We start from the raw sequence: 72,089 nt of genomic DNA, 5'->3' as shown, positions 1-72,089 counted from the left end.
TTTCACCTTAGAGGACCGGGAGGCTTGAAAGAATGTTATTTGTCTTTCTATCTATCCTATGACTCTACCTCCCAGTGTCACTAGTACCTGTCAAAATGCTTCCAGCCTTTCACCTCCCTGCCACCACCATTAGATATATAAAATAATGATCAGGAGTGCATTGGGAAAGGGCTCCTTTTAATAATAAATACCAATCTAGATGTAATTGCTTAAGGATTTGATGTCCAATTTTAATCTAAAAAATTATTTATAGTTAATAAATAATATTTATGTTTTAATATTTTAAAATATATACATTTTCTAATGTCAAAACCCAATGTCTATAGTTTTTCGATATGTAAATAGAAAAATATTACCTAAAAGAAATCCTACACCTTGAATTTATGTCCTAAGGGCTTTCTTTACCATTAAGGGTGAATGTTGACAACAGAATAACATCCTTGCTTTATTATAAAATTCACAAATTATAAAAGGTTCTAGCCAGACATTCAACCATTTGAGTAATAGTTGAACTCATCACTGAAAAACTTGCCTCATTGTAAAAATAGGGCAAAAGGCAGAAAATGATTATTTTTACTTTTTCATAGCAAGAAAACATGGATGTTGGAAAAAATAGAAGTTAAAGAGTGGAGGGGAAAGCAAAAGGCGGAAAGGGGAATAGAGAGCCAAATATATAAAAAGAAAGCTCTATGTGGATGGTAACATAAGAAAGTTTATTAATTTGATGTGAACCTAGGAGAGAGAATATCAGTGAGAAAGGGGTATATTGTTTTGAAGAAGGCAGTGACACAATATATGTACATGTGACTATCAAAGCTAAACATACATATACCCTGTGACACAGAAATTCTACCTCTGGATAAATATCCAGCACAATAAGGCTTGTACAAGAATGTTCATAACAGTTTTGTTTATAATAGGCAAAAACTGGAAACCATCCAAATATCCATCAACAATAGGTAAATTGATTCAGGTGTACCCAGACAAGGGACTATTACACAGCAATAAAAAAGAATGAACTACTAATACATGCAATAACACTAATTAATCTCACAGATGTGATGAGTGAATGAAGTCAGACACCAAAAGTTCTTTGGTGTATGGTTGCATTTACACAAAGTTCAAAAGCCAGAAAACTCATCTACAGTAATAGTGGTCAGAGTAGTGGTTACCTTTGAGGGGTACTGACTGGGAGGAGCATGAGGATACTTCTGAGATACTGGAAATATTCAAAATCTTGATTTGAATGGTGGTTATGTGGTTGTTTATATATGTAAAAATTAATATTGCTATGTACCAAAGATTTTTGCCCTTAACTGTAGGTTATATATCAATAAATAATTATAATATGAATATGCTACTTAAAAGCTAAATGACTCCAAACACAGAAGATGGTATTCAAAATATCTGCTTACCAGTATATCATGAACCTTGTCCCATCAGAAGGCTCAACCAAACAAAATGTCTGCCATGAGTCAACTGCTCTCCAGAACAGACAGAAATTCCAGCCAGAAGAGACAGCAATTCTAGCTGTAGAAACTCTTCTTCACAAGGTTGCTTAGTTCATACCTCCACTGACAATTTCCTCAGAACTCTGTATTTATTTATCCTAGTTGACATTTTCTTTAAAACTGAAAACGTCTGGCCTTTTGTTTTTATTTCAAACTCCTTCGTTCCCTGTCACCATTGTTTCTTCAGGCTCTCACACAAATGCAGGCTTTCTCAATATTCTCTAAAATTAAGAAATCATTTAGCATTGAAGAGCTCTGCTTAAAGTCCACCTTATCTGTCACATTAAGTTAAATCGTACCCCGTGAGTATTTAAAGGAAAAACTTGGTTTCATTTCCAACTCCATCATGTACTAGTTCACTGTCTAAGCATGTGTCCTCATCTTTACTCTTTCTTTTTTTTTTTTTTTTCAATTTTTACTGTTATCAAATGCAAGTCTGGTGGTCATGACAAGTTCAGTTGAAGAGCTTCTTATAAAAAGTTGTCAGTTACTTTCCTTTCTACCCTCTGTTTCACTATCCTGGATGCAAGCTGTTCATATTATGTCTGCTTTTTATTTCTCCTGGTGCCCATCTCAAAGCTTATCTGCTTATACTGTTTTTTTGTTTGTTTGTTTGCTTGTTTGTTTTAATTTGTCAACTTTTGGCCAGGCGTGGGTGGCTCACACTTGTAATCCCAGCACTTTGGGAGGCTGATGCGGGCGGATCACCTGAGGTCAGGAGTTCGAGACCAGCCTGCCCAACATGGTGAAACCCTGTCTCTACTAAAAATATAAAAAATTAGCCAGGCATGGTGGCGGGCACCTATAATCCCAGCTACTCAGGAGGCTGAGACAGGAGAACCGCTTGAACCCGGGAGGCGGAGGTTGCAGTGAGCAGAAATTGATCGCACCACTGCACTCCAGCCTGGGCGACAAGAGCGAAACTCCGTCTCAAAAAAAAAAAAAAAAAAAAATCAAGTTTTGACTGCATTTTTTCAATTTTCTGATTGTGCAACACCTTAAGATACCCTTACTATGTCTGGTGAACTGCCAGGCATAAGAATCCTACAAGATAAAAATAGGAAATCTCAGTCCCCCAGCCTTTGCAGGCATGGGACATGCTAGGGGACAAATATGTGACTTCATTTTATCCAGTCTGACTCAGCAGTATGAGAGCTTGATTTGGAAGTAAGTGACTTGAGGAAATGGGCATCAGTTTTTCAGTTGTGTGGGCTGGCACAGCAGTGGAATGGAGTGGGGAGCTTTGAAGGCATCAGTAATGCTGGTTTTCTTTAGTATTCAGTGAGGCAGTCACCATGATAGTAATTTCCTTATTAGATTAGTTTTGCTTTGTGGTATTAGACATTGTTCCTGGAATCCCAAACTTGGTTATATTACTATCTCCTCAATTATGCCTGTTTCCTAATACTCTTAACAAACTTCTTTCTGCTACTCAGCTAGAGTTAGTTACTATTATTTGTATTAATATATAAATAACTCAACTGCCTCTTCAATATGAATGATGAGATTTTAGGTCAATTACCCTATATCCATCCTCTACCTTCCTTCTCTCTGCTAGATAATCATGTTGTTATTTTAATTATTTTATTAATGATCTATGTAATTGTTTCCATCAATTTGCATCAGTCTCCCTTGGTTTCTTGCTTTCTAATTGGAAGATATTAACATCCCTGCTCTTTCCTCCACTTTCATCCAACCCACACCTCTTCCAGCTATCACTTCTCAACTTACATCAGCTTCACTTTTATTTTTATATTGTCAGTTAATATTCATATTCTGTTTTGCAACCAGATCCTAGACGTCTTTGCTTTGTTTGTAGGTTGACTCTAAAAGTTAGAAGACATCGCCTGAGTTATTTTAAAATTTTGTGAGTATAATCAGACCATGGAGTGTGTTAGCATTACTTTTCTTCTCTTTGAAACCAATATCATGACCTCTGTACTACATATGGGAGACTGTTACTAGCATCAGACCCAATGGATTACTATTTCTTACCTCCAAATAATTGCTTAAAATCTTATCAAATTTCAATTTGCTTAATATTTGAATGATGACTTTGTTTTATCTTTATATTATTTGTCTTTATACCATTCTTAATTACTTTCCATTTTTAGTCATACTTTTCATTATATTAGGTTGTTTCTGTTTTGGGAGGTTTGTTTCTTGTTTTTTTTTTTTTTTTTTTTTTTTCTTAACAGCGCATCATCATTTTGTCACAGCCTAGATTATTTGTCTTCTAGGTCTGTTAATAAGCTACAAATAGGGGACTTCTTTGCTTTGCTTTCCTATAATGAATTTACTCTTTGCTGGATTACCTAATCTTCCAATGTATTGATTTACTCTCTCCTTTTATGGAACTCAATCAAATAACCTTCTACAAAATGTTAATGGTAGATAAAGTTTAAATTCCTTGTGTGCCTGAAAGTATTATTGGTTGAATAATTTCCACCTCTGGGTGGAAAACAACTTTTCTTCAGAACTTTTAGACGTCACTATTACATCATTCTCTAGTAGACATCCACTTTTCCTGATGCCAAACTGAAGCCACTGTTTCTTATCCCTTTATAAGTGACTTGTCATTTTTCTCCGGATGCTTTTAGAGTCATCTCTTTATCTTTGACAGCCTACAGTTTTAAAAAGTTAAGGCTATGTGTATATCTTTATTCATTTATTGGACTGAACACTTGGTGGGCCTTTTCAGTCTTAAGACTCATGTCCTCTACTTCTGGGAAATTTTCTTCCATTATATTTTTGATAATTTCCTCCTCTTAGTTTTCCCTGTTTTCTCCTTATGGTAATTCTATTAGTGGAATATGAGATCATTACATCTCTTATCTTTTCCCTAAATTATTTTGTTCCCTTAAAAACTTTTGTTTGTTTGTCTTTTCTCCTTAGTACTGCTCTCTTTCTCTCTCATATATGTTGGTGATTCTTGGTTGTTCACTTTTATTTAAACAAAAGGATGGTATAGCTGATGTCCAACGGCTGGACCACTGTCAAAAAAAGAGGGTTATACATAATGCACAGTTTTATTGATATGCCAAACTAATCTCTGGTGTGAGAAGTCAATGAAATTGTTTACTTTTGGTGGTGTGGACACTGGGAAGCATGAGGAACTTCTAGGACACTATGTTTTCCATTTCTTGGTCTAGATGCTGGTTACAGAGGTATAGGCCCTTTGAAGGAATTTATCAGCAGTGGTGTTATGATTTGTTCAATTTTATGTACTTATTTGTACTTAAATAGGAAGGTTTATGGGGGAAAAAGCTGGTATAATGTATAAGGAACAAATGGAAACGAGAGAAAGCAAGAAAGCAGGAAGGAAAGAAGACAAAAATGCAAGTATCACTTTCTTTTTTCTTCCTTTCTTCCTCCCTTTCCTCCCTTTCCTCCCCTCCCCTCCCCTCTCTCCCTTCCTTCCTTCCTTCCCTCTCTCTGTCTTCTTGAGATGGAGTTCCCTCTGTCACCCAAGCTGGAGTACAGTGGCACCATCTTGGCTCACTGCAACCTCCGCCTCCTGGGTGCAATTGATTTCAAGCGATTCTCCCGCCTCAGCCTCCTGAGTAGCTGGGATTACACCTGCTCTCCAGCAAGCCCTGGCTAATTTTGTAGCAAATGTTATTTTCTATGGGGAGTCCTACTGAACTCTGCTTTCTGATTTGGAAGTCCTTCTTTTGTGTTCCCATAGGATCTTTGCATATCTGAATCAGAAATTTTAGCCTTGATTACAATTATCCATTAATGTGTCTCTCCTGTCCTCTAGAACATCACTGCCCAATAGAAATATAATATAAGCCATATGTAAAATTTACATTTTCTGGTAGCCATGTCAAAAAAAGTAAAAAAGAAACAGGTAAATTTAATTTTCATAATAAAATGTAATAATTTTAATAATAAATTTTATTTAATCCAGCTTGTCCAAAATATTATTTAACCTGTTGTTAACATAATAAATTATTGGAATATTTTAGTTTTTTTAAATAAAACGAAGTCTTTGAAATCAGTGTGCATTTTGCACTTAGAGCACATCTCAATTTGAGGCAGCCACTTTTCAAGTACTCGATAGCCACATGTAGCTACTGGTTATTATAATGGTCAATGCAGCTCCAAAATGCAGCACAATGACAGCAGTGACTATTTCTTCGCTTTACATCTTCAGTACTGTAACTAACATACAGGAAGTGCAGAATAAATATTCATACAGGAAGTGCTGAATAAATATTCCTTTTCACTGTCTCTGTAGATGTATATAAAACGGTTATAATACTTCATCTAAATCTTAATTCATTTACTGTATTTTGAGATTTACCATGAGCTAGGCCTTGTGCTAGATGCCATGGATTAGCACACGGTATAAACTGGAAAATGGATCACAAAGTGATCTCAAGCTGGCCAGTTATGGCTAAAGCTTTATAAACATTCTAGAGAAGAGAAAATTAAAGTTAATGTAGGACAGGCCTGCAATTATATTTATCATGTTTATTGCTAAACATTTTGTGATTCATATCAATTCTAGTAAAGTTGTTAAGAGCATAAACTTTGGCATCAGATAGACTTGGATTTAATTCACTGCCAGCAATTTTTAGCAGAAATTAGGTTTATTTGTTTCTAAAACAGGAATTAAATTTATACTATATCTGAGTTCTCGAAAGGTTTAAAAGGCATAGCACATATAGAGCTTCACATAGTGCCTGGCATACAAAAAACAATGAAAGTTCACTTTTATCATTGTGTCAAGGGTAAGTCAATATTCTATTAGCCATTATGTTTTTATCATCATAAAAAGTCTGATTTAAAGAACACTTTTGGGCTGGGTGCGGTGGCTCATGCCTGTAATCCTAGCACTTTGGGAGGCCAAGGTGGGCGGATCACCTGAGGTCAGGAGTTCAAGACTAGCCTGGCCAACATGGTGAAACCCTGTCTCTACTAAAAATACAAAAATTAGCTAAACGTGGTGGTGGGTACCTGTAATCCCATCTACTCGGGAGGCTGAGGCAGGAGAATCACTTGAACCTGAGGCAGAGGTTGCAGTGAGCCGAGATCACACCACTGCACTCCAGCCTGGGCGACAAGAGCAAAACTCTAGCTAAAAAAAAAAAAAAAAAGAGAGAGAGAGATGTATCTGGCCTACAAACAAATTAGAATAATTGAGACATTTCCAGGCACCATCTATATGCCCAGAAAGAAACTCTAGTAATCAACTCCTTTATACATCCTATATTTGTTTTCTATGGTTTCCATGACAAAGTACCACAAACTGGGTGGCTTAGAACAACAGAAATGTATTGTCTACATTTCTGGTGGCCAGAAGTTTGAAATCAAGATGTTGATTGGGCTATGATCCCTTTGAAAGCATTAGAGGAGAATCTATTCTAAGTCTCTCTGCTGGTTTCTAGAAATTTCTTGGGTTGCAGCAGCAAAACTCCAGTCTTTATATGATATTCTCCCTGAGCATTTGTCTCTAATGTTCAAATGTGCCCCTTTTATAAGAACACAATCATAATGGATCAGAGGTTCCTTCTATTTCAGTATGATCTCATCCTAACTAATCTGCATCAACCCAATTTCCAAATAAGGTCACATTCTTGGGTACTGGGTCTTAGGGCTTTAACATGAATTTTGGGAAGACGCACTTAAACCTGTACCATTCCCCTATAGGATGGAGCCCATTCTTTTTTGTGTGCTGTTCTCTCCCCAGAGTATTCAAAGTTAATTCATAAAGTATACTTGGGCTAGCACATATCAGATCAGCTGGGGTCCACTACAGAAAACCAAATGTAGTACCTGTAAGGAAAAGACCTCAAAGATCTGTCTACTCCCACAATAGCCATTTAGTAAGAGCAGAAAAAGAGAGGTTTAATAGGCAGGAATGAGCCAACAAACCTTTAGTACAATCTCCTACAGAGATCAGGCTGTGTCTGTTATTACAATCAATGGCATTCACAGAAAAGAAGTATATGAACTTGTTTTATATACTTGCCTCATGAGTAAATATAGTCTGTTGTTGGATGATAAACTTCATGAACAAAATTGTGTGATTTTGTATATATTATTTCCAGGTGAAAATGACCCAAAAAATCCATCAGCTGTATTCTCTTGTGAAATTAAATTACTAGATTCTTACTATGTAGGAGAAGGAGAAAAACACCAGTGAAAGAACAAGACAACAGAAACAGGGCTAGATTCTTTCTTTTCTTTTTCTGCATAAGGCAATGCTGAGCAAGAAGTAAATGTTTACGTTATTACTTCCACAAAAGTTGTATTTTGTAGTGCAATTTGGAGTGAGAAAACCTAATTTCAAAATTTAGTATTTTTCTTAATAAATCAGTGACTTTGGCCATTAAACTGAAGCATTTCGTACCTTAGTACACTCATCTGAAAATAGAAATATGAGTATTTACTTCACAGTGCTAAACATGTTAGTTATTATTCCTGTTAAAAAGAAATATAATCAATGAAGTAGAAAAAGTAACTGGAACTACAGCAAGAGAGTAGCATGGTGGATATCAGCCTGTAACTACAACGAATAGAATGTTGATAGGCAAATATTTCTTGTGGAAATATTTGTGGAAACAGGATTGCAGGAGTTGAGCAAGGAGGTTCTGAATATGCAGGCTGGGATCAGGATGGTAACTCTGAATTATTATTTTGTATGACTGTTTATCTCTGCATGCTAGCAATTATTGCTTGCGCTTGGCAAAAATGGTAATTAATGCTGTTTCTTCTCCACACACATTCCCTCCATAGGTAGAGTTGGTGATGGCAGCATATGGCTCTAGAAAAGCTTTCAGTAGTTATTGTGCAGGCTTGTAAGGTCAAAGTATTCATAGGAGCTTTGTGTCAACTTACAGAGGTAAGAATCCATTTCATTCTCAATAAGACATCAATAAAATATCGGCCGGGTGCAGTGGCTCATGCCTGTAATCCCAGCACTTTGGGAGGCCGAGGCGGGCGGATCACAAAGTCAGGAGATTGAGACCATCCTGGCTAACACGGTGAAATCCCATCACTACTAAAAATACAAAAAATTTGCCAGGCGTGGTGGCAGGCGCCTGTAGTCCCAGCTACTCAGGAGGCTGAGGCAGGAGAATGGTGTGAACCCGGGAGGCAGAGCTTGCAGTGAGCGGAGATTGCACCACTGTACTCCAGCCTGGGTGACAGAGCGAGACTCCGTCTTAAAAAAAGTAAAAAAAAAAAATAATAATAATAAAGAAAAGGCATCCATAAAATATCTCACTACAGTCAGCCCTCAGTATCTGCAGGGTTCTACATTTGTGGATTCAATCAATTATGGATCAAAAATATTTGGAAAAAACCCCAAACAATAAAAAATAACAATAGAATACACATTTTGAAAACACAGTGTAACAACTATTTACATAATATTTACATTGTATTGGGAATTATAATTAACCTGGAGATGATTTAAAGTATATGAGAGGATATGCACAGGATATATGTAAATACTACACCATTTTATGTAAAGGATTTGAGCATATGAGGATTTTGGTTTTCGTAGGGGCCCTGGAACCAATCCCCCATGGATACCATGGCGCCACTGAATATATCAGGAAGGAATAATTATTTTCTATAATTGCAAGATCCATCAGCTGCCAGCAGAGCTGAAAATGACAACAAACCAGTTTCTAGTTGAGCTACAGTTTACTCATCTCTAAAACAGGATGACAACATGCACATACACATGAAGGCTCATACAAGCATTAAATGTTTTAATACCTCTGAAATGGTACATAGTAAACACAAGCAAAAGGAAATTGAGGGAATAAAAACAAAATGCACTCCCTGAATGGAAATTGTTCTATTTGTTTGAAATGATAAGGAGCTATTCAAGTATTCACGACGAGAGCATGGAAAAATAGCGGAAGCCTCATAGTTCTCATAACACCATTAGAAACCTATAATTTCAGCGTTAAATTATAGTACCCCAGAATGTCAGAACCATTAGCACCTTAGAAATCTTTCATCTCTAAGAGTTTTCTTTTTGGCAATTGACTGATGCCTCTTTGCTTATGGGTAGAATTTTTTCGCCTCAGATTGTCTTTTTTCCTTTATTTTCTTATAGAAGTCCTGTTTAATCTTTCAAGGATCAGCTTCATGTCAACACCTCTCTAAATTCTTCTTTTTACACAAGAGCCACTAAATGTACATGGTATCCCTCAGAATTAATAGACTGTAGTTTAAAATCCCATATTACCTTGCTTATCAATTCTATTAGAATGAAATTTTAACTCTTTTCCTGGCTGGCCCCAGAGGCTCTCCTGATCCCGTTTAGCCATTAATACCCATGCCCCCATGCAGTGGTTCAGCCCATGCACTTAACATTCTGATTTTCAGTTCCTCTTCTTTTCTGTCAACTAGCAACCCCTTCTTTCTTTTTGTTTTGAGCTCAGCAATTCATCTCTTTTAAAGTTATGTTTTATACAGCATTTTTAGATGTTACTAGCAAGTTTTTTTTCATATTATCTGAGTCTACCATCTTGCCAGAGCTGCTACATTTGCTCAATGTATAACTCTTTGTTATTAAGTATCTGCTTTTCAATCACAGCAACAAAACACTTATTTCTCAAAGGTGGCATTAGATTACCTGAAAGAAACGAGTGTTCATAATCATACTTTATTCACTTCTTAACATGTCATTTATTAAAACAATGTGCACCTAGGTTGCATCCAAAGGCTAACTCCGGTGATATGTCAGTTCCAGTACCTCTTAACATCACCTCTCTTTCTGCCTCAAACCACAGATGATATTGTGCCCCTGTCCAAAATATATGTGCACTTTGCGTATATTCTCCAAGGTCTTTATGAGAATTAAAGAGCTGTATGTAATTAGCAGTAAAGGAACCCTAGTTTGCCTCGTTTATAGTGTATCTGGATCCTGATTCACGTGATAAAATTATTTGCTTTAGTTTGGAGACCCAGACAATGAGTGTGCCTTTCTGCTGCTGCTTAGTAGAATTAAGGTGCAGCCTTCCCCATTTGTGAAGGCAGGTTTACTACAAGTGATTAATAATGAATAAAAGACAGCAATTAAATGCAATAAGATTAATTACAACTTTTTGAAGAAATTGGATCTGGTGTTAATTTGGTGATCAATAATAGCACTTGGAATTCTATTTAGCTTTATCATTTAACTTTCCAGCTACCCTTCACAATTAAACCAATTTATGAGAGACAATTGTTGCTACGTGAAAGATGTAGCTGTTCTAGAAATTATGAGTGTACTGTTTATCTTTTCAGATTCAACAAGCTCTTGATTATGTTCCATAAATAGCCACATTCAATTAATTTTTCTTTTATTCTCAGATTTAACCTGAAGGTCTCATACAAACTTAACCTAATAAAAATTACAATATGTACAAGAGAGAAAAAATAAAACAGATTGTTGGGTGGGATGTTTACTCATGCTAAGATAGTATAGATGATATTCCACCAATATAAACTATTAGAACGAGTGAAATAGCATCCAATTTTCTTATTCTAAAATATTGAAAATAATCCTATTCACTCTCTCTGAAGTTTTTTTATCTTTCCTCCCCATTTTCCTTTTCTTATAATGTCCCTTTTACAAATAGAGGTTCAGATATCGTTGTGTACTTTATAAACTATGAATATTATTTGAAATATAATTTATCTGATATGAAGTAGTTTATGTTATATCTTATATATAAAATAAAATGTAGATTCAAAAAGGAAGGTGTGCAAATTACAAGAAAGTATAAAAATGATTGCCAATAAAATCTGTAGCAGTTATAATACGTATTATTATGTAGCAAATATGTAATAATACATATTATAGACATGGAGTCTTGCTATGTTGCCCAGGCTGGTCACAAACTCCTGGCTTCAAGTGATCCTCCTGCCTCAGCCTCCCAAGGTGCTGGGATTACAGGTGTGAGTCACTGTGACAGATCTAGATGTAGCATTTTTAAAATTTGTATTTTAGAGAAAATGAAGTAGAAAGAACATTAAGTAACTCGATCCCTCACTACTCAACGTGGTGGCACAGGATGGTAAGGATGGTGGAGTGATTAGAGAAAGTGTTGGACATCTCTGGGACCTCGTTTGGGGAGGGAACTGCCAGCCTTCCAGAAAAGCCCTGCATCCTATGTTGCAATTGATTCAGTGTGGTAGAGGAATTATGATGGCACATGCAGAGGGGCATATTTAGATTGACGGCAAAGATAGTATTTTCAGTTGCTCATAGGCTGTGAAGCATGCAGAATATCCAAGAAGGAAATCCAGGGGACACTAGGGAGGTTCAAGAGTGCTGATCAGCAGGTGAATCTGAGGAATCCTGTGGTTGAGATGACCAGATGCAGCAATACAGACCCTACAAACCAAGGCAATGGCAGCACCATGCACTGGCACTAGCACATGCCCGTATGCTAGGCACTACCAGTTTTACTATCCCCAAATGCTGTAGGAAAAGAGGCCAGTGACAGAGATACAAAGGATGAACTAAATCAACTAGGAGCCCACATAGAAGAGACATCCACACCTCCATTGCATGAAGGAGTCAGAGTCCATTCTTGCTCAGATAGGAGAAGAGGGTATCCCTAGTAGGGAGTTTGCACTTTGAGCTGACTGATTATTTACTCTCTTCCCCAAGAAATAGACTGTTTAAATCTAAAATGCATGAGTGCTAATGGCACTGAGATCTTCTCTTAGAGTCTTACCTCTCATTTGGTCCTACACTCCTGTCCTAAAGTCATCAGATTGAACAATAGTTCTAGTTAGTGATTAGTTAAGTTATGGAAAACAACTAAAAATACATTCTTTAGCACATCTGAGCTGAAATGAGTAAATATCTACTCTTGTACATTATAGTTTAATATCTTTCATCTATTTTTATGAGAGCCTCATGTAGCACATAGGTGACACAGATTGAAAAAGAAATAATTTTACGTGGTCACTTTCCTTTGTGCAGGCAAGTATCCACTTAGCACTCTTAGATGGTTTTCAGGAAGGACAGACTTCTCCTGCCAATGGTGGTCAAAGACTGTCATTTGCACATCACATCATCAAAGCTTCTAGGGGAAAATGACGTCCTTCTCCATAAATTTCTCATGTTGCTAAGTTTTTCTTTTGGTGCAATTCTTATCTTTTTCACTGGGTCTTAACATCCTTTCCTTAAAGGCAATATCTACTTTTGGGGCAAATATCAAAATCTATATATATTTTTAAAAAGAACATGGTACAGCAACAAATATCACTCTCTAACAGAGGTTATTTGTCTTGCTGAAAAATAATTTAGTTCTATCAAACTTTAAACAAATGAATTTCTAAGTCCTCAACCAAATATAGTTTTTTATTTTTCAAATGAAATGAGAAAATGAGTTACAATTTGGTAACATTAAGTCACTATGTTTCATAAAGCTATGCTTCTCCATAATTTCCAAGATACAATTACATAGGAATTATTTCTCCTAATAAATTTTAGTGTTGAAAATAATTAATTATGTAGGAATTGTTTTGGTTATTAGGATTCAAGGTTTCATATAGATATGTGTGTATGTATGTGTGTGTGTGTGCACGCACACATGTCCATAATACATGTCCATCTATATGTGTGTGTTTGTATGTATCCAAGTGGAAAGCTTGTTTTCATTGTTTTTAGTGGCTTATATATTTTTCTGAAATAGGGCTATCTCTCTGATGAGAAATACAAGGATTCAAATTGGAGAGGGTAGGCTTTAGAGACAAGCAAACCTGGGTTGAAGCCTGGTTTCAGCTAGCTGTATAAGCTGAACAAGTTGTGCAGTTTCTTTGAGCCCTTCAATTTGTGGATCTCTAACCTACATGGCAAAGCATGGCAATAAAAATGTTAGCACCATAGTGCTGTCATGAGGATTAAACATGGCGCTGTAATTAAAGTGCTTCATGCAGTGCCTGGCATAAAATAGGTTCTTAATAAAAGTTACTCTCTTAGAGACTAAAGCTTCAGATTTCATGTACCATTAAAGTGACGAGCTTTTGTTTCAGAATAGATAATCTTGGCTTCCTATAATGTTTCATCTCTGCATTTTATCAAGTATTTTTTTCTTGTTCATCATTTGATCCTAAACATATTGTTTATGGTATACCTTTCTATTACAGCCACCTTTTAGGACTTTCTCTATTTAGGCAATTCATTCTGACTTAAGCTGGAGAGGTGCAACATCAGTTTATTCAGTTTTGGGTGTAAAAGTTATCCTTGTAAGCACTTTAGAATTAAAATCTGACTAATTATGATAATTGGTGAATGAATTTGTAGACGAAATTGGGAAACCCTAAGCTACAACCTGGACAGGAAGTAAAACATTTAGTGCCATCTATGTTTTACTCATAGCTAATACTCATGTTTATTGAACAAGTGTCTTGGAAAGTTTTCAGATGTTCACGTTTCCATACTAGAAGAAAGACAATTTTTTTTTTCAAAAGCCAGTTATTCTTACAAAAAAGTAAGCTGGCAAATATGATTCATAAGCAATGTTCCAAAAATAACAATGATCACCAAAAAGAACTGGGATACCCTCTGGCTCGTACACTAACCTGTCTTGTGACCTCAGACAACTTATGTACCCTCCCGGGTCTCGGTTCAAAATTGTATAAAAGAGAACTCGTAATCTCTAGAATTTTCCAATTTGTGCTCAGCTTCTACACATATATATCCTATATGAAGTAAATAACACATATTAACCACTACAACTAGCATAGTTTTGGCTGACACCCCAGTTGAAATGATCTTTAATGTTCTGTGGGCTTCAAGCCGTATGTAGGTGTATAGAGATTAAAGGAGAGCTCTAACAGGGCCATAGTATTAGCCTTTCTGGTAACAATTCTACCCACAGTATGCACAGGAGTCCAGTCCCTAGCTTCTATATGCTGTGAACACTGAGTCAGTAGGGATCAGATCTGCTAACTTATTGTTGATGTCCCCAAAACATTTTATAATGCTTACCATAAAGTAGGTGATGAATAAATGTTTGTTGAATGAATGGTAAAACGTCTCCTCTATGAATAAGGATATCTAGTTACAAGGAAGTTTCCACTGCAGTTTGTTGTGCATTATCTAAACAAAATGGAACACAATAGTACAAAAATACATGCTGAACCTATTAGGAATGGAGTGTGATTTTTCCTGGAGATACAAAATCCTAGCCCTGAAAAACTGGGTGGAACAAACATGTAGATTATTTTTATGTGACATGGTAGAGTAGAAATAAGTAACAAAAACAACAGTTAACCTAGACTGGAAGGAGGTTCTGGCAAGGTGCTTTAGAGGATGTGATCTCTGGGAAGAGTCTTGAAGGACCAGCAGAATATAGACAGGTAAAGAAAGGGAGAAAGACATTCCAGGTTTAAGTAACACACCATGAATAAAGGCATGCGGTTATAAAACAGTGCTGGTCTCTTCTAGGATTTTTAATTACCAGAGACCATTTAGCAACTGGTAGCAACTTGGAAAATCTACTATATGAGTTCTGAGCAAGATGGATGTTAAGTTATTTACCAATTAACTAGACTGTGGTGATTAATTCCAGAGGGAATCCTAATCGAGAATCTATTTAACTGACTGCCTCTTAAGAAGGTGGAATATAGCACAGCCATGACAGCATTCAGACCAGTGTTTCTGTCAGATAAACATAATTGTTAATTTTGAATAGATTGGAATTGAGTATTTTTAAATTCCAGGACAAAAATCATAGTCAAGTAAAGCTGTACACAATACAGAAAAGCTTATTTTTGTTGTTATTTACATCTATCTGCCATTGGCCCCATTAGTATACTGGTGACAATACAGGTGTAGGAAGTATACATCATAGGAGTGTGTCTGAGGTTACAGGTACACTTCTGGAATGCATACTTTGTGCAAAATTTTCTGAGAATTACAATGTGAGGTTTTTGGCATTTTTCCTGTCCTATTTTGACTCCTACTTCTTGATTTTACTGTGATGCCAGAAATACAGGTTAATTTGAGGACATGTTACTGATAAAGGTTTGTGTAAACTTTAAGCTACTCATTCTGAATGGCCAAATGAGACACCGACAAACGTCCAGATGTTTCTAACTTTATCTTCTCCGTACTCTGTATATAACATCCTATATTTAGTTCATTCATTTTTCTTATCACAACATTTATTCTGATTTCTTTTTGTATTCCACACTGAACTACATCCTCCTAGGGAAGAGAGACCATATCTTTCACTGCTACATTCCCTGTGACTAACCCAATCTTGGCACATCACAGATCCTCAGGAATATTTCTATCAGCTAAAGAATGGCTGTTTTTGTACTCTCCATAACTGCATAGCAACACATGGCCGCATATAGGAGAGTATTCCAAGCATGAAATATACTACGCCACAAGTTTGCCTCTCACAAGGCTGCTTTGTAAAAACATCTATTACTCTGCCATCTGCCATACAACCTTTCCTTTGTTCATTTCCCAGTTGCCACTTTTTAAAATAATTTCTGCCAGCTGCATCACTGCCTCCTTTCCTGCCCTTCCTGTTGAGGTGGTGATATGGTTTGGCTTTGAGTCTCCACCCAGATCTCATCTTGAGTTGTAATCCCATAATCCTCACGTGTCATGGAAGGAACGTGGTGATAGGTAATTGAATCATAAGGGTGGTTCCCCCATGCTGTTCTTATGATAGTGAGTGAGTTCTCATGAGATCTGATGGTTTTCTAAGGGGCTTTTCCCCCTTTGCTCGGCACTTCTCTTTGCTGCTGCAATGTGAGGAAGAAAATGTTTTCTTCCCCTTCTGCCATGATTGTAAGTTTCCTGAGGCCTTCCCAGCCATGCTGAACTGTGAGTCAATTAAACCTCTTTCCTTTATAAATAACAGTCTCAGGTGTGTCCTTATTATTATTATTATTATTAATAGCAGCATGAGAACCAGCTAATACAGATGGGCATTATGTAGGACACCTAGCCTTGTTTGCTTTTCAGATATGATGTCTTTTCAAAGCAAGACAGTCCTAGGACAGAGCTTTTCTTTTCTAACATAGTTTCCTTAGATGATCCACCAAAAACCAAATTTCTCACTGTGCTTGGTTTATCTCCACATTTCCTCTAGTGACTATTCCAAAACATTACGTTTCTCATATGCTGCATGCTGCTTTCTCATTCACTTTCAGGAGATAGCTTTGTATTGATCAGCAAAACGGAGCACACCTGCCTGCCTGCAAAGCCGTCTGTAGTTGCAAATATCATCACATTTTCCCCTCTAGTCTTAGAAATGCCTTTCTTTCTCCTCACGGATAACTCGTTCCTTAGGCTCTTGACTCCATTCTCTTCTGTTTACCCAAGTTGTTTGCTCTACCAATTATAACACTTTCCTATAGCTTCATTGTCATACTTCCGCTAGATCATTTCCCTTAGAATATATATACCTCTCATTGCTGAAAAAGGCCTCCCTTGACTCCATATCTACCTCCAAATTCTAGGCAGTTTTCCCCATTTTCCTGCTCCATTTTCAGCCATCATCACACTTTTATACTCACTCTAGTGCTCAATTAATTTGAACATTTGGCTTACACCCCTGCTACCCCGCAGAAACTGCTGAGCCAAAGGTTACCTAGTTGTAATTTTCATATTAACAAATCCAAAAAACTCTCTGCCCCAAGTGATATAGTGGACCTTGATTCTTAAATATGTTAAAATTATTTGTTTTCATTATACTCTTTTTACCCCCACCCCCTGTTCTTCTCACCTTTTGAAATCACTGTTTCTTGGTCTTCTTATTGGTCTGTTTCTTCCCGAACACATCTTAAATTATGATGTGTTCCTCCTGTACTGTACCCTCTCCAATTCACTTTCTACCCCTTGATTTCTCTGGGCGGCCTCATCATTTATCATGGTTTTACCTACCCCCTAAACAATTGCTTCAATACAGTGTCACTACCTTTGATCCCTCCTCTTGGATTAAGATAAACAACTATCTACCATTCCAACTGGCATCACCACATAGATGTTTCAAGCAAATCAGATCCCACACTTCAAAGCTGATTTTGGGGGTTTACATACTAACTCCAGAGTTTACATACTCCAGATTTATTCCTCTCATGTATCCTCTGTTACAATGTATCCTGCCATTATCTACCAAATGACTCCAAGAAGAAATCTAGTGGGTTGGTACACTTCTTCTCTCTATCATTCTCCATATCTATGATCAGTCATCATTTAATCAGAAAAATAGAGCCACAAGAAATGACAGAAAATATAGATTTATGTTAGAATTTGACTCTAAGGAATTGTGGAGACTGGTTAAATAGTTGGTGTATGACTGTTCCTTCTCCATCTGGTGCCGGGTCTGGCTCAGGAAAAGCTGAAGAAAAACCAGCAGGAACTAGAGAAGCTGTGGCACCAGCAGTTGCCCAAGCCAATTAGGTAAGCCAGCATATCAACAACAGTGTGTATGAGCTGCAAATGTGCCCAGTGCCCTCAATGACATTCCCTGCATTAAATGTGTAACTACTGTTTCACACCTGCCTTCCAAACCTCACACAAAATATTTTACAATGCCCATGTTAACCTGGAACAAGGAAGTAAAGGGAATTCTGAAAAACATAATTCCAGCTTAGCTAATTGACACCATACAAACTCATCAAACTATCCAATTAGTTAACAAATCCTGCCAGTCTCTAGAATCTGTCCCTTTGACTACATCATTGCTAGAACAAGCTAGTTCAATTTGGAATAACCTCCTTCCTGGTGCAGTAGCCTCTTTATTGATGGTTTTTTTTTGTTTGTTTTTTAAAGCTAGTCCACCTTACACCCATTAATCTATCCTTCATAGCATCACCATACTGCTCTATCTATAAAAATGAAATATGACAGTATTACTCAGCCCACACATAGGTTCCATATCACCCAGAAAATTAAGTTCAAGTATTTTTCCTAATATAAAAACCTTTAAAATCTAGTCTCTACCTAATTCTTCAAGCCTCATGTCGATTATTCTCCTTGCCTTAAACTTGAGCAATTCTGCAACATGTACAGTATCTCCATCCCCAACACATACATACATGTCCCCAACACATTTATGAATTTGCTTATGCGGTACCTTCTTTCTCAACAACTCCCCCCGCCATCTCACTCCATACACAATTAACATGGCTAAATCTTTCTTGTCCACCTTACATGCAATTTTATTTGGAAAATCTTTCATTGATCTCCATCCATTCTTCCCTGAGGCCTTGCTTCAGCTCTCCTTAATTTGATCTCTGATAGCAACCATATTTTGGACATTTTACTTTCACAGTAAACACCATATTATTTTGAAATTTTCTATTTGTCCTTTCTACTCTTTGGAAATAGGCTCCTTTAGGATAAGGACTGAGATGGGTTTATTTTATTTTATTTTTTCTTGCTAGAACTAAGATCATGTTTGATGCATAAAAGATATTTGACTATGTTAGCTAAACCAAACTGAATTGACAATACCTTCATATCTTGCAGCAAATGTACCCCGGCACTGACCCTGTAATATCAAGGAATGAAAAAAGAGAGAAAAAAAATTATCTTTTATATTCATAGAGAACTGTTACCTTATCTCCTTCCAATGTATGCCTTCCAGTGCTTCTCTCTAAGAAGATTTTAATGAGATGAGAAAATCTCTCAGAAAATTATAAAGATTCTACTTTCTATGAGGAGATAATGGTCTCATGAAAAATTTGTATTTTACTAAAATTCTTACATTGAAATAGATTTGGTCACTCAAGAAAATTAGCTGAAAAATAAGATTTATAGGAATTTAATAAAGTCAGGTATGCAATAAATATATAAAATCTATAACTTTTTAATTTAATTTTATTTTATTTTGAGATGGAGTCTCCCTCTGTCTCCCAGGCCGGAGCGCGGTGGCATGATCTCGGCTCACTGCAGCCTCTGCCTCCCAGGTTCAAGCGATTCTCCTGCCTCAGCCTCCTGAGTAGCTGGGATTACAGGTGTGCGTCACCATGTCCAGCTAATTTTTGTATGTTTTACTAGAGACGGGGTTTCACCATGTTGGCCAGGCTAGTCTTGAACTCCTGACCTCAAGTAATCTGCCTTCCTTAGTCTCCCAAAGTGCTAGGATTACAGGCATGAGCCACTGTGCCTGGCCTATAACTTTAACACTGGCATTGAACAGTTAAAAGTATATTGAAACAAATAACCTTATTCCCAATCTTAATAGAGAATATCTAGAAATAAACCTAACAAGAAATATACAGGGTTTTAATGAAGAAAATGATGAAGTGACACTGACTTGCATAAAGGGAGATTTAAATAAATGACTTTATGAAGTTCCTGTCTGAGAAGAGTGGCTCTTTGAAAGTGAGGTTAATCATTTTTATCGTGATTAATGGGCTAAATGCAATTTGTTCAAAGTCTAAAGAAAACACTTAAAAACCTTAAAAAACCATTTAAATGCTCATTTGAAAGCATTAATGAACAAGCGTAGGTACGTAAATTTTGAAAAAGAAGAGTTATTAAAGGGACCCAAACCTTTCAGATATTTAAAAATGCATTATAAAGCCAAAATAATTAAAACATTGTGGAAATGAATGAAAGTTTAATGGAATAGAAAAATAGTTCTAAAGCATAAATTAATATGCATAAGAAATAAAAGATGAAGGCAGCATTTTAAATCAGTGAAGAAGGAAGCATTGTTTAATAATCTGGGCTGGGACAATGGCCTATATGTTCAGAAGGAAAATAAAATAAGCTTCTGTTTTCATTCTAAAAACCCAAATATATCCCAAATGGGTGAAAGAACCACATGTTTTTTTAAAAAGACAAAAACGATCTAATTCAGTGATTCTCAGCCAGGAGTGATTCTGAAGCTGATAAACATGCTATGAAACACAGAGAATCCCCATGTAACAAAGAATTATTCAGTTGAAACTATCAGTAATGGCAATGAGGATCCCTGATCTAATAAAAAAGGCAAAGATCAATAGTGATTAACCATTCATTGTATTAGCGTGAGTAACAATACAAGGAACCAAAAAGTGGTGGCTTTTTTAAAGTGTAAGAAATAAGGCCTTTAGGGCAGTTTCAATTAGAATTGGTCCAGGTCCAATCAAGAAACAGAAACCATCTACTGATTTGAACAGGAAATCTTTAATGTAAAACAATATTAACTATGATGTAGTTTGGAATCATGAGAGATTGGCCCATAAGAAGTAAAGAAAACTCTAAAATATATAGAAATAATAGATATTAGGACCAGACGTTACTGCTAGAACTGAAATAGAGAATCCAAAAGTGAGGGTCCCCGAAGTGCTGATGCAGACTCCTTGAAGAGGACAGGGCTCACTGGATGGCAGAGAAGTGCTGCAGTGTTACGTGGTGGAACACGCTAAAAATCTGTTCTCTAAATTTAAGTAGTTAGGGTCTATACATCAGCTAATCCTAAATTACAATGGTAGAGTTTTCTTCCTTAGTATTCCTTACCTGTCACAAAGACTAGATAGGAGCTATGACAGATTGCAATCCCTGATGGACTCTTCTTACTGACATTTAGAATCTAGTCTTCTCCCAAGTTTCTGTTTCCAGACCCTTGTGATGATCAGGTGCATTTTTTGCTATTGAGTTGTGTGAAATTGTGAAATATTTCTATGTCATTATGATCCATTCCCATTTTTGCTTAAGCAGAGAAAGAGGGAGAGAAAGAAACAATAAAAACAGGCAAATGACATAAATAAAAATGAAAGAAGAAATTCAAATGGCTAATAAACATGAAAAACCAGTCAACCTTTCCAATCTCTAATTCTTAACTGATAATACCTCTAAGTATTAAAGAAGGTTCTGAAAAGTTGTGCAGAGCTATAATGTTCTCTCTCACTCTTTTTGGTACCCCATTTTTTTATCTCTTATAGATCATGATTTCAGTGGAGAATTGATATTAGATAAATTGCTCTCATACATGTAATTGTAAGTTCATTACACCATTCAGTGGTCTAGATGAAATAAAATAGAGTAATGAAAAGCATTTAACAATAGGAAGTCACCATGGAGCATAAAAATTGAAAAATGCAAAATAAATGTCTTGTCTTCCTGAATTAATTGATTTAATCAAGAAGCATGTTTCCGTTGATGCCATGATTATTATGATGTACCCACTGGGGAAGCTAAAGCCTTTGTTTGCACTTGTGCTAAATGCTATCACAGGATTTATTGTCATAGAACTGACACATTTTCAAAACACTGCATTAAAATGAACTAAGAACTGTAACCACAGAACTGAGAAATCAAGACCAAATATTCAGCATACCAGAGTTTTAATTACTTAAATATGAGAAAGCCAATATAATAAATAATGACAGCTAAGATTTTTTGAAGACTTACTAGATGCCAGGTACAATAACTAGTATATTATCTCATTTCATCAGCTTTTGAAGTTGGTACTATCATTACCTCATTACAAATGAGGGAAATAAGGCTAAAGAGAATAAGTAAGTGGTAGTACTTAGATTCAAATTCTGATCTAGCTGACTACAAAACATATGCTTGTTTGATAAAATATTAATATCCTTATGCCCATTAAATTTTATATACTCTTATTATGATTTTAAAAGTAAAACTTGTGCCTTTGGGCACAAGAAAAAAACAAAATTTAAAAAATACAAACAGAAAAAGCATTAAAATCTTGTCATATTTCCTTCTAGCAGTTCACTATTGTGGGAGAAAAAGTAAGTGAGATATACATACAACTGGAATCTGTGGTGATACTTGAGCAATGCAAGAGAATATAATGGAAATTTAAATCAGAACTAGATTCAAATTTACATGGCTCTGCCATTTTCTAGTAATGTGTCCTTGATCATGTTAAAGTTGTGGCACTAAGGTTTTTTTTCCTCTAAGAAAATAAAAATTAATAATGTATATTTCTTAAGGTTTTATAGGGATCAAATGATATTTTGTATTTCTGTACTCCATACACTACATTCATTTTTATATTTAGTAAATACATATCTTCTCCATTCAGAAGAATGATTTAAATTTAAATTTACTTAAGATTTCCAGAGTTCACCTGTATGAACTTCTAGTTAACCCCTGCCAAATTACTTAAATCAAAAAATCTAGAGGCTGAAGCCAAGTTCATCGTGAATTGTAAAATCAAACCTGAAGGATTATGCAAGGGGCTACTAAAAATAACAGTCTGGAGATATTCAGTCAAGAAAGGTTTTGTGCAGAAGAATCAGATACAGACAAGAATGAGATTTTACAGTAGGCAGAAGGGGGCAGCCAAAGAATGGTTTTTCATGCAAGAAACTAAGAACTTTTCAAGCCTGGTTCTAAGAAAAAGGCTGAAAGCTTCACTATATGAAAAAAGAAAAAAAGAAAAGAACCCAAGGTTTATATAAATCTGTTAGAATACCTGCAATATTAAATATAGTGATTTCAAAGACTTCACAGCAACATTTACATGAAAAGATTTGTACGATACATATGAAATTTTAAAAGCAGAGCATAAAATTGTATATATACTATAGTTCCAACTATATAAACTGTTGATTTATAAAGATTAGGAGTAAGCAGAACCAGAAAAAAAATTAAACTATGTTAAGACGGTGAGATTGTTTTCTTTTTCTTGTTCAATTATCTTTACGTTATAAAATTGTGCAGTAAATAAAAAGTTAAGAAATATTAGTCTATTGAGATGAAGGAGGGTTGAGTAAGATCACATCAGAAAAGATCAGAAAGGTGCAATCTTCACTAAGGGCGCTGAGTGAAGAGTTTCCAGGAAATACGCGCAAGGTTATTTACTGAGCTCACTGTCCCTTACTCCTGAAGTTATGCCGGGGCAGAGAAAGAGATGAGAACCTTGAGAAGAAGTCCTGTGGTAGGTTGAGGACGATGAGCGATTGTTGTTCGAGACAGACCGATGGTACTGTTCGGTAACTATTTTCTTAAAGTCCAGTAGGAGGCCTGTTGTTGACCGAGATTTTGACCTTTGTTAAACTTATGGAGCTGTTGTTCAAATCTCTATTTCTCAGCTTCACACATTCCTGCAGCCAGGACTCAGAACTTATTTCATTACCAGCAGAAATAACCGTCAGCAACATAGATATTACTGAAGCTTCCACAGGGAAGGAAAAGAAGCATTTTCTATCACAGCCAGCAGCACACAACCCTCTTAAGTCGTTTTTATAAGATCCTCTAGCTTTGCTAATGGCCAGGGAGCTTTCCATCTTCACTTTTTCTCTGCTTAGTATTTAATCTGTTTAGCTCTTCTTTTCCTTGTTTCCAGATCTTTTCCTCATCTCTGAATAATTTCTTGTTTTTAGTCATGAAAAGTCAGCCTGGTTACTGCTCCAACAAGCAAACTTGCATACCACAGACACCACCTCACTCAGCAAATAGTCTTCCAATTACCAGAAGCCACTCTGCTAGAAAGGTATTAGAGGATTGAGTAGTTAACATGTTTTTTCTTTTCTCATTGGCATTGGATAGTCTTCAAATGTTCTCTAATTAAGCAATATAATTTTTTTTGTTTTTAACTTTGAGATGTGTTAGAGGCAGATGAAATTAAAAAAACAATGCATTTAATAATTATCATCATTTCGAAAATGAAAATGTGTAAGAACCTTAAAGTTAAAAAGTTTGATATTTTTAAAATCCCTCTGCTATTTCCATATTCATATGCTTTATCTAGCAATGTGCGTAATGGTCAAAACAAGAAGTGACATTAATCAAGAAGGGCACCTTAGTAAATTAAAGGAAAATGTTAAGCAGAGAAAACTGTCATTTGCAAATTTCTAATAAATGTGGGCATTATACAAATAAAACATTGGTAGTTCTAGCATTTGATTTCTAACAAATGAATTATGTACCCTGGTGGAAATAGTTATTGTTTTTGAGTATGCTGCAATTCATTTTTCATTGCCCAAAATTCTGTAGCCTAAAATGAGAAGGAAAGTACATCTTTCCCCATGAGGGATTGTGACAATTTCTTAATTATAATTGAGGAGCTTTCTGAAAATGAATAAGTGGTATATAAATTATATAAATCTATATTCACCTTCTGGGTAAGGAGAAAGTGGAGCTTATTCACCTTCAGGGAAAGGAGAAAGTGTTATTTTTAGACAAAGGATTAAACAAACTTCTAAAACAAACAACCTCAAAATTTTAGAGACTTAATTAAATTAAGTTGTATTAAATATTTCTTTTTTTACATCACAGTTTAGTACAGATCATTTAGGAGCCCAGGCTAATGGGTTTTCTCTCTAGGTTCTCTGTCTTCTAGGACCTTGGCATTCTTTAATGGGTTCTCTATATCTGGCCAAGAAACAAAAAAAGTGAAAGAGAGAGAAAGAGTATAAGAGCACACACAAAGAGCTCGAGAAGTTTGGAGGCCTGGCCTGAAAGGGGCACCTCATATTTGTTCATCTGCACTTCCTTAGCCAGAATCTAGTCCCAAAGCCCTATGAGTGCCTGGGGAGTGAGAAAGATATTCTATCAGCATGTCCAAAAGCACAAGTAAAGGTGAGCACCAACTTTCTATGCCACTTTGTATTTAATATGAAATATTTCTATGCCAGTTTGTATTTAAAATGAAACATGAAAGGCTCCCCTCAACATTTCCCTGGATAGTTGACAATGCTGAAGCCACAGAAAAAAAGAGATGCACAGGGGTTCTGTAGTCATTTAGTTTACTGCTGCTACTCTCCAGTTTCAGATACCAGGAACAAGAAGAGATACAAGGATATTGAGGTTAAAAAGCTAGTTAGTGGTAGAGTTGCAAAAGTGACTCAAGTCTCTTGATTCCTAGTTCAGTGTTCTTTCTACCATACCACATACCCTCAAAAACCTGAAGTATTAACATGTGGTATAAAGATTTGACTGAACATAGTGTAACCCTGGAAGGCAAAATGAGATACAGTGAAAGAGAAATGCTTTGTGTTAAATGTATAATATATAGTCGATCCAAGAGAGAATGGGCTACTTAGCAAAATAATAAATTTACCAAAGGAGTGTTAACTGAAAGCTCCATGGTCAGTTCTCAGGATATTGCTGAAGTAAGGATTTATGTCAGGTAAACTCAGGGGTTCAGCTATCAAAAACTATAATGAAAATGTCTCTTTTCATATTTTTTTGGTCAGAAATTTAAATATTTTGTGGTTGTCTCTATAGAAAAAAATGTTATTCCTAATAAAAATATAAACCTTTTATGAAAAATGCCCTTATCTTTGATTTTTAAGAAGTTCTTGGCCAATTCAAATAATTTACACACACACACACACACACACACACACACACACACACAATTTACAATTTTATCTAAAGTAACAAAAATCAAGGTAAAAACAAGGCCTGCATGAGTCAAGATGCAGAGAAGAAAAATGACTGAAGCACCAGACTTGGGCTGTGTCAGTCTTGACCAAGGCCAGATATTTCAGGGATATTTGGTTGCCATAAGCCTCACCAACAATGAGGCACTGAGAGGAAAGAATTAACAGGAGTTCTAATTCTCCCTGCCTTTCCTCTGGGGCATCAAAGACATTATTTCCCTCATCGAATATCCTCAGAGACGCTGTGATGGCATCCATTTACAAGAAGATCAAGTTTTTGTGAAAGATGGTTTTGCAGAATATATCTGCTCTCTCTGGATAACTTATTTTAATTAAACCTAGAATTTTATGAATCTGTAGGACGCAGCTGGATACAAAAGCTCTTACCCGCCCACTAGAATACCCAAACTGAGAAACTTCAAACTGGAATGGCCTCTATTGTGCCAAACTGTACCACATACAGTTTGTGATCCTCACATCTTGGTGTGAGAAAAAGAACTTCAAAGAGGCTTGTTTGATGGATTTAGGACCTCACAGAAACCCATGGAGCTCGTGGCTGTCTTGTGCTAATATTCTTTGCTAACATTTAGTAAGTTTTGTTGCATGCATGACCTATGATTTGTGTGAATCTGCTTTGACAGTTTGATCCTTTTAAAAAATTTAATTGACAAATAAAAATTGCACATATTTATCCTGTACAACATATTGTTTTGAAAGATGTTTACATTGTGGAAGAGCTAAATTGAACGAATTAACATATGAATTATCATACTTTTTTTGTAATGAGAACACTTAAAATCTACTCTCTTAGCAACTTTCAAGAATACAATGCATTGTTATTAACTATAGTTGCCATATTGTAAAAAAGATCTCATGAATTTATTCTTCCTACCTCAACTGAAATTTTGTGTCCTTTGACCAACAACTCCCCAACAATTACCCACAACCTTGCCCCTGGTAACCACCATTCCACTCTTTACTTCTGAGTTCAAAGTTTTTAGATTTCACATACAACAGATCATGGGATATTTGTATTTCTGTGCCTGGCTTGTTTTACTTAATGTCCTTCAGGTTCATCCATGTTGTCACAAATAATGGGATCTCTTTCTTTTTTTAAAAGATAAATAGTATTCTACTGTATCTATATACCACATTTAAAAAAACTATTCATTTGCTGATAAGCATTTAGGTTGATTCCACATTTGGGCTATTGTCAATAATTATGCAAAAAACATGAGACTGAATTATAATAAATTGTATTAGGTATCACATTTAGGGCAATTTAATCTTAGAAGTATGACCCCAATAAAATTACTTAGCCTCTTTGTGACTCCTTCTCTTCATCTGCAAAAATGTAAGAATTAAATAAGATTCCTGTAAAACATTTAAAATATTGTCTGGCACCCAATACATATGTTAGCTGTTAACATATACTTATAGTAAATAAAATGTAATAGCATTAAAGCACATTTGAAAAAAAGGGATGGGACAAACAAGAGAATGAGAGAAAATATTTGCAAACCATCCATCTAATAAGAAGTTAATATCCAAAATATAAAAGAGACTCAAAAAGCTCAACAGCAAGAAAACAAATAACCCAACTGAAAAATGGGCAAAGGATCTGAATAGACATTTTTCAAAAGAAAACACACAGACAATAAGTATATAAAAAATGGTCAATATCACTAATTGTCAGAAAATATGCAAATTATAAGTCCAAAAAGATAACACCTCACACTTGTTAGAATGGCTACTAGAAAAAGACAAAAGAGGATGGCCAAACAGGAACAGCCGCAGTCTACAGCTCCCAGCATGAGCGACGCAGAAGACCAGTGATTTCTGCATTTCCAACTGAGGTACTGGGTTCACCTCACTGGGGCTTCTCAGACAGTGGGTGCAGGACAGTGAGTGCAACCCACTGAGCATGAGCCAAAGCAGGGTGAGGCATCTCCTCACCCAGGAAGCGTAAGGGGTCAGGGAATTCCCTCTCCTAGCCAAGGGAAGCTGTAACAGAAAGCACCTGGAAAATCAAGTCACTCTCACCCTAATACTGCGCTTTTCCAATGGTCTTAGCAAATGGAACACCAGGAGATAATATCCCGCGCCTGGCTCAGAGGGTCCCACGCCCACGGAGCCTCGCTCATTGCCAGCACAGCAGTCTGAGATCGAACTGCAAGGCAGCAGCAAGGCTGGGGGAAGGGTGCCCACCATTGCTTAGGCTTGAGTAGGTAAAAAAGCAGCCTGGAAGCTCGAACTGGGTGGAGCCCACGGCAGCTCAAGGAGGCCTGCCTGCCTCTGTAGACTCCACCTCTGGGGGCAGGGCATAGCCGAACAAAAGGCAGCAGAAACCTCTGCAGACTTAAATGTCCCTGTCTGACAGCTTTGAAGAGAGTATTGGTTCTCCCAGCACAGAGTTTGAGATCTGAGAACGGACAGACTGCCTCCTCAAGTGGGTCCCTGACCCCCAAGTAGCCTAACTGGGAGGCACCCCACAGTAGGGGCAGAATGACACCTCACATGGCCAGGTACCCCTCTGAGATGAAGCTTCCAGGGGAACGATCAGGCAGCAACATTTGCTGTTCAGCAATATTCACTGTTCTGCAGCCTCTGCTGCTGATACCCAGGCAAACAGGGTCTGGAATGGACCTCCAGCAAACTCCAACAGACCTGCAGCTGAGGGTCCTAACTGTTAGAAGGAAAACTAACAAACAGAAAGGACATCTACACCAAAAACCCATCTGTACGTCACCATCATCAAAGACCAAAGGTAGATAAAACCACAAAGATGGGGAAAAAACAGAGCAGAAAAGCTGAAAATTCTAAAAATCAGAGTGCCTCTCCCCCTCCAAAGGAATGCAGCTCCTCACCAGCAATGGAACAAAGCTGGACGGAGAATGACTTTGACAAGTTGAGAGAAGAAGGCTTCAGACAATCGAACTTCTCAGAGCTAAAGGAAGAAGGTCAAATCCATCGCAAAGAAGCTAAAAACCTTGAAAAAAGATTAGAGGCATGGCGAACTAGAATAACCAGTGTAGAGAAGTCCTTAAAAGACCTGATGGAGCTGAAAACCATGGCACGAGAACTACATGACGAATGCACAAGCTTCAGTAGCTGATTTGATCAACTGGAAGAAAGGGTATCAGTGATTGAAGATCAAATGAATGAAATGAAGTGAGAACAGAAGTTTAGAGAAAAAAGAATAAAAAGAAATGAACAAAGCCTCCAAGACATATTAGACTATGTGAAAAGACCAAATCTACGTCTGATTGGTGTACCTGAATGTGACGGGGAGAATGGAACCAAGTTGGAAAACACTCTGCAGGATATAATCCAGGAGAATTTCCCCAATCTAGCAAGGGAGGACAACATCCACATTCAGGAAATACAGAGAATGCCACAAAGATACTCCTCGAGAAGAGCAACTCCAAGACACATGATTGCCAGATTCACCAAAGTTGAAGGGAAGGAAAAAATGTTAAGGGCAGCCAGAAAGAAAGGTCAGGCTACCCACAAAGGGAAGCCCATCAGACTAACAGTGGATCTCTCAGCAGAAATTCTACAAGCCAGAAGAGAGTGGGGAGCAATATTCAACATTCTTAAAGGAAAGAATTTTCAACCCAGAATTTCATATCCAGCCAAACTATGCTTCATAACTGAAGGAGAAAATCCTATACAGACAAGCAAACACTGAGAGATTTTGTCACCACCAGGCTGGCCCTACAAGAGCTCCTGAAGGAAGCACTAAACAAGGAAAGAAACAACTGGTACCAGCCACTGCAAAAACATGCGAAATTGTAAAGACCATTGAGGCTAGGAAGAAACCGCATCAACTAATGAGCAAAATAACCAGCTAACATCATAATGACAGGATCAAATTCACACATAACAATATTAACTTTAAGTGTAAATGGACTAAATGCTCCAATTAAAAGACACAGACTGGCAAATTGGATAAAGAGTCAAGACCCATCAGAGTGCTGTATTCAGGAAACCCATCTCACATGCAGAGACACACATAGGCCCAAAATAAAGGGATGGAGGAAGATCTACCAAGCAAATGGAAAACAAAAAAAGGCAGGGGTTGCAATCCTAGTCTCCGATAAAACAGACTTTAAACCAACAAAGATCAAAAGACACAAGGCCATTACATAATGGTAAAGGAATCAATTCAACAAGAAGAGCTAACTATCCTAAATATATATGCACCCAACACAGGAGCACCCAGATTCATAAAGCAAGTCCTGAGTGACCTACAAAGAGACTTAGACTCCCACACAATAATAATGGGAGAGTTTAACACCCCACTGTCAACATTAGACAGATCAATGAGACAAAAAGCTAACAAGATATCCAGGAATTGAACTCAGCTCTGCACAAAGCAGACCTAATAGACATCTACAGAACTCTTCACCCCAAATCAACAGAATATACATTCTTCTCAGCACCACACCACACTTATTCCAAAATTGACCACATAGTTGGAAATACAGCACTCCTCAGCAAATGTAAAAGAACAGAAATTATGACAAACTGTCTCTCAGACCACAGTGCAATCAAACTAGAACTCAGGATTAAGAAACTCACTCAAAACCACTCAACTATATGGAAACTGAACAACCTGCTCCTGAATGACTACTGGGTACATAATGAAATGAAGGCAGAAATAAAGATGTTCTTTGAAACCAATGAGAACAAAGAAACAACATACCAGAATCTCTGGGACACATTCAAAGCAGTGTGTAGAGGGAAATTTATAGCACTAAATGCCCACAAGAGAAAGCAGGAAATATCTAAAATTGACACCCTAACATCACAATTAAAAGAACTAGAGAAGCAACAGCAAACACATTCAAAAGCTAGCAGAAGGCTAGAAATAACTAAGATCAGAGCAGAACTGAAGGAGATAGAGACAAAAAAAAACCCTTCAAAAAATCAAAGAATCCAGGAGCTGGTTTTTTGAAAAGATCAACAAAATTGATAGACCGCTAGCAAGACTAATAAAGAAGAAAAGAGAGAAGAATCAAATAGACGCAATAAAAAATGATAAACGGGATATCACCACCAATCTCACAGAAATGCAATCTACCGTCAGGGAATACTATAAACACCTCTACGCAAATAAACTAGAAAATCTAGAAAAAATGAAAAAATTCCTGGACACGTACACCCTCCCAAGACTAAACCAGGAAGAAGTTGAATCCCTGAATAGACCAAAAACAGGCTCTGAAATTGAGGCAATAATTAATAGCCTACCAACCAAAGAAAGTCCAGGACCAGACAGATTCACAGCCGAATTCTACCAGAGATACAAGGAGGAGCTAGTACCATTCCTTCTGAAACTATTCCTATCAATAGAAAAGGAGGGAATCCTCCCTAACTGATTTTATGAGGCCAGCATCATCCTGATACCAAAGCCTGGCAGAGACACATCAAAAAAAGAGAATTTTAGACCAATATCCCTGATGAACATCGATGCAAAAATCCTCAATAAAATACTGGCAAACCGAATCCAGCAGCACATCAAAAAGCTTATCCACCATGATCAAATGGGCTTCATCCCTGGGATGCAAGGCTGGTTCAACGTACACAAATCAATAAACGTAATCCAGCATGTAAACAGAACCAAAGACAAAAACCACATGGTTATCTCAGTGGATGCAGAAAAGGCCTTTGACAAAATTCAACAGCCCTTCATGTAAAAACTCTCAATAAATTAGGTATTGATGGGACGTATCTCAAAATAATAAGAGCTATTTATGACAAACCCACAGCCAATATCATACTGAATGGGCAAAAACTGGAAGCATTCCCTTTGAAATGGCACAAGATAGGGATGCCCTCTCTCACCACTCCTATTCAACGTAGTGTTGGAAGTTCTGGCCAGGGCAATCAGGCAGGAAAAAGAAATAAAGGGTATTCGATTAGGAAAAGAGGAAGTCAAATTGTCCCTGTTTGCAGATGACATGATTGTATATTTAGAAAACCCCATCATCTCAGCCCAAAATCTCCTTAAGCTGATAAGCAACTTCAGCAAAGTCTCACGATACAAAATCAATGTACAAAAATCACAAGCCTTCTTATACACCAATCACAGACAAACAGAGAGCCAAATCATGAGTGAACTACCATTCACAATTGCTTCAAAGAGAATAAAATACCTAGGAATCCAACTTACAAGGGATGTGAAGGACCTCTTCAAGGAGAACTATAAACCACTGCTCAGCAAAATAAAAGAGGATACAAACAAATGGAAGAACATTCCATGCTCATGGGTAGGAAGAATCAATATCATGAAAATGGCCATACTGCCCAAGGTAATTTATAGATTCAGTGCCATCCCTATCAAGCTACCAATGACTTTCTTTGCAGAATTGGAAAAAACTACTTTAAAGTTCATATGGAGCCAAAAAAGAGCCCACATTGCCAAGACAATCCTAAGCCAAAAGAACAAAGAACAAAACTACCTGACTTCAAACTATACTACAAGGCTACAGTAACCAAAACAGCATGGTACTGGTACAAAAACAGATATAGACCAATGCAACAGAACAGAGCCCTCAGAAATAATACCACACATCTACAACCATCTGATCTTTGACAAACCTGACAAAAACAAGAAATGGGAAAAGCATTCCCTATTTAATAAATGGTGCTGGGAAAACTGGCTAGCCATATGTAGGAAGCTGAAACTGGATCCCTTCATTACTCCTTATACAAAAATTAATTCAAGATGGATGAAAGACTTAAATGTTAGTCCTAAAACCATAAAAACCCTAGAAGAAAACCGAGGCAATACCATTCAGGACATAGGCATGGGCAAGGACTTCATGTCTAAAACACCAAAAGCAATGGCAAGGAAAGCCAAAATTGACAAATGGGATCTCATTAAACTAAAGAGCTTCTGCACAGCAAAAGAAAGTGTCATCAGAGTGAACAGGCAACCTACAGAATGGGAGAAAATTTTTGCAATCTACTCATCTGACAAAGTGCTAATATCCAGAATCTACAAAGAACTCAAACAAATTTATAAGAAAAAACCCCATCAAAAAGTGGGCAAAGGATATAAACAGACACTTCTCAAAAGAAGACACTTATGCAGCCAACAGACACATGAAAAAATGCTCAACATCACTGGCCATCAGAGAAATGCAAATCAAAACCACAGTGAGATACCTTCTCACGCCAGTTGGAATGGCAATCATTAAAAAGTCAGGAAACAACAGGTGCTGGAGAGGATGTGGAGAAATAGGAACACTTTTACATTGTTGTTGGGACTGTAAACTAGTTCAACCATTGTGGAAGACAGTGTGGCAATTCCTCACGGATCTAGAACTAGAAATACCATTTGACCCAGCCATCCCATTACTGGATATATACCCAAAGGATTATAAATCATGCTACTATAAAGACACATGCACATGTATGTTTATTGCAGCACTATTCACAATAGCGAAGACTTGGAACCAACCCAAATGTCCGTCAGTGATAGACTGGATTAAGAAAATGTGGCACATATACACCATGGAATACTATGCAGCCATAAAAAAGGATGAGTTCATGTCCTTTGTAGGGACATGGATGAAGGTGGGAACCATCATTCTCAGCAAACTATCACAAGGGTAAAAAACCAAACACCTCATGTTCTCACTCGTAGGTGGGAATTGAACAATGAGAACACTTGCACATAGGAAGGGGAACATCACACACCAGGGCCTGTTGTGGGGTGCAGGAAGTGGGGAGGGATAGCATTAGGAGATATACCTAATGTAAATGACGAGTTAATGGGTGCAGCACACCAACATGCCACATGTTTACATAAGTAACAAACCTGCACGTTGTGCACATGTACCCTTGAACTTAAAGTACAATATAAAACAAAAGACAAAAGATAGCAAGTGCTGGCAAGGATGCAGAGAAAAGGAGACACTTATACATTCCTTGGTGGTAATGTCAATTAGGACAGACATTATTAAAAATAGTCTAAAGGCTTTTCAAAAAACTGAAAATAGAACTATACATGATCCAGGACTCCCACTGCTGGACCTATAGCCATATCTGTTCAGTATGTTGAAGAGATGTCTGCACTCCCGTGTTCATTGTAGCATTATTCACAATATCCAAGATATGGGTTCAATTGAAGCATCCATTAATGGATGAATGGATAAAGAAAAGGTGATGTATGTGTATGTGTGTGTGTGTTTGTGTGTGTGTATAATGTGATATATATTGCATTGTAGAAATAGAATACTATTCAGCCTTTGAAAAGAAGAAAATCCTATTATTTGCAACAATATGGATGGATCTTGATGGTATTATTATTATTTATTTGTTTTTGAGACAGGATCTCACTGTGTCACCCAGGCTGGAGTGCGTTGGTGTGATCTTGGCTCACTGCAAACTCTGCCTCCCAGGTTCAAGGATTCTTGTGCCTCAGCCTCCTGAGTAGCTGGGATTACAGGCGCACACCACCATGCCCAGCTAATGTTTGTATTTTTAGTAGAGATGGGGTTTTGCTATGGTGGCCAGGGTGGTCTTGAACTCCTGGCCTAATGTGATCCACCTGCCTTAGCCTCCCAAAGTGCTGGGATTACAGGCGTGAGCTACCACACCCAGCCTGGATGATATTATTTTAAGTGAAATAAGCAAAGTACAGAAAGATAAATATCACCTGATCTCACTTATATGTGAAATCTAAAAAGGTCAACCTCATAGAAGCAGAGAGTAAAGTAATGGTTACCAGGGACTGGGATGGGGAAGTACTGTGAAACCATTTGTTGAATGATACAAAATTTCGGTTAGACATGAATAGTAAGTTCAAGAAATTTACAATTGTACAACATGGTGAATATGGTTAATAACAATGTATTGCATACTTGAAAATCACTAAAAGAGTGGATTTTAAGTTTTCTCACCACAAAAAATAATAAGAAGGTGAGGTAATAAATATATTAATTAGCTCGATTTAGCCATTGTAAAATGCATGCATATTTCAACACACCACATTATATAACATGAATATATATAATTTTTGTCAGTTAAAAAATAATTAAAGAAAGATAAAAAAGATTTAAGAAGAAGGAAGCCTTGTCAATTGTGACACAAAGATGAATCTAGAAGACTTTATTCTTAGCTCATTATGCCAGGTACAGAAAAATATTCTGTGTGATCTCACTTGTATGTGGAATCTAGACAAGCAGAGAGTAGAATAGTGGTTGCTAGGGGCTCTGGGATGGGGGTGTGAATGGGGAGAAGTGGGTCAAAAGGTACAAAATTTCAGTTCCACAGGATAAGTTTTGATGATCTATTGTACCGTGTAGTGATAATGTATTATATATTTTAAAATTTCTAAGAGAGTCTATCTTAAATCCTCACCTCAAAATAATGATAAGTATGTGAGATGATGGATATGTTAATTAGTTTGAATCATTTCACAGTGTATCAAAACATCACGTTGTACACCATAAATATATATAATTTTTATTTGTCAATTATACCTCAATAAAACTGGGGGAAAAAGGGAAAAGGTAGGGTGAAATCACTCATCATTACATCTTCCTGATATGGTCTGGCTGCGTCCCCTCTCAAATCTCATCTTGCACTGTAGCTGCCATAATTCCCACCTGTTTTGGGAGGGACTCAGTGGGAGGTAATTGAATCATGGGGTTGGATCATTCCCATGCTGTTCTCGTGGCTGTGAATAAGTCTCACAAGATCTGATTGTTTTATAAAGGAGAGTTCCCCTTCACATGCTGTCTTTTGCCTGCTGCCATGTAAGATGTGACTCTGCTCCTCATTCACCTTCCTCTTTGATTGTGAGGCCTCCCTAACCATGTGGAACTGTGAGTCAATTAAACCTCTTTCCTTCATAAATTACTCAGTCTTTTTTAGGTGCGTGAGAACAGACTAATACACTTCCTAAACAATTTTGCGGCTTTCTTTCAATCTTTGTCTGTGTATATTCCATTGTTTACATCATGCTAATCGGAGTGTGTTTAGGAGCTATTTTGTAAAGAAATACTAAAAAACATGAGCTTATGACACAATCTCTGCATTTAAAACCCTGAAAATATACATACTTATTTCCAAGGAAAGGAAACAGGTAAACCGCTTGATTTACTGAGCTGCTGGGAGTGTGATGCTTTTCTTCTCCTTTGATTTGACTTAATGTTGTTAACGCAATAAGAGGAAGGAAATGTTAATTCTTAAAGTTGAAACTGCTAGGAAAGCATTGAATCTTGAAGGACACTGAAGGACAAAACATGATTTTTCTCTACGTTTGCTACTATCTTATTTCTTATGTACTTGTGGATATCTTATTTGATCGTATATTTCATGTCAGACTTTGAGAACAGGAGAACTACTGTAATTGAACAACAATAAATTTGAAAAGTAATTTCAAGAAGACCACTCACTAGAGCAAGGACATGTTTTCCCATAATATTCTAATCTGCCATCATGATTGTTCCTTTCATCAAAAACAAATTAATAAATATCTTAATCTACCTGGTAGCCATATGTTACATCAATAAAATGACCTCTATTACAAGTGTAGCTAAAGTGACAAGGCCTTCTTCATGAATAATGGCAGATGTGTATAATGACAGATATTGATTTCAGCTTTTTAAATCAATTTCCCTAGCTCATTATAGCTATCTTTTTATGATTTAACTTAGCAGGTACATTTATTATTAAGTCTGTGCTTTCTAAATATAAAAGGAAATATCCTATAGTGGCATGCACTGTTTAAGTGCATTATATTTATTATATTAAATATATTGAGCTTTAACAATACCCTTTTGGATTGAGCTTTAACAATACCTTTTTGGATAATTATTTTCCTTTTATACATGAAGACATGAAGGTTAAGCTTACAGAGACAGTAATATAGATGGGATATTAGTCCAGGTAATGGCTGACACCAAAGATTCATTATTTTTTCACTACAACATAAACATCAATTAGCAAAGTTGCTTGGGAAATTGGATTATTACATCTTCAGGTTTAAATTTCATAGTAAAAATAAAATTAATCTACATCTTTTAGGTTCATGTAAAATAATGGCAGCCATGTTAATATGAATTCCCCAATGTGTTCTACAAAAACACACTTGTACAGATCAACGAGAAGAATGAATAAAACTACACATGCTGTACATATACAGCCTAACTAAGAGACAATGGTATTATGATTTTGAGTGTGTCCCTCGAAGTTCATCTGTTGGAAACTTAATCCCTGATGCAACAATGTAGAGAGGTGGGACCTTTAAGAGGTAATTAGGTCATGAGGGCTCTGTCCTTTCTTGCTCTCTTTCTTGTGCTCTTACCATATTATTCTTTCTGCCATGGTGTGACACAGCAACAAGATGCCTGCCAGATGCAGTTCCCTTGACCTTGGGCTTCACAGCCTCCAGAACTGTAAGAAATAAATCTCTGTTCTTTATAAATTACTCTGTGTCAGGTATTTTGTTATAGTAGCACAAAACGGAGTAAGAGAATACCATAAAATACAATTTATAAGTATGTAAATATGCATTTTAAATGCATATAAGATATAACTGTTCCCCCAGGAGTCTGGCATCCCCAATAAGACACAATTATATTTCAGAATATAATAAAACTCATAACATTGTATAACAGGAAATGCATGTCTAAAATAATATGTAGGCATGTTATTTTAATAGGAAGTGGTGGGATAGGTAGACATTCTGTCCTTAAAAAGTTGTTTGCTAATATTTTTGAAGAGAATTGGGCTCCATATATGACCTGCTCAGAGCAATTTACTTTGTTTAAGAAAGATTATTATACAGATTACATATCCCTATCCCAAATGCTTGGAACTACCAGAAGTGTTTTGGATTTCAGAGGTTTTTGGTTTTTGCTATATTTGCATAAATATAAGATTATCTTGGGGATGAGACTCAAGTCTAAACATGAAATTCATTTACACACAGAGCCTGAAGGTAATTTTATACAATGTTTTAAATAATCTTTTGCACAAAACAAAGTTCTGACTGCATTTTGACTCTGACTTGTCACATGAGGCCAGGTGTGGCAATTTCTTCTTGTGGCATCACATTGGTGCTCAAAAAGTTTCAGATTTTGGAGTATTCAGGATTTTGGATTTTTGGATTAGGAATGTTCAACCTGTTATATACATGAAACAATCTTAAATATTTTATGATTTCACAAAGGACTGTCAGAAGAACAGCAGAATTTTAACCACTGTATCATCATGTTCTACCAGAACAAAGGAGCTCTAAGCAAGTTCACATTTGCAAGAGCACAAAGCTATTTTTTAAATTTATAGTACTTAAAGCTACCTTGAAGGTTTAGATAACTGAAGAAAAACAACATAAACAAATTTAGATGTATTTATTTCCTACTAATGGCGTCTTAGTCTGTTTTCTCTTGTTTATAATAGAATACCTAAAACTGGGTAATTTATTTTGAAAAAGGAATTTATATCTTATAGCTATAAAGGCTAAGAAGACCAAGGTTGAGGGGGCCACATCTGGTATGGATCTTCCTGCTGGTGGGGACTCTCTACAGAGTCCCTAGGTGGCTCAGGGCATCAAATGGAAGGGAGACTTAGTGTGCTAACTCAGGTCTCTCTTCCTCTTCTTATAAAATTACCAGTCCCACTCCTTGTGATAATTCATTAATCCATTAACTTATTGATCCTTTAATCCATGAATAGATTAATTCATTCATAAGGGCAGAGTCGTCACAACCCAATCACCTCTTAAAGGCCCTGTCAATACTGCCAAATTGGGGATTAAATTTTAACATGAGTTTTTTGGAAAAAAAAAATTCAAACCACAGCAAGTAGCATACTTCAACTTTATAGAATGCTGAAGGCCTTAGGGACTTCTAGAAGTTATTGAAAAATATACTTCTTAGACTACCTTTGTATATTCTCTGGAAACCCTTAACACTTGCCTCTATATCACACAGTACATTAGGAAGCTACAGATTGCATCATTGAAAAGCTCTGATGCTTGTTAGAATCAATGAATTTTAGTGCTTACATCAGGATGTCCTAAAGGACTTTTCAAAGTGCATTGTAATGACTTCTTAGCAAGTGTATGTTTTTTTTTTTTTTTATTATTATACTTTAGGTTTTAGGGTACATGTGCACAATGTGCAGGTTTGTTACATATGTATCCATGTGCCATGTTGATTTCCTGCACCCATTAGCTCGTCATTTAGCATTAGGTATATCTCCTAATGCTGTCCCCGCCCCCCCCCACCCCCCACCCCACAACAGTACCCGGAATGTGATGTTCCCCTTCCTGTGTCCATGAGTTCTCATTGTTCAATTCCCACCTATGAGTGAGAACATGCGGTGTTTGGTTTTTTGTCCTTGCGATAGTTTACTGAGAATGATGTTTTCCAGTTTCATCCATGTCCCTACAAAGGACACGAACTCATCATTTTTTATGGCTGCATAGTATTCCATGGTGTATATGTGCCACATTTTCTTAATCCAGTCTATTGTTGTTGGACATTTGGGTTGGTTCCAAGTCTTTGCTATTGTGAATAGTGCTGCAATAAACATACGTGTGCATGTGTCTTTATAGCAGCATGATTTATACTCCTTTGGGTATATACCCAGTAATGGGATGGCTGGGTCAAATGGTATTTCTAGTTCTAGATCCCTGAGGAATCGCCACACTGACTTCCACAATGGTTGAACTAGTTTACAGTCCCACCAACAGTGTAAAAGTGTTCCTATTTCTCCACATCCTCTCCAGCACCTGTTGTTTCCTGATTTTTTAATGATGGCCATTCTAACTGGTGTAAGATGGTATCTCACTGTGGTTTTGATTTGCATTTCTCTGATGGCCAGTGATGATGAGCATTTCTTCATGTGTTTTCTGGCTGCATAAATGTCTTCTTTTGAGAAGTGTCTGTTCATGTCCTTTGCCCACTTTTTGATGGGGTTGTTTGTTTTTTTCTTGTAAATTTGTTTGAGTTCATTGTAGATTCTGGATATTAGCCCTTTGTCAGATGAGTAGGTTGCAAAAATTTTCTCCCATTCTGTAGGTTGCCTGTTCACTCTGATGGTAGTTTCTTTTGCTGTGCAGAAGCTCTTTAGTTTAATGAGATCCCATTTGTCAATTTTGGCTTTTGTTGCCATTGCTTTTGGTGTTTTAGACATGAAGTCCTTGCCCACGCCTATGGCCTGAATGGTATTGCCTAGGTTTTCTTGTAGGATTTTAATGGTTTTAGGTCTAACATTTAAGTCTTTAATCCATCTTGAATTAATTTTTGTATAACGTGTAAGGAAGGGATCCAGTTTCAGCTTTCTACATATGGCTAGCCAGTTTTCCCAGCACCATTTATTAAATAGGGAATCCTTTCCCCATTTCTTGTTTTTGTCAGGTTTGTCAAAGATCAAATAGTTGTAGATATGCGGCATCATTTCTGAGGGCTCTGTTCTGTTCCATTGATCTATATCTCTGTTGTGGTACCAGTACCATGCTGTTTTGGTTACTGTAGCCTTGTAGTATAGTTCGAAGTCAGGTAGCATGATGCCTCCAGCTTTGTTCTTTTGGCTTAGGATTGACTTGGCGATGCGGGCTCTTTTTTGGTTCCATATGAACTTTAAAGTAGTTTTTTCCAATTCTGTGAAGAAAGTCATTGGTAGCTTGATGGGGATGGCATTGAATCTATAAATTACTTTGGGCAGTATGGCCATTTTCACGATATTGATTCTTCCAACCCATGAGCATGGAATGTTCTTCCATTTGTTTGTATCCTCTTTGATTTCATTGAGCAGTGGTTTGTAGTTCTCCTTGAAGAGGTCCTTCACATCCCTTGTAAGTTGGATTCCTAGGTATTTTATTCTCTTTGAAGCAATTGTGAATGGGAGTTCACTCATGATTTGGCTCTCTGTTTGTCTGTGATTGGTGTACAAGAATGCTTGTGATTTTTGTACATTGATTTTGTATCCTGAGACTTTGCTGAAGTTAAGTGTATGTTTTTCTCTTAACCGTCGCATATTCTTTTTTTGTTTAGTAAAATGGCTAGCAAAGTAGAAGCCCCTTAAATATTTGTTGATTGTGAAATGGGTAAATTACCCTCAGAACTTAGACAGAAAATTATGCTCTGCAAGAGTTTACTAAGAATCAACACCAGATTGGACAAAAGTATAGGTAGGAACAGAAATGACCAAGCCTGAGAATAGATTTATGTATGTGTTGTGAAGGGATTCTTGGGAAAGACTCAAATACAATGACAAAAACGAGGACGCTTGCTTAGATTTGAAATATAATAAACAAAAGCCTAGGTAAAAGACTGTCTTCATGCTTCTGTGCCAAAACTGAGGCCTGAATGTCTCCAGCACCTGTCCTTTCTCCCATGGGTCCTGCTAAAGCTGTGTCCCTTTAGGTCAATACTAGCTTGCTATCACGAGCCACAGTTGAGTCTGGCAGAGTAATTACCTAGAGAAACCAGAAGTCAATCAAGCCTAAAGGGTACAAGTTATCATGTTTAAGGACAAAAAAAAAAAAAAAAGTCTCAGCTATTAGATCCATGATTAAATACCGGGCTGAATACACAAAGAGAAGTAGGCAGCCTTGAGCTGTAAACACACAGGGCAGAAAGTGGAATTAAAAAATTGAAGAAGGAATTGAAAAAGGCACACGAAGATGGTTCATGACTTTACCTATGTTAGGGGTGTTTCCCAGAGCATTATCTTCCTGGGTGTGGGGTCTATTGTGCGTCCTGAGTGAAATATTTAGATATTAGGTGGACAGCAAGAGAGAGATTACCCTAGCCATCCTACAGAAGTTGTAATTTGTATTAGACAAATACTGCATGATCTCACTTATACGTGGAATATAAAAAAACAGAACTCATAGAAACAGACAGTAGAATGATGATTGCCAGAGCTGGGACTAGGGAAATGGGAAAATGTTCATCAAAGGGTACAAACTTTAAGTTATAAGATGAATAAATTCTGGATACCTAGTGTACCAGAATGGTAACTATGGTTAATAATAATATATTGTACACAGATATTGTTTGACTTACAGTGGGTTACATCCTAATAAACCCATCATAAAATCAAAACATCGTAGGTCAAACCATAGTAAGTTGAGGACTACCTGTACTTGAAATTTGCTAAGAGAGGCTGGGCGCGGTGGCTCACACCTGTAATCCTAGCACTTTGAGAGGCTGAGGCAGGCGGATCACGAGGTCAGGAGTTCGAGACCAACGTGGCCAACACAGTGAACCCCTATCTCGATTAAAAATGCAAAAAATTAGCCGGGCGTGATGGCGGGCACCTGTAATCCCAGCTACTCGGGAGGCTGAGGAAGGAGAATTGCTTGAACCCAGAAGGCGGAGGTTGCAGTGAGCCAAGATCAAGCCATTGCACTCCAGCCAGGGTGACAGTGTGAGACTGTCTCAAAAAATAAAAAAAAAATAAATAAAATAAAATAACATAAAATAAAATAAAATAAAAAATAAATTTGCTAAGAGAGTAGATCTTAAGTATTCTCACCACACATCCCCCTAAATGGTAACTATGTTACCATATGATGGATATGTTAATTAGCTTGATTCTGGTAATCATTTCACAATGTATATGTGTATCAAAACATTACTTTGTACACCTTAAATATATACAATTTTTATTTGCCAACCATATTTCAATAAAGCTGGAAAAAGAAAAACAATAAAAATAAACAGCTGTATTTTACCTTCCCTTACTACCTTTTTGATACTATTCCTTTCTTTGTGAAGATCTGTATTTCTGACCTATATTGACCTTTTCTGTAAAGAACTGCTTTTAACACTTCTTGCAAGAAAGATCTACTGACAAGTTATCTCAGTTTGTCCAAAAAAAAAAAAAAAAAAACTTCTTTGTTTCTCTTTCACCTTTGAAGGACAATTTTACAGAGTGCAGAACTTTAAGCTGGTGGGTTTTTTTTTCCTCACAATACTTTAAATATTTTATTCCACTCTCTTCTTGCTTGCATGGTTTCTAAGAAGAAATCAGATATAATCCTTATATCTGTTCTAGAGGTAAGGTGGGTTTTTTTTTTCCTTCTGGCTTAAGGATATTTTCTTTACATTTGATTTTCTGTAATTTAAAAATGATATGCCCAGGTGTGGTTTTTTGGGGGCACTTATCTTGCGGGTGTTCCCTGAACTTTCTGGATCTATGGCTTTGTGTCTGATATTACTTTGAGAAAATTCTCAATCATTACTATCTCAAATATTTCCTCGGTTCCTTTCTTCTCCTTCTGGTATTTCTATTATGTGCATGCTACTTACACCTGGAGTTGTTCTACAGTTCTTAGATATTCTGTTCTATGCCGTTCAGTCTCTGTTCTTTTTGCCTTTCAGTTTTGGAGGTTTCTATTTTATATATATATAGATAGATAGATATACACACATATATATGTGTGTATATATATAGATAGATATGTGTGTATATATATATAGCTATTCTTTTCTCAGCTGTGTCCAATCTACTAATAGCCCCTCAAAGGCATTCTTCATTTCTGTTACAAAGTTTTTGATCTCCAGCATTTCTTTTTGGTTCTTTCTTAGGATTTCCAGTTCTCTGTTAACATTGCCTGTCTGTTCTTGCATGCTGTCTATTTTATCCATTGGAGCCCTTAGCATACTAATCATTGTTTTAAATTCCCAGTCTTATAGTTATCAGTGGTGAATCCGATGGGTCTGCTGCCAACTTTATCCTTGCCTCCTTGGAGGAAAGAATTCAGCTGAGAGGCATAAGGCAGAGTGAGAGACCGAGGTAAGCTTTGGAGCAGCAATGAAAGTTTATTAAAAGGTTTTATAGCAAGAACAAAAGGAAGCAAAGTACACTTAGAAGAGGGCCAAGTGGATGACTTGGGAGATCCAAGTGCCCCATCTGGCCCTTGATTTGGGGTTTTATACCATAGTTCCAGGGTTTCCATTTCTCCTGCCTTGATTTTTTCCTTGGGGTGGGCTGTCTGCATGCACAGTAGCCTGCCAGCACTTGGGAGGGGCCGCATGCACAGTGTGTTTACTGCAGTTGTGTCCATGCTCACTTGAGGCGTTTTTCCCTTACCAGTCGAGCCTTCCTAGAGGAAGGTCACATACCAGTTAAACGCCACTATTTTGCCTCTTAGTGTGCATGCTTAAGCCCACTCACCCAGCTCCTGAGATTTTATTGGGAAACTGCTGATCACTAGCTTCAGATGTTTTCTATCTTTTGGGAGATTGCCTTTCCTGGGCACTGGCTGTGACCAATTATTATTTTAGCGAGATGGTGAAACAACCACCTGATGATCACCTGAGGGTCACCTGACATTCCTGGGGGGGGGGCCTCCTCTCCTGCTCTGCTCATGTGTGCCTAACTACCTACTCTAATGTGATCATTCCAACATCTCTATGATGTTTAGTTCTAAGGCTTGCTCTGCCTTTTCACATTTTATTTTTTGCCTTTAGTATGCTTTTTGTTCTCTTGATAGCTGGACATAATGTATTGAGTAAAATGAACTGTTGTAAATGAGCCTTAGTAATGCAGTGATAAGGTGTGGGGGAAGAGGACGTGTTCTCTGGCCCTATCATTAGGTCTCAGTCTTTTATTTTTAGCAAGCCTATGCCTCTGGACTGTAATCTCCACAAGTGCTGCTCAGTTCCTTCCCATTTAGGTGGGACAGGATAGCTGAGTTGGGTGGAATTCGGCATTTCTCTTCCCCAGGTAAGTTAGGGTCCTATAAAACCCCAGTAGGTTAAGCTCTGGTTAAATAGTTTCTCCTGAGAGCAGACATTGTTAAGATCTGATTGCTTTGGTGTATTTCAAAATGGTTGCTTTTCCCCTCCCTCTGCTGGAAGCACAAAGGGATTTTCCCCTAATATTTACTGTGAGAGCCCTGACAGAGCTCCTGGAGGTAAAATCAAAGTATGGGGAGACCCCTATGACTAGGTGCCCTTTCAGTTTTTAACTCTCTGACTTGTTCACAATGAGCCTCCAGCAATTTGCCAATTACAGTTCAGGTTTTCCTACCCTAGCGTTGGTTCCTGCGGCGGTTTCCACTCTCAAGTTTCTTCTCCGGTAAGTCATGACTCTATATTTGCCTGTCTGTCCCTCTCCAATCTTGGGGGCAGTGATTTACACTGTGTTCTCACCTTTCTTATGGATCCAAGAAGAGTTGTTGATTTTTTCAGTCTGTTCAGCTTTTTATTTGTTAGAGAAATTGATGACTTCCAAGTTCCTTACATGTGGAACAGCTACCTTCTTAAAACTAAATTGTTTTTTGTTTTAATGATATATAATTTTTGGAAGTTATTTTTTTGAAGATGCTGATTTAAATATTTAGTTCTGCATTATCCAAATATCTTGAATATACCTACTTTGCATTTATCTTAAGAAGTTCACTAATGGGCATAGACATGGGAATACATGAGAGGTGCAGGCAGGCTAGCTCTTGAAGAACCAGGCTATCAGGGCAGAAAAGAATCTTAGAGATCATCAATTTAAACTATTTTCATATTAAAAAGAAAAGAACAAAAACAACGACCAAAAACAAAACACAAAAAAACCCTCAGAGGCCTAGGTAAGGCTGACTCTCTTCCTTCAACAACCAGTACTCATCTCATCTCATTGAATATCCTCTCCCCACTGTCAGAACCTCATCTAGCACCTCTGACACACTCACATCTCCCCAGTGAATGGTTTAGAAATTCAGATCTACAGACGCTGGAAGCATGCTCTTCTATGCTGCACACCAAGTGCATCTCTACCATCCAGTGTCGGAGACACGTAGAACATTCCCATATTCTCAGACACATCAGTCCTTCTCTGACTCTTTCCTTCACTGAAAGTCGGTAGCACTGACATTGTAGGGACTTGCAGCCCAGTACTGTGAAAGATGTTGAACGCTCTCACAAATTCAGCAGACACACTGGTACCTTCCTGCCTCCACTGCTGTAAACATTCAGATTATTTTCATTAAGTCCTTTAAAACATCCCAACCCAGGATATCTACAGTACTTGATTTAAAAAGTCTGGAAGAGTGCTGTCTGTGATGATGGAAATATCCTATAATTCTGAGCTTGTCCAATACAGTGACCACCACCCACAGGAAACTATTGTGCACCTGATACACGAACACAAAATCTTTTGAGTGTTAGATTATTGAAATTTGGCGATGGGGGCAATGTTAAACTGTAAACTATCTCTTGGAAAGTTATAAAATGCTTTTCATAGCTCATCCAACTCCTTAAAGCTCCATACCACCACCGCACAAAACTTTCTATTGCTATTCTCTTAAGACTTGTCAGTCATTCTTGACCCTAAAATCCCTAGATCTTCCAATAAATGTGGAAATTTGCCTTAATACCAAGATTTCTCCAATACTTGTTGAATGTCAGAAAATTTCTTCTGACAGGAAATTAGATAAATCTGGGGCGAGGTCCTGCTGTGCTGTCAGACTTAAGAAGTTTTAGTTTACTTGCACTACAGAGTGAATGTGTGTGTGGTGGAGGGCGGTGGTCAGTGGTAGACAGTTCTAAGCTTTATGCATTTGATGTTTCCTTCTGCTTTAATCCTTTAACTAATTCAATCATCCATTCGTTCTACAAATATCTATTGAGTAGCTTCTGGCAAGATAGCCATAAACATGAGAGAAAACTCCCTGCCTTCACAAGACTTCTATTGTAGTAGCAGAGTTCAACAATAACAAACAAATAAGCAACTACAGTATTTAGAAAAAATAAAACTGCATAAAATAATGTCATGTACTAATATAGGTTACAATAAAAATTAAGCAAGGTAAAGGTCAGTAGGAGACCACACAGGTATTTTAGATAGGGAGGTCTCAGGGGCCTCTCTGAGGAGGTGATATTTGGACACAGACTGGCATGAAGTGAAGGAACAAGCCATTCAGTGATATAGAGCAAAACTATCAAGGGAGAATCCAGAGTGAAGGCAAAGTCACAGAGGCTGAAACATGTTTTCTATATCCAGGAGCAAATTGAGAAGATCCCATGCCGGGACAGGTGTGGCTACAACCGAATGAGAGCAAGAGAGAGTGAGAGCAGATGAGGTCTGAGAATTAGCCAACAGCTACCAGGTAAGTTCCTGGGAAACAAAGTTCTAGGTCAGACCAGAACTCACAGCAAGAGATGAATTAGGTGAAGCATCCCTTTTATTGTGTCCTGATTAAAGTTGTTTTAGTGGCTCTAGATCAGTGCTTTTCAAAGGTTAATATGTATATGAATTATCTGAGGATCTTATGAAATGCCGCTTCTGATTATCTAGGTCTGGGGTGCGTTGTGATCACAGAACAAGCTTCTATACTGTTGTTCCTGGTCCACTTTGAGATGCAAGGCTCCAGAGTATAGATCATCATGAGACTGAAGTCCACACTCCTTTGGTTTATAAAAGCTTTGTTTCTAATTATGTCTTCAACTTCATTTTTGCTGCTCACTCTCTCCACCTCCATCTCCCTTCCCTACTTTATATGCTCCAGGTGTATCTCTTTCTTTCTCAAACACATCAGGAGCTCTCTCATTCTCTGGCCTTCACAAAGTTTGTGTGTCTCTTCCTAGAGCAAACCTCTCTCCCTCTTAACCAGTCTTACTCCTCTATTAGTTCCTAGCTTAGTTTTTACTCCCCTAGTGCAGGGTTTTGCTGCCCTCTCACATGCCACTAAAGCTCTCTATCCACCTTCTTAACACTCACCTGTCATTTAGCCTAGTTCTTAGAGGAAGACCCAGGTTCCTGTGCTGGTTGTTGCAGTCCTAGAGAATAGCACAGTGTTTACAACAAAAGTCCCCACTAAATATTTGATGTGTGAAAGCATGATTGAAGGAGTTAAACCACAAGACACACTGCTGTAAAAATCTACAGAAAATGAGCATTTGGTTACAATGTAGCAGAGTCTAGTGGCTTTGTAGGCTAAAAATATAATGAATAATTCTTAACACCATGACAGTATTTTGCCGATAACCTAGATTAATTAATCTTTTTAATTGAATGATGTAATATAAATTGTTCTTGGAGTTTTCATAAAATACGATGAATAACAAGGAGGAGTGATGCTTCAATTAAGGTTCTTAAACTAGTTAAGTGTGTTTTCTTTGTGCACAAACAAATCACTGCCACATAGATATGGTGGATGAATTTGATTTATGACCTTTTAACTTTTCTGAAATGCTTCAAACATGGGTTTATCAACAGATTGTCTATTAACTAATCAGCACATTGACATTTGTCTCTTCTGCCTCCCTTTCTCTGAAATTTTTAGTGTGCCTATTTTGACAGGCATCAAATCCAATAATTAATGTGACATACACAAAAACATAGGCTATCTCAGGACAGCATACCATTAGTTCTAAATGGATTGCATCATTATGTGTCTTCATACAATTAATCAGAACAAAGAGGGCTGGAGGTTCATATAGATTGTCTTGACTGGGTCAAAATAGGAAGTCTGAATATGGGGTCAAAGTCAGTGTCATACATAAGACACCGGGAAGTAATGTTATAAAAGTTCTGTGCTGTTCCAGTCAGAATTCTCTAGAGAAACAGAACGAACAGAACTAATTGTACATTGTATATACTTATTTATAAATTATATATATTAAAATTATATACATAAAGTTATATTAACATATAAAGCATTTTATTTTATGAAATTGGCTCATGCAATTGGCTGACAAGTATGAAAGGGGCAGGTCAGGCAGAAACTCAGGCAGCAGTTGATGTTGTAGTCCTGAATCTGAAATCTGTAGGGCAGGTCACCAGGCTGGAAGTTGTGGAAGTTGACACTGCAGTCTTAAGGCACGACTTCTTCAGAAAACCTCAAATTTCATTCTTAAGATCTTCAACTTATTATATGATGGCCACATCATTACGGACAGTCTCCTTTACTTAAAGGTAGCTGATTGCATATGTTAATGACATCTACAAGAGACATTCACAGCAGCACCTAGATTCATGTTTGAGTAAATCGTGTCCGGAATTGGTGGGTTCTTGGTCTCACTGACTTCAAGAATGAAGCCGCAGACCCTTGCGGTGAGTGTTACAATTCTTAAAGGGTGTGTCCGGAGTTTTTTCCTTTTGATGTTCGGATGTGTTCAGAGTTTCTTCCTTCTGGTGTGTTCGTGGTCTCGCTGGCTTCAGGAGTGAAGCTGCAGACCTTCGCTGTGAGTGTTACAGCTCTTAAGGCGGCGTGTCTGCAGTTGTTCGTTCCTCCTGTCCAGAGTTGTTCATTCCGCCTGGGGGGTTCGTAGTCTCGTTGGCCTCAGGAGTGAAGCTGCAGACCTTCACAATGAGTGTTACAGCTCATAAAGGCAGTGTGGACCCAAAGAGTGAGCAGCAGCAAGATTAATTGCAAAGAGCGAAAGAACAAACTTCCACAGGGTGGAAGGGGACCCCAGCCGGTTGCCACTGTTGGCTCAGGCAGCCTGCTTTTATTCCCTTATCTGGCCCCACCCACATCCTGCTGATTGGTCCATTTTACAGAGAGCTGATTGGTCTGCTTTACAGAGAGCTGATTGGTCCGTTTTGACAGGGTGCTGATTGGTGCGTTTACAATCCCTGAGCTAGACACAAAAGTTCTCCAAGTCCCCACTAGATTAACTAGACACAGAGCACTGATTGGTGCATTTACACACCTTGAGCTAGACCTAGGGTGCTGATTGGTGTGTTTACAAACCTTGAGCTAGACACAGAGTGCTGATTGGTGTATTTACAATCCTTTAGCTAGACATAAAGGTTCTCCAAGTCCCCACTAGATTGGCTAGATACAGAGTGCTGATTGGTGCATTTACAAACCTTGAGCTAGACAGTGTGCTGATGGGTGTATTTACAATCCTTTAGCTAGATTTAAAGGTTCTCCAAGTCCCCGCCAGAGCTAGACACAGAGTGCTGATTGGTGTATTTACAATCCCTTAGCTAGACATAAAGGTTCTCCAAGTCCCCACTAGACTCAGGAGCCCAGCTGGCTTCACCTAGTGGATCCCACACTGGGGCTGCAGGTGGAGCTGCCTGCCAGTCCTGCGCCTTGTGCCCACACTCCTCAGTCCTTGGGCAGTCGATGGGACTGGATGCCGCAGAGCAGGGCACGGCGCTCATCGGGGAGGCTCGGGCCACGCAGGAGCCCACGGCGGGCAGGGAGTCTCGGGCATGGCGAGCTACAGGTCCCGAGCCCTGCCCTGCGGGGAGGCAGCTGAGGCCTGGTGAGAATTCGAGCACAGCGCTGGTGGGCTGGCACTGCTGGGGGACCCGGCACACCCTTCACAGCTGCTGGCCCAGGTGCTAAGCCCCTCACTGCCTGGGGCCAGCGGTGCCGGCTGGCCACTGTGAGTGCAGGGCACGCTGAGTGCACGCCCACCTGGAACTCGTGCTGGCCGCGAGCACCATGCGCAGCCCCAGTTCCCTCCTGAAGTTCTCCCTCCACACCTCCCTGCAAGCAGAGGGAGCTGGCTCTGGCCTCGGCCAGCCCAGAGAGGGGCTCCCACAGTGCAGCGGTAGGCTGAAGGGCTCCTCAAGTTCGGCCAGGGTGGGTGCTGAGGCTGAGGAGGCACCAAGAGCAAGTGAGGGCTGCGAGGGCTGCCAGTATGCTGTCACCTCTCAGAATAACTGTATCTTCTAGCCCAGCCAAACTGACATATAAACTTAACCCTTACACATAACCACAAATGTTATCTAAGAACAAATGAAGCAAATGATTGATCATGATCTAAGGTGCAAGCCATTAGCCAACTCTGAGTGTTGAACTAGCAACAGGAAGATCTGGGTTTAGGGTAAAACATCTAAGAGTTCAGTATAAGGAAAGAAATCTAGCCTGTAATAGGAAATGGGGACTGTGGCAGGTACTAATTCCCTGGAGCACAGGGAGAATGACGGGAGGTGATATTACCTGGTAGTTGCTATGGAAGAGGATGCAAGATGTGAAATGGGCAGATTTAAAGTCAGAGGAATCTGAGTTTAAATTCCAGCCCTGCACTTATTGAGCAAGCTATTTAGTCCATGTAAGTCTACAACTTTTATCGCCGGCATGGAGGTTATGATGCCAAACAGGAATGTGGTGAAAATGAAATAACATAAAATTTGTTTTTGACGTAGTGCTTGTAACAACAGATGCTCCTGTTTAAAAACTTTTCCTTTTCTCCTCATTTGTAGAGAAATAAAGATGAGATCTGGAAAATTCAGGGCACCCAGACCTGAGCAGAATCAGCAATAAGCAGTCTCAACTCAGAGCTGTAAATATTAGGCCAACCTCGCCCAGCTTCCCTTTTCCATTTCCCAAAAGTCTGAAGCTATTTCCATTTTCAGGGAGAGAGTGGTCCTGATTCTAGGATAATTCTAGCAATTGAAAATTTCTTACAGTTTATGTAATTTATTATGTGAAATTTCTTACAGTTTAATTCATTGTATTAAGTTTTTTAGTTTGTCATCTTTAAGTTCCATATGTCCCACAGCCAGGAGGGTCCAGGTCATTATTCAGCACTTACTGTGTAATCAGGTAATTCTTATAACATCATCATCCCACGATCACAGGTGGTGGGCTAGTGAGCTAACAATCTGACTATAGGACTCATTTGATGGATGAACACCATTGGGGTCGCTTAAGGGTTATCTGCAATAATTAATTCCTTCAACTTGTGCTCCAGCCTGTCCATATGGTCTCAGACTCTCTGGGAGGATCCTCCCAGGGCAAATGCTACAGGGTCAATTCACGCAACTAATATCTTCAGCACCTGGAGATCAAATTATAGCTGATTCATTAAACTATTAGCATCACGTGCAAAAAGAAATCTCTGGCAAATCAAAGATGATAAAGTGGTTTTGACACTTGAATGCAGGCACTTGACAGAGATATAGGGTGCGTACAAAAATCAAAGATACAGGAAATGAAAAGGTGTTTTTCTCCACAACTCTAAATTTTAATCAGTTCCTGTAAAGGATACGCAACTATTTTCATGAAACAAGCCATTGGCCAATCAGAAATGATAGAATAAATAAAGTGCTATTACAGTACTACAAATTAATGGAGGAAGGACAAATATTCTGAATTGGTAAAGCAAGACGTAAACAAAAGATATATGGAACAACTGAACAAGAAAGCAATTCACAAAACTTGGTTGGTGAGGCCTTTACTGCCTTTTTGCCAGAGATACACAGGAACATACTTTCTTTTATAACTTTAGAAAAAATTAAAGAAGTATTAAGGAGAAAATAACCATAATTACCCTGCATAAATAATCTATTAGCCTTGTTTTACCACCTAGTGTTTGCCTTAATAGATCATATTTTAGAGTTGTAATCAACATGTCATTTTATACTCTGATAATTTAATGACTGTGTTAACATAAATTTTCTATTTAACTAAGCAGTTTTTAAAATTATTATTTTCCTTTTCTTAATACCCTTACTTTTAAAAATTTTATGGTGCTTCAGAGGGTAGGAGATAATTCTACAAAGATTCAATGCTTGCTGCATCTGTCAAATTTTTAGGAGTCCAGTTGTTAGGGGCACTGTGGAACATCCCCTCTAAAATTAAAAACAAGTTATTGCACAGTGCATCTTCTACCAAAAAGGAGGAAACACAATGCTTGGCAACCCTCTTTGAGTAACGAAGGTAGCAGATAGCAGATTTTACACCTACTCCGGAATACTACTTAGGCTCAAATACTGTAAGTGTAAAATGACAGCAACAAACAACCATCTTTGAGTGGGACTCAGACAGGAAAGTCTCTGAAACAGAGCCAGGTAATGGTTCAAGCAGCCCTGCTATGAGGGCAATAGAATCTGGCAGATTTTATGGTGTAGTAAGTGTCTACAGGGGGAAAAGGTGTTGTATGGAGTGTGTGATAAATTCCAGTGGGAAGATCACAGTGATGGTACCTTGAAAGCAAAACACTAAGATTAAGATTAAGAAAGTTAGTTAATTATAATGAATACTTCATCACTTTCAATTTTTATGACTCATACAATTTGTATGACTTTCTGATAGCTTTTTTTTTTTTTTTTTTTGAGACGTAGTCTCGCTCTGTCGCCCAGGCTGGATTGCGGTGGTGCAATCTCGGCTCACTGCAAGCTCCGCCTCCCGGGTTCATGCCATTCTCCTGCCTCAGCCTCTCCGAGTAGCTGGGACTATGGGCGCCCGCCGCCACGCCCGGCAAATTTTTTTGTATTTTTAGTAGAGACGGGGTTTCACCGTGGTCTCGATCTCCTGACCTCGTGATCCGCCTGCCTCGGCCTCCCAAAGTGCTGGGATTACAAGCGTGAGCCACCGCGCCCAGCTGATAGCTTTTAATATAAAATTTGCCATAAGATTTTTTAAAGCCCCAATAATTATTTTATTGGTATCCTGATTTACATGTCAACTTATTCCTGACTCCTAGTTATTTTTCAGATCTAAGCCAAAATAATATTTTATTGTAGACTTTCCTGGCCCTCTCTGTTTAAATTATTCTATTCCTCAGAGTATCCAGAGTTAAATCGGTTGGTACACTACCATGTTCTCAGTGCCTAGCATAGTGCTTGGCCATAAATAAATGTTGGATGAGTAAATGAGTAAGTTTTGTTAAAGCAAACTAAACGTGGCCTGAGAAGGACTCTGTACTTCTATATTTGAGTCCTTGTGGACAAACTGCAACTGAGCTTAATAGGTAGACAAGATTGAAAACCTAACTTAGGAGTATGCCCATGTAACAATAGCTGAGTCTTGGCCAACTGCAGTGGTGGTACTTCAACTATTCATACACTGCTGAGTGTCCAAACTGTGTTCAAATAAGGCAAATGCCAACCTGTAACCAATCCAGCTGTTCTGTACCTCACTTTCCATTTCTGTACATCATTTCCCTTTTTTTGTCTATAAATCTTCTTCCACCACATGGCTATGCTGGAGTGTCTTTGAATCTGCTGTGATTCTGGGGGCTGCCCGATTCATAAATCGTTCATTGCTCAATTAAACTCCTTTAATTTTAATTCAGCTGAAGTTTTTCTTTTTACAGTGTTCATAGATCTTTTTCTTATCTCCTTTGGATGAAACTATCTGGTAAATAAATAGGATAAAGTCTACCAATTTAAATAGAAATGGAAGATGAGTTTGTTAGAATTCTGGATCTCCTGAAGCTTTCATTGTAGTCATAGAGCTAGAAAATAAATATGTAATGAATAAATGAGATAATTTTCAATAATATATGAATATAAACTAAAAGTAATATGAATATAAACCAAAGCTATGGAATTTGATAAAGAATAACTGGAAAGAGAAGGAACTTTTGGTGGGATAATTAGAGAAAGGCTCTTTGGGAATATGATATCTAAGCTCTAAGATAGAGGCCTCATAAAAGGAGGAGTAGAGGAAGAAAACATTTTCTCTGCAAAAATCGTGAATGCAGAGAATCTATGGTGAAATTAGTCTTGGAAAACATAATGAACAGGTGTCCAGTGGGTCTACAGAGCCTAGTAAAGGCAATAATTCAAAAAGATGAGGCTGAGAAGGTAGGCAGAAACAAGATCATATTCAATCTTGTGAGCTTTGGTAAAAATCACTTATTTTACTATACATGAAGTAGAAAATCATCAGTGGTTTTAAGCAGAGCAACAGTATCTAATTCATATGATTGAAATGTGATTATTTGTGGAAGATAGATGGGGATGTAGGTGGATGGAAAGACTGGAAAAAAGGAGAATTCATCAGTTAGGAGAATTTTGTTTTAGTGTAGGGGAAGTATGATTGCTTGCATAAAAATAACAGTTGGAAGGCAGACAGGCAAGAGAGAACTTAGTATATATCTTCAATTCCAACATGAACTGAAGGTGGGCTTGTGATAAGATAATGAGGAAAAGAAAATAATCAAAGATAATTCTTATGTTTTTTGGCTCAATAAAGTGGGTGGAAGGTTATACCACTTACTGGCAGTAAGGAAAGTTTGGGATTGGGTCAGAGTCAGAAATCCAAAGTTTTCTTTGGGACATTTTAAGTTTGAAATACTTATCAGAAATCTAGCTAGGTATGCCAAATAGACAGACAGCCAAATTTAGAAATAGGGAGAGATCAGAGCTGTGAGTGTGTATATAGACACCATCAGTATATAGTTGAGATCAAGGGAGTGTGACAAAAGAGAAAGGAGAAAAATAGGGAAAGGGGTCAAGCTTGGTTGCTGCAGCCCACTAACATTTACAGATTAATTAGATGAGGAGATGCCAACGGAGGAGACTGAGAAAGGAAAGTGAGAAAGGAAGGGTCAATGTTGTGTCAAAGATGCAAAGCAAAGAATATCAGGAAGGAAAGCGCCATCTGGTCTACCAAACACTGTTAAACAGTACAGTAAGGACCACTGGATCTGAAAAATTGATGACCAGGGCAAAAGTAATTTAGTAGAATAGAAATAATGGAAGTTTAATTAAGTATTTTGAGGGGTGAATACTTTAATATTATTGGCACTACTAAGTGATAACATTATCACTACTCCACCATAATAACCTATTTGACAGATTCAACATTGAGTTGGTAATTCCACAATTCACTTATTTAGCAATTTAACAGTTCTCTACTAGCTAGAAGATGAGATTTCAAGGTGATTAAGAGATGGTCCCAGTCTTTGAAGATAATATTTTTTAGATATCTCATTGTGTCTGGAATTGTTTTCTTTTGGTGGGTTCTTGTTCTCACTGATTTCAAGAATGAAGCTGCAGACCGTCGTGGTGAGTATTACAGTTCTTAAAGATGGTGTGTCCGGAGTTTGTTCCTTCAGATGTTCACATGTGTCTGGAGTTTCTTCCTTCTGGTAGGTTTGTGGTCTCGCTGACTTCAGGAATGAAGCCAGAGACTCTCATGGTGAGTGTTACAGCTCATAAAGGTAGTGCAGACCCAAAAAGTGAGCAGCAGCAAGATTTATTATGAAGAGCTAAAGAACAAAACTTCCACAGCGTAGAAGAGGACCCAAGCAGGTTCCCGGTGTGGGCTCAGGTGGCCAGTTTTTATTCCCTTATTTGGCCCCGCCCACATCCTGCTGATTGGTCCATTTTACAGAGTGCTGATTGGTCCATTTTACAGAGTGCTGATTGGTCTGTTTTTACAGAGTGCTGATTGGTGCCTTTACAAACCTTTAGCTAGACACAGAGTGTTGATTGGTGTGTTTTTACAGAGTGCTGATTAGTGCAGTTACAAACGTTTAGATAGACACAGTGCTGATTGGTGCGTTTTTACAGAGTGCTGATTGGTGCATTTACAAACCTTTAGCTAGACACAGAGTGCTGATTGGTGCATTTACAATCCTTTAGCTAGACAGAAAAGTTCTCCAAGTCCTCACTGACCCAGAAGCCCAGCCAGCTTCACCTCTCATCAGAACTCTCATTTCGTTCTGGAAATTTTTCTGTTGCCACTGTTTAATTTTGTCTCTACCAAAAGGTGATTGAAAATCGTATACCTCCTCAGAAAGATTGAGGCAAAGGATTGATTTAGTCTTATACTTTTTCAAATTCTTCACCCCAGAAGAGTATTTTCATTTATTTTATAATGTCTTTCCATGTTCAGTATGTTAAAAAATCCTTTTATGGGTTTAAATAAAATAGAAAATGGTTATTTATACTTGTAACTTCTTTTAAAAATTATCTTCATTTGCTCTATATCCTTAAATGGCTTGGCAGTTTAGAATCAACAACTGATATGAATAGATACTATTATTAAATTCACTAGTTCTTCAATAACACTAGAGAATTCATTACAATGAATGAGTTTCTTAGTGCAGTAATTTGAGAGTTTGATATTGATTTCCTACACTGTAATAATTGCTGGCATTTCTGTGACAAAAATAACCATTATATTTAGAAAATCTTTTTAATACCGAATAGAAATGCAAGCTTGAGACATAGACACATCCATTATTATGCCAGAAGTAGTTAACATTTTTTCCTTTGCCACAATCCAAAAATACAGGACTATTCTTTTTTACCTTATGGACTTGAATGCAGGTTAGAATGCCTTTTCCTTCTATTTTACTTTTAAAATGAAAGGTATTTTTTATTATCACTGATACAGGGTTAGGGTTCAACAGTTGATCATACAGAAATTTAAAGAGTAAAGACAACACTTGATCTCATCATCCAGAGACAATTACTGTTAATATTTATGTATATAATCCCTTGCAAACATTTATCTATGGTTGTGTTTTTAAATTTAATGCCTAAGAATAGATCTGGCTGGTATGATAGCATTTACTCATGCTTTTCAGGGACTATTTTTTGTTAAAGTAATTTTTCTGTTTTCAAATAAAATATTGGTTTTTTAGAAAATTCAAGTGCCACAGGACAGAAAGATCCCTTTTCAATATCATCACTACCACCACCAATCTCATTATTCAGGCATAAAAAGAGCCACTGTCAACATCTGGGTGGTTATTCCTCCTGGATGCATTCTACATTTTTAGCCATATCTTTTAATGGCAATGAATGCAGAGCACATTTTTACATGGTTGTTACTTGTTATTTAATCAATCACTTATTAATGAGCACTTAAATTCTTTTCAGTTATTTTTACTATTTCAAGTTTCAGTGAACGTTCTTATACCTTTACATTTGCTCTTTTATCAGTTTATCTCCTTTTCTATTCTTAATTTCAAAGTAGCAGTCTCTTAAAATGATTCAGATATTCTTAAAACTTAGATGATATGGCATACATACTTAACAATGCTTGAATACTTAGTCCCTGTTGGGGTTCTAGGTCCTTTTCTCCTTGCTTTTCTTTCATGAGGAAGTCAGCAGGGTCAGATGGGGTCATAAAACATCATCTCATGAGTAAGAGGGGGAACTAGGGCATTGCAACCCTGTGCTGTCAAACAAATGAGTATGTACTGAATATTTCCATTTGAATAAAGTTCTAGAAAACGCAAACAAATCTATAGAGATAGAAAGTAATTTATCAGTTGCCTGGTAATGATTGTGGGATGGGGAGGAGCACGCTAAGGATTAGGAAGGAGATGAAACTTTTGAAGGTGATAAATATGTTCCTCATCTTGACTAATTATGGTTTCATAGGCATATAAACATGCTAAAAGTTTTTTTTTAATTAATATACTTTAAGTTTTAGGGTACATGTGCACAATGTGCAGGTTTGTTACGTATGTATACATGTGCCATATTGGTGTGCTGCACCCATTAACTCGTCATTTAGCATTAGGCGTATCTCCTAATGCTATCCCTCCCACCTCCCCACAACAGTCCCCAGAGTGTGATGTTCCCCTTCCTGTGTCCATGTGTTCTCATTGTTCAATTCCCACCCAGGAGTCAGAACATGTGGTGTTTGGTTTTTTGTCCTTGCGATAGTTTGCTGAGAATGATGGTTTCCAGTTTCATCCATGTCCCTACAAAGGGACATTTTTTATGGCTGCATAGTATTCCATGGTGTATAGGTGCCACATTTTCTTAATCCAGTCTATCGTTGTTGGACATTTGGGTTGGTTCCAAGTCTTTGCTATTGTGAATAGTGCCAACACATGCTAAAACTTAACAAATTGTACACTTTAAACATGTGCAGTGTATTGTACATGAGTTATAACTTGCTAAATATGTTTAAAACAAGACAAAAAGAAATCTTAATGATGGTCACTGGGCAGCTTTCAGATTCAAAGAGCTGCTTATCTATTACCTAATATTATATTTACATTTTGCTTTGCAGTTTTATAAAGTACTTTCATTACATTTTCCCATTTGATGCTTACAACAGCTTTCTGATACATTGAGAAGGCATCATTGTCCCATTTTATGGATGAGAAAATTGAGATTCAGAAAAGTTAACTTCTCCAATATCAAAGAGCTACAAAGAATTGGACCTAGACTTTTACCTGTGCTGCAATGACTACATTCTGTACACATTTCTATGACATTGCACTGTCACCAGAAACACTGTTGACCTCTCATTTTCATGATTTCTAATTTGATACCATGCATTAGGCAGTATAAAAATGTGAATTTATCAGTAAAGAAAGATCAATATAAAACATGAGACTTTTATCCAAAATAATTGAAAGCAGTATCTCTAAGAGATACTTGTACACCTCTGTTCATAACAATATTATTCACAATAGCCAAAAGGTAGTATCAACCCTAGTATCTGTCTATAGATGAAAGGATAAGCAAATTGTGGTATACACAGTGGAATTATTCAACCTTAAAAAGGAAGAGGATTCTGAAACATGCTACAACATGGATGAACCTTGAAAATATTATGCTAGGTAAAATAAGCCAAATACCCTAATGATTCTACCTTCGTATAAGATATTTAGGGTAGCCAAAATAATAGAGACAGAAAGTGCAATGTTGGTTGCCAGGAGCTGGGGGAAGAGAGAATGGGGAATTATTGTAAAATAGGTACAAAGTTTTGATCTTGTAAGATGAAAACAGTTTTGAAAATGGATAGTAGTAATGGTTCACAACAATGTGAATGTAAACACTGAACTGTATGCTTACAAATGGTCAAGATGGTAAATTTTATGTTATGTGCATTTTATTACAATTTTTTAAAATTAAAAATGAGTTGTTTTATATAAATGCCTTATATTTATATGGAAACTTGGAGACCTGGGACTCATATGTGATCTTATTGAAAATGAACAAAGCTTCAATTATTTATTTTGTCACAGTTCTCAAAAATGTGCTCCTGAGCCATGGTATAACCCTCTAGTAAACTTGGTGAACCTAACTGCAAACAGAGGTGGAATGAAATACAGCTGGCTAATACTCTGCCTGAGGCTGAGAATTCCATAATTTGAAGCCTTGCTGAGTTGGAAAAGCCAACTGTAAGTTGAATGAGAAGTCCATATTGCTGAGTTGGAAAAGTTAACTACTGTAGTTTATCAACTCTAACACAATTTTTAACTGCAAAGTATACCTCAAATTCATACATTTCTCTTCATTTCTATTTGCATCATTCTAATCTAGTTTTTCATCATTTTTTGGTTGAATATAATCACCCTTTCTGTTTCTCTCTCTTGCCTGCTTCTAGTTCATTTTCTACATAGCAGCCAAAAATCTTCTTTAAAAATACATTATGTTGTATCAATTCACTGCTTGGTGGCTTTTCATTTCATGTAAGATATGATTGAAACATCTTACTGTGGTGTACAAGGTGCCGCACCATCTGGTCCCCGTGCAACAGCTGCCACACTCTGCCTCTCTCAGCACCTCTTAGACCATGGACTTTCTTTCATTTTTTTTTGAACATGCCAAGCTCCTGCTATGGCATATCTGCATATGCTACCCCATGCTTTAAAGCTTCTCTCCTCCCCTTTTCAGAAGGGTGCATCTTTGTTCTTTGGATCTCAAATACCACTTCTCCTGAACACTATCTAATGTGGATTCTCCCATTATCTCGATTTCCTCTTTGTTTACTTCGTTGCAATGAACAAAAGTTGTAATGTTGATTTACTTCTTTTTTTTTCTGTTTCCCATATTTGAATCTGAGCTCTTGGAGATCTGAGCACCTAGTGGAGATTTGGCATATAAAATCAATAAAAACCATGGAATGACTGGATGAATAAAAACAAAAAATTGGCTGGGTGAAGTGGCTCACGCCTATAATCCCAGCACTTTGGGAGGTAGAGGCAGGCGGATCACCTGAGGTCAGGAGTTCAAGACCAGCCTGGCCAAGATGGTGAAACCCCGTCTCTACTAAAAATACAAAAATTAGCTGGGTGTGGTGGTGGGCACCTGTAATCCCAGCTACTCAGGAGGCTGAGGCAGGAGAATCGCTTGAACGCGGTAGGCAGAGGTTGCAGTGAGCCGAGATTGCACCACTGCACTCCAGTCTGGGCGACAAGAGTGAGACTCCGTCTCAAGAAAAAAAAAAAAAAAATACAACCTAAACATTTATCAATAGAGAAATAGTTTTTTTTTATAATACCATCCAATTGTTTAAAAGAATAAGAAAGATTTCTATGTGCTGTACTCAAATGAAAAAAGCAGGTTGCATAACCATTAATTACAGTGATATCTTATAAAATGTGTATATGCATGTGTGAGTATAATATATACATACATATGCATATATGCACATATACATATATACGTGTGTGGTTCTGAAGGCATATAGAGCAAATTATTAAGGGTTACAGCCAGAGAAGAAAATAATATTATAGAAGTTGGGAATTGAATAATGAGAGACTTTAGCTTTTTATTTTATTTACTTCTATTAGAAAATGAATTTTTACTCCTGCAAGCATGTTCAGATTTTTTGTATAATTTAAAAATACATGTATTCATTTGTTTGATGCCTTTATTTACTATGCTACAAATTAATGTGGAAATTGAATAATCAAATAGGTGTGAAAGGTTACCAGAATCAATATATGGTACAAATTATATGATGAGATTAAGTAATTAATATTAAGTCTTATATGAAGACCTTAAACTGACATTGCTAGATAAGAATAAATTTTCAATGTTGGAAATACTAAGGGAAAAAATCACATATTTTTGCTTCTTCAAAGAGATAAGTTGCTTGCTATTGTCATGAGTTTTCAGACCTGAAACATTGATTTTTTTATCCCCATAAAGAATAAATATATTTGAGACTTTTACATTTTATTCAGTAGTGCTGCAATTGATAATGAACACAGACATAAGACATCAGAAAATTTTACAACCAAGCACAGTTGTAAGCATTACATTTCTATATTTGATCAGCTCTGTCACACTTACTCAACTTTGCAAAACAAGGAAACAAAAAAGTTTGTCTCTTTTTTATGGGCTGCTGGATCAATATGGCAAGAATGCGTATGTCCTGTAACTGCAAATTCAAACAGAAAAGATGATTGCAGAAATTCAATTAAGTGTTTTCCTGAAAGAATGTTTAAAGATTATTACAAAATATAGGCCAGAGGGAAACTCAAGAATTCCAGCCCACTTATGGTATTTAAAAATGTGCACTTTCTTACCTACGGAAGGCACAAGTGCAAGACAGCTTTAGGTTTTTAAAGAAGAGCATCAGACAGCCCTGTGGACTTTGGCAGTATTGAGCTTGAAGCCACTTCTTTTTCTAAGTTCTGCTTTCATCTTTGTTTCAGGTGATAGTCTCTTCCTGTATCACTGTCATCTTTAATTGTTGCCAACACTTGAGCTACTTCTCCTAGCCCACTACAGAGTGCAACACAGACTTGTAGAAACTACTTACCGCGATATTCTGAAAAGAGTGTAGCCTTTGTGCTCTGGGCATGAAGTAGCTCAGGAACAATGCCTCAGAGTCACAGGTAAATCAAGAGATGGCATATAAGTAGGATTATGGTACATAATTATAGTATAAAATATTAAATATCGGTGCCAAATAGGGAATTTTCAGTATGATCTAGGTAGTTGTCATCTCACTGGTGTATAGGTTCATGAACATAGATTTCCAAAAAGCACTTACATATTGAGATAATATGCAAATTAAGTCTTTTTTTCCCCCACCTCAGTTCCTGATTGCAGGAGGAACAATTCCCTCCCTCACTCCATGGGCATCTGACTATAAAATAGGAGCTGCCAGTCTTTTGAAAGTATTAAGAGAAAATATTCTGCCCTCTCTCCTGTCACCCACAGAAGGAAGGCCTTATCTGAATGAATGAAGGTCACCGGGGGAAGATCACTGGCTCTAAGAATCTATCTGCCCTACAGATTGCACACATTTTCCTTTTTTCTCTCGTGGAATATCTGGATTGTTGAGATGATCTATACCTGACTAAATAGGTAAATTCAGTACGGGGGAGAAGCAGCAAAAAGCACATTCAGACCTAGCACCCAGGCAGTGGACATTTTTTTTCCACCAAAAATAAACTTGACTGACCAATATAGAACAGAGTCACTTCTCCCTATCCCTCTCACTAATTATTCTGAAAACTTCTGGACCTTATGTGTAAAACAAATGTAAGAAGACACTGAAAAGGTAAGAGATAAAGACATTGCTGCAGGGACCTTTGGACCCAAAGAATAAGATGGCAGTAAGTTTCCTGGTTTTCTTTTTGCCACATTTATCTCACTTAGAGATGGAGAAGTTGGCAACCTGGAAATATCAATGGGAGCAGACAAAGAGAAAAATCTATTCTGTCTAGCTGAAGTACCAGGACAGAGGCAACCTAATAAGACAGAAAACTTTTAGATAGTATCACCTTATCCCAAATAACATGGAAAAGTGGCAGCCCTACAAAAACCTCCATTCTGAAAGTCCAGGTAGAAGCCTAGACTATACTTAATAAGATTATAATGAAGCAACCCTTGCCTCCCAATCCAGCCCAGTTGGTATCAAAAAATACAAGGTAGGGAACTGGTAATTTCATCACAGCCCAGAAGTAATGAGCCCCAACACTCTATAGTATCACTGAAGGCCATGTGGAGATCCTGAACTTCCACCTCCTACCTAGTGGCAACAAAGCAGCTCTCGCCCTTTTTGTATCAGAGGAGGACAAGTCAGAAGCCTGACCCTTCACCACCATTCAGTGGGTAACAAGGCTTTTCTCTTTCCTCCTACTATTCTGTTAGTAGAGGCCACATGGAGACCAGAAACAAGGTGTCCCTCTCCTTCCCAGCAAGTGTGATATCAGTGGAGGTCTAATAGGGATCCTGAAATCCCACTGCTACTCAACAGTAATAAAACATTCCTACCCCTGCCCTGAGTGTCAACGAAGGCCAAGTGTTTAACCTGAACTTTTACCCCAACCTGGTAGTAGCATTGTGGTGCCCCTCTCTTCCCTCGTTGTGGTACAAGAGCAGACCTGATAAATAGAAAATATCAATAAGATCCATTATCTCATAACATAATACCCAAATGCCCAGGTTTCCATAAAACATTATACTAGTAACTGGGAATATTTCATCTTGAACAAGACAAGGCTATCAATAAGTGCCAACACCAAGATGATACAGATATTGTAACTACCTCAACTAGGATGTTAAGGCAGCTTTAATGAACAATTACAAATGTTTTAAACACATGAAATAATGGAAAGTCTCTGCAAAGTAATAGAAATAACAAAGATGAACCAAATGGATACTTTAGAACCGAAAAACAGAATAACTGAAACAGAAGGCTTACTGGGTGGGTTCAAGAGAAGAGTGACAAAGATACAGGAAAGAATCAGAATCTGGAGATAGAACAATAGAAATTAACCAATCCGAACAACAGAGAAAAAATAAACTAGAACAACAACCAAAACAGAACCTCAGGGACTTGTAGGACTATAACAAAGATCTGACATTAGAGTTCCAGAAAGAGAAGAGAAAGAGGATAAGCCTGAAAAAGTATTCAAATTTGGCAAAGATATAAAGATACAGGCCTAAGAAGCTGAGCATAGCCCAAAAAGGATAAGCCCATAGAAATCCGTGCCAGGATGAATCATAATCAAACTTTTGAAAAGTAAAGACAAAACCTTGAAGGCAGCAAGAAAGAAATGACACCTTACATATGGTGGATAAACAGTTTGAATGACAGCTGATTTCTCATCAAAAATCAAGGAGGCTGGAAGGAAATGGCAAAACCTTTTTCAAGTGCGTAAATAAAAGAAAAACAATCCACTCTGAATTTTATATCTGGTAAAATAATCCCTCAGAAATGAAAGGGAAAGAAAGATTTTATCAGACATATAAAAAGCAAAACAACCTGCTACTAACAGACCTACTTCTCAAGAATGCCTAAAGGAAATTCTCTAAACCTTTGGAAAAAAAAAAGAAGCAATCTTGAAATATCAGGAAGGTAAGAAGCAAAAATATGAGTAAATACATTAGGCTTTCCTTCTTTTGAGCTTTCTAAATTATTTTGGGCAGTTGAATCAAAACATACAGTGTTGGAAAAAGAGACAATATATATTCAATTTTGTTCACTAGAATACTCTCTTTTGAGGCCTTCAGCCACCATGAATATAGTCTGATTGCTCTATAGTCACCAGGCTTGAGGGAGCCCAAACAAAGACCCTGGACTACATGGAGAAAGAGATGCCTGGCCATCCCTTAGCTGCTCCAGCCACCATCAAATGGCAAATATATGAGAGACCCCAAGTCAGTGCTGCCCAACTGAGCCATTCCTGAAATCTTGATCTCCAGAATCTGTGCGATAGTAAAATGATTAGTGTCTAAGCTTCTAACTTTTGAGATGATTTGTTATACAGCAGTAGATAAGTAAGACAACATGTATGACATTAGTCATTATGGAAAAGCAAATTAAAACCACAATGATGCATGTACACACATATGCACATCCTGCATGTACACACATGCACTCAAGGAAAAAAAAACAGTGAGATACCAGTAGATACCCACTAGGATGATTACAATGGAACAGAGTGACAATACCAAATGTTAATGAGGATGTGGAACAATTACAACTTTCATACATTGATATAACCACTGTGAAAACCTGTTTAGCAGAGTTAAAGCATAATATATCCATACCCTTTGAGCCAGCAATTCCATTCTCAACAGAAATATACATAGATTTATATGTAAAAATACTCATAGTGGTATTAATAAAAGCCCCCACATACAAGAATCCAAATGTCCATCAAAGGTAAAATGAATGAATACAGTTAATATAAAGAACTGCTACATGCAACAACTCAAGTGAATCTCATGATCATAAATAAATAAAAGTTTACCTTAAAAGGTAAAGCAGATTATTTACTTAAAGCTGATATTTTGATCCTTGATTTCAGATTCTATTTCTCAATTGGCCCAGACGTGGGAAAAAGGTCTTCCACTCAAATGTTCATTGCCTTTTTGGCTTAAGTCATAAATTGATGGATATTTGCCTTTGATCCACAAATCAGAATAACTTAGGTGGTTGAGATAGAATGAAATACATTTAATTATAATTTTATGAACTTAGCACAAGAAAGACACCACCAAACAAGGCTGAAAAAAATGAATAAAGTGAAAAATAGCTAAGATTTAGTTAATGTAAGCTATGTGCTAGATACAAACTGTTGATCACATTCGTCATCAGTCAAGATCCTGCAAGAAACAAAATTTACTCAGATGGTTTTAACTCAAGGGCCATTAATGAAGGGACTATTTACAGAGAACTTGGCAAAGATAAGAAAACCAAAAATAGATATTGAAATTCCCAGGAGCTACAAAGGAGTGAAAGCCATTAATTCTGACACTTCAGCCTGAAGGACAAGAGGCAGAATAGTGATTCTGTGGCCCAGTGAAAACTGGCATTGTGGAGTAAAGGCCATGAGACAGAAAAAAAGAGGGTTGAATGTAATGCCATAAAGTGGGTAGGGATCAGTCTTGAGGCACAGAGTAGCTTGAAGAAGGACAAAGAATGAATGGGACAGAGTCGGGAGGGGAGATGGCAAATGAAAGCAACCAAGACAGATGCATTAAAAGATTTATCTCAATTTTCAAAAACTATGTGGTGAGAGAGTTCTTCTCATTTTAAAGGTGGAAGAAGTGAGAGTTACATATGGTAAATAATTTGTTCAATTCTTAAGTCCATAGACTTAATGATTACACTATTCCTGACGCTGAGTATATGCCTCCAAATATTTGTTTCAATAATTAATTGTGTAGGCTATATTTGATGTTATTAGGCATGCGTTATCTTTATAATATAAGCTAATTAACTATAGTAATTATTAGTATAAAAGAGATGACTTTTCTCCCCTGAGATACCAAATGCCACTTAATTAGGATTAGGAAACAGGCCATGTTCAGGATTAAAGCAGGGGAGACAGATTCACTAGAAATGAAGAACTTGAAAAGGCAGGTTTTTATCAGGCAGCCAGCAGAGAATAAGTCTTACCTGAATTGTTACAAATAGTACTTCTCTTCCCACTTGCCCTGTGGTTCACATATACTGTCAATTTAGTATTCTGAACATGACAATTCAAGCCACTGTCCATGCTTTTTCACATGCTGCTGCCTGGCCTGAAATGCCTTTCCTCTCTTTCCTTTTCTAATCTAACTATCCCACTTGCTCTTCAAAGCCAACTTCAAAGCCATTTCTTCCATGAAGTCCTCCTGAAAGCAGAGAATATGTCTTATACTTCTATGTAACTCATCATGCCTCACATATAGCCTGAAATATATAAGGTACTCCATTAGCATGTTTAAATGAATTAAATTGAAAATAAATGAGAACTGATTTCTAAAGATTACAAACTTTTGCGGAAGCAATGTAGAGGGAAACAGGACTGAAATATGATAGGTATTAGAGGCAGATCAAAAAAATACAGACTAAAGATTGGCCAATATGGCACAGCCCAGAGCTGGGCTCCATTCCCCTTGTGGTTGCCTACAGTGCCACGTGAAGGCCTGCTCAGACGACACCACCCAAGTCTCCCTGTATAGCTTTCTGATTCTCTTGGAAGAAGTATGCACATGTGTGTGTTTACCTGTCTCACTTTTATATTTTATTCCTCTTATAATTTATAGCTAAAATGAACTTGAATGAGTTTTATTATGAATAAACATGCATTACTCTTTCCATAACAGAATGATTACATTGTATTAGAATCTTTTCATGAGTCATTATTCCTCTGAAATTTGAGTAGTCTTAAAATTTGTATTAAAAGCTTTATTTACTCCCAACTCCCCTTCTTCTCAATCCAACCTCCAGATTTATATGAAGTACAGTGTTACGGTGTTAGTTAAGGCATTGTATAAAACATAGCAGAGGCTATTCATAAATGAATAATAGGTGATTTCTGACACCAGGAAGTTTAGACCATTGCAAGAAAGCTAAGAAAGATATATAATAATTAAGAGGTAGGACTTTTGAGGTCTAAAAGTAATTGCTAGGTGGTTGAAGAGATGGGAGAACTCACTTCTGATTAAGGAGAATAGGAAGAGCTTCATGAAGAAAATAATGTATTTTCATTTTTATTCAGTGCTGAGCCCTTGTGTCTATGAATCAAAGAACAGATTGAAGGAGACTGATGGATTTTTTTTTTTTTTGTATTTCTTTTAAAGGAATAAGGAAAAGAGTACATTCTCTAGGTGGCACTGAAGGAAACAGATGTGCCATCAAGAGGTGATGTATAACATTATCCAATTCAAGGGAATCTGGAAACTTACAGATCCCCCATTCCACCCAGGGCCACCATGTTGCACAACATCATGAGACACTATACACACCCTAGTTTATGTAAATGTAAAACAGTAAGGAGCCTTAAGGAGCCTTTTTAGATTTTTTCTGATCATTTTCCCATGAAATTTTAATACTACATATATATTGTATGTCTGTTTTATGTAATGTATGTAATCTGCACTACACATAAAAGTAAAATTTTTGTTTCCTTCCCCCATGTGCAAATTCTCATCCTCTTGTGGATCCTACTACCTGTGTTGAGAATGCATGTTGTAAAAGAAATGCCCATTTGTATTACAGTAAACATCTTTCTTATGACAATGTGGATGATTCTCCTGGAGTGTAAGAACCCTGTTCCCCAATGCCACTTTGAACCTCAAGAGAGAGTCAGCAATAATGTAGGAATTCTGTGCCGCACAAATTTGATTTTGGATAAGTTATTATTTCAATCTCAAATATTAGGTTAATTTAGCTGACATCTAAGTTACAGCACTAATAATAACAAAAACTATTACCAAATACTGAAAAGAATTTTCACGTTTTTACAAGGCTAATAGAATTTGACTGAAAAGCCCTAAATCATCAGTCACACAAGGGATTTTCCTGTGTTGCAGACCTTAATGAAAGGCTAAGGTTCTCATTTTCAGATTTTCCCCTTCAAATGATCCCCTTCACTTAATCATGCACAGTAGTTAGCCCTTCTTGTTTCTGCATCTCCAGCACCCACGTACCCAAAGATTCATTAGTGTCTCAGTTCAAACACAAGACTGAAAAACTGGCAAAGACTTTGAAATATTCTTTCTATTAAATTTTTTCATAGAAGAGGTCAGCAGAGATTTGCTTTCACACTGATATAAACTACCTCCCAAATGCACTAAGGTCTTAGAAAGTGGAAGTGGTTATTGTTTATTATTGTTTTAAATAACATTTTTTCCCCTATCATGAGTCATATATCTTATAGGTATTTTAGTTTAAAATTGCAAAGACTTTATTTGAGGTTGCTAGCCAGACTTCTTTTTCTTCCATTTCTCAAGTATTGCTCTTAATAATGGTAAACAACAGCAAAACACTTTCCCTTCTTTTAATGGAACAATCTGTCTTGAGACTAAATTGGATGCTCAAGGGCCTATTCAAGCACAAGACTCAATGACCACTTTCAAGTTTATTAAATGTTAAGAAAATTCTCATATAGAAAACAAGTTTAGACCTTAAAACCCACAAGGTCCCATCTAACTCTTAAGATTCCAAAAAGATTATTTTGTTTTGAATATACCAAGAACCTCAAAAGATGTCAGTGATCAGGTTCAGGTGACAAGATAGAACCCGGATAAATATTTTCACTCCAGCTATTTTTCCCCTCAACATTAGAGACCTGGCCTATTCCATACCCATAAATCTTTTTTTGTTAGATTGTTACAATATTTGACTCCTATGGGATGGGAGATTTTACATGTAAAGTTTAAAGGATCTATCCACATTGTAAAAGGAACACAAAAGTATCTAAGTAGCTCTCTTTCTTAGCATATCAAGTATTTCCTGCAGGATCATTCCTTTCTCATCCCCAGAAGGCACAGTTGATCCTATCACGCCAGGCCTTCAGTAACTTCAAGTTGCCTTCAGCAAAAAGTCAAAATTTCTTAGCACGACATACAAAGTTGTCTCTAGTCTGACCCTATATATGTTTATAACCTCATTTTAAGCTAACTTTTCTTTTACTTCTCCTATGTTCTTGGGCTTTTCTAAACATAACATTTTCTTTAATTTTTCTGCCTCTTTGCATGTCACTTCCTCTGTCTAGAAGTTATTTATTTTCTCTTCCCAATGATTATCACTGCCTTAACGAGTTCTTTCTATAACTAGTCACTTTCTTCTCTAATATCATAATACTTCGCACGTATTTCTACAGCACTTCTCCCACTGATTAGCCCCCTTATTTGTATATAGGCTTGTCCTGATCATAGGCAGTCTTTTTCTGAGAGCAAGGAGGGTGTTAAGTCATAAAGTTAGCATTACATTATGCATTTATTTATTAGGCTGAATTACATGAAACTGCTGATATTTTATTTTTGACTATAAAAATGTCTCTACTTATTTATACTCTACCTCATTATACAAATACTTCTCAAAACCCTATTAAAAGCACACTGAGACAGAGACAGCATACTCACCAAGTATTCCATTTGAATACTTAGACTTTCTGACTCCATTGCTGTTATGTGGGGTGTAGTCTGGTCAATGAAACATGGAAAAAGTAAACAGAAGTATGCCACTTTCTAGCTGAAACAGGGAAAATAGCATGTGTATCTTTCCAAGCTCTCTGCTCTTGCTACAATGACCAAAGAAACTATGTTCTAGACAGTGCAGCTACAGATGGTACAACTTGAACTTGAATCACCAAGTGACATATGGAATAGAGCCCTACACCAACCCATAAGTACACAAGCAAGAAATAAACCATTATTGCATTAAGCTACTAAGATTTCAGCTGTAATGTCTGGCAGTCTTACATATAACGAGTTAAAATAAAATAAGGAAATGAGGTAAATGGAAATAAAAATAGGTAAATACAGGATAGGATTAAATCCAAAGTGCAAGCCATTATGTCCTCTGTGGACTAAAGGTACATATTTGATTCTGAGCTTCCTTGTGGTCAAGTAAAAAGGAAAACCCTTATCTGTTGCAAAGTGCAAAGACTCCATATGAGTTCTTTCCATAAAATAAGAAAATAACTTATAACAATGCTTTAAATGCTCAATATATATTGATTGAATAAAGTTTTATATCATTGTGTATGTATCATATTTTAGGAAAATAGAGCATAGAAAGATTACCTCTAGAACGATTAAAGAATCATGAAAATGGGTCAGAGAAACTTCTTACCTATGTTTGGCTTAGGATAAATCTACATCAATTACTTTTCTATATCCAGAGATGTTAGTCTCAAATTTCAAAATAGTAGGTGTTTCTGAACAAGAGGATACTGATGAGGTAAACCATCCACTTTGAGCATGCATCTTTTATAAGTTCTTTTTAAAAATATTATTTAACTGCATATCAACACACCCATGAAAAAGGATTTTACATTAATAAATTCTTAACTGAGAGGTGAGAATACTACCTCCACTAATTTTGTAAGAATCTTGAGGCATAGAGACTAACAGGTGTTAATAACTTTATTCTCCAAACTTTTAGTGTAACAAAGTAATTACCTGAGCTGTTAGCTCTCTAGTTACATATTTCCACATTAACATGTAAAATCCTTATGCATAAATATAAGCATAGAAGCTTGTGAGATTATGGAGCATTGTTATCTATACTTTGCTTTTTGCAAAATATTCAGTAACAAACTACATTACTTTTGTAATCTGAGAAATGCACTTTTGAAATATAAAGATTCAAACGCTTTGGCATTTTTATTCAGTCTGTTCGCCATATTACCTATCCACCCTCACTTTATCCTCATTGATAGCCTTGAACTGCTTATAAATATAATGGTCATTTGGAATTTATTTGAAAAAAGAGATAGCATCTCTTTTTACTACCTCTATAATATAAAGTTTGTTTGAGGACAGAGATTGTCACAATAAGCCAGATCCGTACATGAAATACAAGAACCTCAGCACTCCCACTGGCAAAATTCAAAGAGAAGCCCACTCTTAGTTTTCTTTTAGATACTCCTGCTGCAGCTAATATGCACCAGCATCTCGGCCCTGATTCTGGAATGTCCTTGTTTGTTTAATACGATCTTGGGTCTCTTATATTGTCTCTTTTCTCATGGTCAAAATTTTCAAACACGTTTTCTCTGGTTTTTATTCATTACCAAAGCTACGCTACTCATTTCCAGAAAGGTATCTCTAGTTCTAATAATTTATCTTTAATAATAATGGATGTCAGTAATGTTTGCTTAAAATGGTATTTATTATAGAATTATTTATATTCTAAACTGCTAGCAGCTTTGATTTTGAAGTAATGTTTATCATGCCTTTTATTTTATTCTTGATAGTTGTTTTATATATTTAAATCTTTTATACCTTTTTTTCTGTAATCAGACATCAGCATTCCAATTTCTGATCTGAGGATCCACAGGCAATTGGCAGGACTGGTACTTTGCTCATTTTTTAACAAGGTTATTTGGGTTTATATTTTGCTATTGAGTTAGGTGGGTTCCTTATATATTTTGTATATTAACTCCATATCAAATATAGGGCTTACAAATATTTACTCCCATTCCAGAAGTAGATTTTCCATGTTGTTGCTTCTTTTGATGT

Source organism: Hylobates moloch, unplaced genomic scaffold (genome assembly GCF_009828535.3).
Source record: "Hylobates moloch isolate HMO894 unplaced genomic scaffold, HMol_V3 SCAFFOLD_10, whole genome shotgun sequence".
Taxonomy (NCBI): domain Eukaryota; kingdom Metazoa; phylum Chordata; class Mammalia; order Primates; family Hylobatidae; genus Hylobates; species Hylobates moloch.
This window is presented reverse-complemented; position numbering follows the sequence as displayed.